Source organism: Schistocerca serialis, chromosome 9, assembly GCF_023864345.2.
Source record: "Schistocerca serialis cubense isolate TAMUIC-IGC-003099 chromosome 9, iqSchSeri2.2, whole genome shotgun sequence".
Taxonomy (NCBI): Eukaryota; Metazoa; Arthropoda; class Insecta; order Orthoptera; family Acrididae; genus Schistocerca; species Schistocerca serialis.
The window spans coordinates 78469702-78541790 of NC_064646.1; the positions used below are offsets into that span (position 1 = coordinate 78469702).

The following is a 72089-nucleotide window of genomic DNA, read 5'->3' on the forward strand; positions in this document are numbered from 1 at the left end:
GTACTCTTTAGAATACTGAAGGTTGTTGTTGTTGTGGTCTTCAGTCCTGAGACTGCTTTGATGCAGCTCTCCATGCTACTCTATCCTGTGCAAGCTTCTTCATCTCCCAGTATCTACTGCAACCTACATCCTTCTGAATCTGCTTAGTGTATTGATCTCTTGGTCTCCCTCTACGATTTTTACCCTCCATGCTGCCCTCCTATGCTAAATTTGTGATCCCTTGATACCTCAAAACATGTCCTACCAACCGATCCCTTCTTCTAGTCAAGTTGTGCCACAAACTTCTCTTCTCCCCAATCCTATTCAATACCTCCTCATTAGTTACGTGATCTACCCACCTTATCTTCAGCATTCTTCTGTAGCACCACATTTCGAAAGCTTCTATTCTCTTCTTGTCCAAACTGGTTATCGTCCATGTTTCGCTTCCATACATGGCTACATACAAATACTTTCATAACGACTTCCTGACACTTAAATCTATACTCGATGTTAACAAATTTCTCTTCTTCAGAAATGATTTCCTTGCCATTGCCAGTCTACATTTTATATCCTCTCTACTTCGACCCTCATCAGTTATTTTACTGCATAAATAGCAAAACTCCTTTACTATTTTAAGTGTCTCATTTCCTAAACTAATCCCCTCAGCATCACCAGATTTAATTTGACTACATTCCATTATCCTCGTTTTGCTTTTGTTGATGTTCATCTTATATCCTCCTTTCAAGACACTGTCCATTCCGTTCAACTGCTCTTCCAAGTCCTTTGCTGTCTCTGACAGAATTACAATGTCATCGGCGAACCTCAAAGTTTTTATTTCTTCTCCATGAATTTTAATACCTACTCCGAATTTTTCTTTTGTTTCCTAAACTGCTTGCTCAATGTACAGATTGAATAACATCGGGGAGAGGCTACAACCCTGTCTCACTCCTTTCCCAACCACTGCTTCCCTTTCATGCCCCTCGACTCTTATAACTGCCATCTGGTTTCTGTACAAATTGTAAATAGCCTTTCGCTCCCTGTATTTTACCCCTGCCACCTTCAGAATTTGAAAGAGAGTGTTCCAGTTAACGTTGTGAAAAGCTTTCTCTAAGTCTACAAATGCTAGAAACGTAGGTTTGCCTTTTCTTAATCTTTCTTCTAAGATAAGTCGTAAGGTTAGTATTGCCTCACGTGTTCCAACATTTCTACGGAATCCAAACTGATCTTCCCCGAGGTCCGCTCCTACCAGTTTTTCCATTCGTCTGTAAAGAATTCTCGTTAGTATTTTGCAGCTGTGACTTATTAAACTGATAGTTCGGTAATTTTCACATCTGTCAACACCTGCTTTCTTTGGGATTGGAATTATTATATTCTTCTTGAAGTCTGTGGATATTTCGCCTGTCTCATACATCTTGCTCACCAGATGGTAGAGTTTTGTGATGACTGGCTCTCCAAAGGCCATCAGTAGTTCTAATGGAATGTTGTCTACTCCTGGGGCCTTGTTTCGACTCAGGTCTTTCAGTGCTCTGTCAAACTCTTCACGCAGTATCTTATCTCCCACTTCATCTTCATCTACATCCTCTTCCATTTCCATAATATTGTCCTCAAGTACATCGCCCTTGTATAAACCCTCTATATACTCCTTCCACCTTTCTGCCTTCCCTTCTTTGCTTCGAACTGGGTTGCCATCTGAGCTCTTGATATTCATACAAGTGGTTCTCTTCTCTCCAAAGGTCTCTTTAATTTTCCTGTAGGCAGTATCTATCCTACCCCTAGTGAGACAAGCCTCTACATCCCTACATTTGTCCTCTAGCCATGCCTGCTTAGCCATTTTACACTTCCTGTCGATCTCATTTTTGAGACGTTTGTATTCCTTTTTGCCTGCTTCATTTACTGCATTTTTATATTTTCTCCTTTCATCAATTAAATTCAATATTTCTTCTGTTACCCAAGGATTTCTATTAGCCCTCGTCTTTTTACCTACTTGATCCTCTGCTGCCTTCACTACTTCATCCCTCAGAGCTACCCATTCTTCTTCTACTGTATTTCTTTCCCCCATTCCTGTCAATTGTTCCCTTATGCTCTCCCTGAAACTCTCTACAACCTCTGGTTCTTTCAGTTTATCCAGGTCCCATCTCCTTAAATTCTCGCCTTTTTGCAGTTTCTTCAGTTTCAATCTGCAGTTCATAACGAATAGATTGTGGTCAGAATCCACATCTGCCCCTGGAAATGTCTTACAATTTAAAACCTGGTTCCTAATTCTCTGTCTTACCATTATGTAATCTATCTGATACCTTTTAGTATCTCCAGGATTCTTCCAGGTATACAACTTTCTTTCATGATTCTTGAACCAAGTGTTAGCTATGATTAAGTTATGCTCTGTGCAAAATTCTATAAGGCGGCTTCCTCTTTCATTTCTTCCCCCCAATCCATATTCACCTACTATGTTTCCTTCTCTCCCTTTTCCTACTGACGAATTCCAGTGAAGGTAACAGTGATAAAATAAAGGAAGCAATGGGTTATTTACAGCATCTACATAAACCGGACTGCAGCTATAACAGTCAAAAGACTCGAAAGGGAAGCAGTGGTTGAGAAAGGAGTGAGACAGTGTTACAGCCTGTCGCCAATGTAAAACAGTCTGTGCACTGAGTAAGTGTAAGAGGCAGACAAATACAAAGGAGACACATGAAAAAAAGTATGTAAACTGTTTATTACCCCAAAAGTAATCGTCACAAGTATTAACATATTTATCCAAGCGAGACAAAACGGTCAGTGCTTTCATGAAAAAATAGTTGCCTACGGAATCATGATTGTAACTAGGCGTGCACTTCTTCACCAGAAGCAAATCGACGCTCATGAATGTCTTTCTTCAGGGCTCCGAAATCGCACGGCGAGAGATCAGCACTGTATCGAGAATGTGTAAGGGCATCCCAGCGAAACTTCAGCAGTGTACACATGGCCTGCAAATAATCAATGTCCTTCGGAATATACAGTTCAAAAGCAAGCAAAACATTAGTCACTGTAGTAGCGTTCGCAGGACGGTTCGTCTTCCACTCGGGCCGCTGCTAGGCGGCCCGCTGCGCTTATATTCTGTTCGTGAAGAGGCGGCCGCTCCTGTCTCGGTGCCGTCCTAGACAGCGCTCCGTCAGCATACTACTGGCTGACGTGATCTCACAGCCGTCTCTGTTGTAACGTTCCAGCCGACGTGCCGGCACTTGACGTTACTCCGGAACAGATATGATCCAGTGTGTCAGCTTGGCTACTCGACGCGCAAGTCGCCGAAGTGGCGTCAGATCGAAAGACTTGCACCCGGCCAACGGTCTACCCGACGGGAGGCCCTAGTCACACGACATTTTTTTAGTTTGGCTACAGTGGCGAGGACTGTTTGATATACGTAATGTAAGCGGTCCCAGAGCTGTGCTTTTTACTCTACTGGCCATTAAAATTGCTACACCAAGAAGAAATGCAGATGATAAACGGGTATTCATTGGACAAATATATTATACTAGAACTGACATGTGATTATATTTTCACGCAATTTGGGTCCATAGATCCTGAGAAATTAGTACCCAGAACAACCACCTCTGGTCGTAATAACGGCCTTGATACGCCTCGGCATTGAGTCAAACACAGCTTGGATGGCGTGTACAGGTACAGCTGCCCATGCAGCTTCAACACGATACCACAATTCATCAAGACTAGTGACTGTGTAAGTAAGCTGTTTAGGTTCTTATATTGGTAACGCCACGTAGCGCTCTGTATCACTCGCTGTGCTGTGTGTGCTGTGTGCAGTCTGTGGCTAGTTTGCATCGTTGTCTGCCATTGTAGTGTTGGGCAGCTGGATGTTAACAGCGCGTAGCGTTGCGCGGTTGGAGGTGAGCCGCCAGCAGTGGTGGATGTGAGGAGAGAAATGGCGGAGTTTTGAAATTTTCAAGACTGGATGTCATGAACTGCTATATATATTATGACTTTTGATGACTATTAAGGTAAATACATTGTTTGTTCTCTATTGGCGTATTGGCGTATTATGACGAGCCAGTTGCTCGGCCACCATTGACCAGACGTTTTCAGACCTAGAGAATGTGCTGGCCAGGGCAGCAGTCGAACATTTTCTGTATCCAGAAAGGCCCGTACAGGACCTGCAACATGCTGTCGTGCATTATCCTGCTGAAAGGTAGGGTTTCGCAGGGATCGAATGAAGGGTAGAGCCGCGGGTCGTAACACATCTGAAATGTAACGTCCATTGCGAACAAGAGGTGACCGAGACGTGTAACCAATGGCACCCCATACCATCACGCCGGGTGATACGCCAGTGTGGCGATGACGAATACACGCTTCCAATGGACGTTCACCGCGATGTCGCCAAACACGGATGCGACCATCATGATGCTGTAAACAGAACCTGGATTCATCCGAAAAAATGACGTTCTGCCATTCGTGCGCCCAGGTTCATCGGTGAGTACACCATCGCAGGCGCTCCTGTATGTGATGCAGCCATGGTCTCCGAGCTGATAGTCCAGGCTGCTGCAAACGTCGTCGAACTGTTCGTGCAGATGGTTGTTGTCTTGCAAACGTCACCATCTGTTGATTCAGAGATCGAGACGTGGCTGCACGATCCGTTACAGCCATGCGGATAAGATGCCTGTCATCTCGACTGCTAGTAATACAAAGTCTTTGGGATCCAGCACGGCGTTCCGTATTACCCTCCTGAACCCACCGATTCCATAATCTGCTAATAGTCATTGTATCTCGACCAACGCGAGCAGCAGTGTCACGATACGATAAACCGCAACCGCGGTAGGCTACAATCCGACCTTAATCAAAGTCGGAAACGTGATGGTACGCATTTCTCCTCCTTACCCGAGGCATCACAACAACGTTTCACCAGGCAACGCCTGTCAACTGCTGTTTGTGTATGAGAAATCGGTTGTAAACTTTCCTCATGTCAGCACGTTGTAGGTGTCGCCACCGGCGCCAACCTTGTGTGAATGCTCTGAAAAGCTAATCATCTGCACATCACAGCATCTTCTTCCTGTCGGTTAAATTTCGAGTCTGTAGCACGTCATCTTCGTGGTGTAGCAATTTCAATGGCCAGTAGTGTATTCACTGACGTTTGTCACATTGTACGCGAGGAGTATAGGTCCTAAAAATCTGGCTTTCTGACTGTTCAGGTAGTTTATTTGTGTTCTACCACGTTATTGACTTTACTGTTTTCATATACTAATTTTATATTCATAATAATGTGTTTTCATGTCATCGTCACTGCATTACATTTTAGGTATCTCGCATTAGAGCTTTTTAGATTAGATGAGTTTAGCGTCTTCTACCATAGCTTAATACGAGGAGTATTATGTTTTGTGGTGCTCACTTATTACGATTTTCTTGTCCACATATACGAGGGGATACTGAAAGTAAAGCCTCCGTATTCGTTTGTGAAAACTCTTACAGTTCTTTAAATAAAAAACTTTATAAACATTCCTCATTTTTATTCTTGATGGCTACATGTTTATTTCTCAACAATTTTCACACTGGCGACGGACACATTTACGGCAAAAGAGAAACCAGTTCTTTGATACCGTCACTAGAATGTTTGACGTTGTTGACGGGGTCAAAACCGCACCTCTGCTTGCACCGCTTCGCCACTATTGAAATGAAGTCCTACGATACACACCGCCGGTTACACCCTGCAGTGCGGAGTCCCCTAGGGGCACAGCGTTGCAACTTGTTTGACCGAAACCGGAGACACGATCGAGTAATGTGCCTCAGGTATAGTAACTGAGTATCAGAACAGAATAAAAATTTCGAAGGCGCTACTTTTCAGCACACCTCGTACAATTGATCACGGAAAGTGTATTCCGAAACAATCATGTATGTTGTGTCAATAATCAACACCACAACAGTGTAGCCTGTGGAAGTCTGTAATCTTTAAGACAATGAGATACATTGGAGTTGCGTGCTTTGGTGATGCCATCATCAACAACGGTAGTGGTATAAATAAATGTATATATAAGCATAAAAGCCATTCTGTCATTCATTCTGCTGTGGCTTGGCTGGAGAAGGAGTTGTTTTTGTTGAGCCTCTTGACTCACACAAGAAATTTTGTACCTTCTGTCGATCTGCATGGCAGAATAATAAAAATGATAAGTGTTTTGCTTAAAATTCACCGTGCAACAATCATTTTTCAGAATTCTCACCCATCTTAAGCCAGTTGTATTTTTATGGATGCAATATTTTTCCTTTCAGACCCATGTGTGGAAACTGTTGGGTTCAAATGGCTCTGAGCACTATGGGACTAAACATCTGAGGTCATCAGTCCCCTAGAACTTAGAACTATTTAAACCTAACTAATCTAAGGACATTACGCACATCCATGCCCGAGGCAGGATTCGAACCTGCGACCGTAGCGGTCGTGCGGTTCCAGACTGAAGCGCCTAGAACCGCTCGGCCACACCGGCCGACCGGAAACTGTTGGTAAAGCGAGTAGGCTAGTAGCAAAACATGCTTTATTTGCAAAATAATGAATAGTTGTTCACTAGACAATTTTTTGGCATCAAAAACTTCGTGATTATAGACCTAAACTACAGTGAGTGTTTGACCTTGCAGATTATTGTTTGCACCCTAATTACGTAATAATGTCAACCTCACAGCTTTTCTATTTGACTGACTTCATTTACCTGTACTTGGCTTCTTGTACCTTATTACGTCTACACGAGGTCCCTATTTTTATAAAATTCTCAGTTGACGTTGCAATTTCAGTTTCTGAATGAAATCTTAACCCATCTTTAAAGTCGTAGTTAACCCGGCAGCGCATTCCAGTATTGATAGAAGTGCTCCTTCAGCCTGAAATGCTTCGACCTTTGACCGCTGAAAATACGAGACACACCATTTTAAGTAATTAATGTTTTAATACAATTTTAATTGGTTTACCGCCTGACATAAATATAAGGAAATGGAAGCGTGGCCGTTAAACACGCAGTAATTCTGGACGTAAAATAGCCAGGAACGCGAAAGCAGGTTTCTGAATAGATGGCGGCAACGCGAACAAATTAACGACGGCCGACATAATTAGTGAGTCCACGAAGGGAGTGAGTATATTACCACTTATATGCAGCTATGTATAGAATATTCTGATGATATCAGTCATTAAAACTTAATGCTGCTCAAGTACCATGTCGTACAGTAATCAGTTGCAGGCTGCGGAAGCTGGGGAGGTAGGCCGCGAACTAATAGACTGATTGTGTGCTCAAACTGCTACAAGGAAGGAAACCTCTTTTAGTTGAATCAACCGTTAAACAAATGTCCTATGAGTGCCCTTCTGGTCACACGACGCACGTCCAAGTGGTATCCAATTTCGTTTCATACAATTTGAAGCAACACCCTCTCGATGGTCGTCACACCAGCACTGATGCATTCTATGAGCTGTTCGAATGTTCTTGCCAGTGGGGTACGTAAACACGGTAATTAATGTACCCAAAGAAAAAAGTCACAAGGTGTTTTGGTGACATAGTCGAGGGGGGGGGGGGGGGGGTCAAAGAAACAGAGCTAATTCTATGCCCAATACAGCGATGCGGAAATTCGTCGTTTAGGAAGCGAACAAAATCGATGCTCCAATGAGGGAGTACCTCTTCTTGACGGAAGACGGAATTACTGGAATCAACAGTCAGTTATGTAAGCAATCACAACTGCAACATATCAAGATACAAGGTTCCCAACACAGTCTTCTCACAGCAGAAAAAAGGCGCATACTGCTTCGTCTGTGGCGCTGCACAGAAAACATCAACCTTCCGGAGATCTCGTTCTTGCACCACAATCTCATGAGAATTTTCAGTGATCCACACTTTCACAGTGTATCGATTATCTTTCCAGACAAATGGAAGATTACTTCATCGCCGAATATCGGCTTGGAGGCAAAATTTTCATCCTCGTGCTTTGTAGCTATTTTGTCAAGGCACTGCACTCATACCGCCAACTGATGGGCACAATGCAAAGCTGGCGAGTTTACGGTCCTATAGGTGCATCTGTAATGTTAGTCCATGTAACACTTTGGAAAATACATAGCTTTGAAAATGAATGAATCGTTTAGCCTACAGCAGACCTATATTTGATGCACAGATATCCACTCTGCGATCCAAAACTTACTTTAAGGACTTTCGAATGCTCATGGAAAATTTAGAGTAAATGGAGAGCCTAACGGGCCACTATAGAAAAAGCACAGGATGGTTAAGAACTTCACCAATAACCTTCAATAGTAGGTTGCTACAATAGATCTTTTTTTAAACTTACAATATTTGATATTATTCCTCTTAACTAATTGTTCATCATTTATGAGCATGAGTGAGGTCGTAATATCAAATGTGCTATAGCCGACTCGTAGTTGGTTACCAGAATGAACATTTCACTTTCTAGAGGAGCAAGCACAGTTCTGAATTTTTGCTGCCAGATTAAACGACGTCGCTACAGCACTGAACCCAGAACTTGGGCTATCCATGCAACCTGGACGTATCATTCAGTAGTAGCATTGCTCATGAAAAATGGAGTTCCACTTCCAAGACACACTGTGACACACAGTTTTAAAATGTAACCTAGTTTGGACATAAGGTCTGTTCTGTTTCTATAGTGCGTATCCCAGAAATGTTGTGGCACACTTCGAGTGATTGTAGAGCGTGTCTTGAGGAAGAACTCGAGGGCAGGAACGAGTGTCTGCAAACGTCATTCTACAACGCTACAGAGCGTCAAAGTCACAGGCACCAGCGCCTGCTGCTACGCCACGTGACTTTGTACGCTGACGGACCGCAGGCGTCTAGCAATGTTTTTTGTTACTCAGTGATCGCAACCGATTGCCACTATCGCCCATGGAGAGGAAGGAGCTAGCTGCTGCATAGACAGGAATTGTCTCCTGTGGATGCGATGCTCTGTTGCCTTGATGCATGACGGTTTCTGACACGGGCGTCGCTTAGCAGTTTATTTTTCCCCTGTGTACCGAAAACTTCGGAGACTTTAGACGGTTCCAGGAGGAAAATAAACTGCAAATGGAAACCCGTATCCAAAACTGTCATCCAACGAAGCAACAAAGCGTCGCATTCATAGGTGGCAAGGCGTTTCTATGCACCAGCTCTAGCTCCATCTTCTCCACTGGCGATCATGGCAATCAGTCAGCATGACTGAATAACAAACAACATTGCGAGATGTTTAGCCTATTGTCCGTCAGCGTACAAAGCCACGATTGCTGCCGAAGGGTTGGCCTAGTGGCTGGTGCCGGTGCTTATAAATTCGACGCTTTGCCACACCGCTGGATGCTGTTTCCAGGCACGGGTTCCTATCCTCATTTCTCAATACACTTCTGTACAATCCTTCCACGTTTATATGTAAACATAAGGTGAAGAGAGGAAGGAAGGAAAGGAAAGGGGAGGGATCATTGCTGTCAGCTGTACTGGGACATTATACAGAGTGGGGGACGAGGAGTGAAAATGTGTACTGGACCTGGATTCGAACCCCGTATCTCCTGCTTATTAGGCTCGCTCTTGCGAGATTCCCACAGGAGGTCCAAAAAATGGCTCTGAGCACTATGGGACTTAACATCTGAGGTCATCAATCCCCTAGAACTTAGAACTACTTAAACCTAACTAACCTTGAAACGTCCCCCTTCGAAAAATTATAAATGACTGTTCTTAAACTGACACACAATATTTTTAGCGTAACGCAATCTGGCTTTCAACAATCCCTACAAAAGAATGGCCCTGACTAATAATAACATATAACTTTCATGAATCACTTACCTCACAAAAATCTTCGTTATTAGAACTACTGCAATACAGCGAGCGCCAATACTGTCAGCTAAATAAAAGATTCTAACTACTAAAGGCTCTAACTACTGATAGGCATAGTTAGCAAATGAAAGATTTTGATAGAGAACAAACAATGTATTTACCTTAATTGTGTTCAAAAGTCATAATATATATATATATATATATATATATGACATCCTGTCTTACAAATTTACTGTCTCTGATGGACACTATAATGGTACTTGAATTACGCAACCATTACGGCACCTCAACTCAACCTCTTGATTCCAGCAATATTCTACTTTGTTTCTGTAAAGTAGTTAACATGTTTCTGAGATAACATTCCGATTTGATTTCATTAATATAGAGGTATTTGATGCATCGATGTGTCTACATTGCAATGATATTGTTCTTATGTGTATTCTTTCTTTTGTCACTATGATCTTTGTCGTGCTTGTAACTCTGATTTTAGGGCGCGTAAGCGATTATTAGTTAGTTATTTAGAGAGTCGGGCCTTGTGAAAGTAAAGTCTCCGACGTCATGTTGGAAAGACGCAAATTGTAGTCAGCTTATAAAATGTCAACTTTAACAGTGAGGAAGATGTTTTCAAGTATATTTTGTATTGTGAAGTGATGTTTTGTGTGTTACGTGATATTGCAACAAAAGCAATAAAAAGGAAGCGTAACTTAAATTCGGAGTGCTGATTATTTTTTTACATCACCTGTGTGCTAACGTTCAAAAGTGTAATCTTCAAGAATGGTTTGTGAAACACATCTATAAAACTTTTGAATATAGCAAAATAAAACATAGGCCTCTTTGCATCCGAGCTTGGAATCATCACCACCTACATTTTCGACGATTGAGCCATGATTTTACAACGAGACCAGCGTGGGAAACACGAAAAGATGAGTGCCGAGTTTATTCATCATTTCATGAAATGACTTTATTAACTGTCCTCTAATGACACCTGACACATAATGAAACTTTGTTGTTGACCGAAAATGCAGTGTTTAGCAGCGTGAGCAACACCACAAATCTTAATTAATCTTTGACCTTTGTTGTGGTAGGGTTGTTAGAACACACGTCCAGATTATCCGCTCTGAAAACTCCGCCATCTCTCTCCCCACATCCACACTGCTGGCGGCTCACCTCCAACTGCGCAACGCTACGCGCTGTTCACATCCAACTGCCCAACACTACAATGTCGAATATTGCAACAATGCTGACCAGCCTCAGACTGCACACAGCACAGTCAGTGATTCTCATACAGAGCGCTACATGGCGTTACCAGCATAAAAACCTGAACAGGCTACTTACAACCTAAGAACATCACACACATCCACGCCCGAGGCAGGATTCGAACCTGCGACCGTAGCGGTCGTGCGGTTCCAGACTGAAGCGCCTAGAACCGCTCGGCCACACCGGCCGGCCCCACGGGAGGTCGGAAGTATTTTTGCATCTGCACTGAAGAAGGTGGATTCATAGCCCAGCTAGGCATATCAGATTATACGAATGTGCGGTGAACAAACATCACGCAGAATCCGCAGCTGTTATACAGCGAATATGGAGGGAATGGACAGCGGCTGCGGATAGGTGGCGCTCGATGGGAGTCTGGATCGGCCGTGAAGGAGCCGAGACAGTCCGTGTAGTTGCGATAACGCTGTGTCTCGGATGACGCAGTGGTTACCCGCACCAGCATAATAAGCAGGAGATACCGCTGCGGATTCTCCGAAGTAACAGATACCACACATTCATATAACCTTCCAGATATGTTACAACACGTCGTTTACACCATGTTATACAGGGTGGTCCATTGAGAGTGACCGGGACAAATATCTCACGAAATAAGCATCAAACGAAAAACTACAAAGAACGAAACTCGTCTAGCTTGAAGGTTCAAAAAATGGCTCTGAGCACTATGGGACTTCACTTCTGAGTTAATCAGTCCCCTAGAAATTAGAACTACTTAAATCTAACTAACCTAAGGACATCACACACATCCATGCCCGAGGCAGGATTTGAACCAGCGACCGTAGCGGTCGCGCGGTTCCAGACCGTAGCGCCTAGAACCGCTCGGCCACCCTGGCCGGCTAGCTTGGAGGGGGAAACCAGCTATGGTTGGCCCGCTAGATGGCACTGCCATAGCTCAAACGGATATCAACTGCGTCTTTTTAAATACGAACCCCGATTTTTTATTACATATTCGTGTAGTACGCAAAGAAATATGAATGTTTTAGTTGGAGCACTTTTTTCGCTTTGTGATAGATGCCGTTGTAATAGTCACAGACGTATAAGTAGGCCGACGTGGTATCGCGTAACATTGCGCCAGTGCGGACGGTATTTGCTTCGTGATACATTACCCGTGTTAAAATGGACCGTTTACCAATTGCGGAAAAGGTCGATATCGTGTTGATGTATGGCTATTGTGATCAAAATGCCCAACGTGCGCGTGTTCTATGTATACTGCTCGGGATCCTGGACGACATCATTCAAGTGTCGGACCGTTCGCCGGATAGTTACGTTATTTAAGGAAACAGGAAGTGTACAGCCACATGTGAAACGTCAACCACGACCTGTAACAAATGATGGTGCCCAAGTAGGTGTTTTAGCTGCTGTCGCGGCTAATCCGCACATCAGTAGCAGACAAATTGCGCGATAATCGGGAATCTCAGAAACGTCGGGGTTGAGAATGCTACATCGACATCGATTGCACCCTACCATATTTCTATGCGCCAGGAATTGCATAGCAACGACTTTTAACGTCGTTTACAGTTCTGCCACTGGCCACAAGAGAAATTAGGGACGATGACAGATTTTTTGCACGCGTGCTATTTACCGACGAAGCGTCATTCACCAACAGCTGTAACGTAAACCGGCATAATATGCACCATTGGGCAACGGAAAATCCACGATGGCTGCGACAAGTGGAACATCAGCGACCTTGCCTGGTTAATGCATGGTGCTACATTATGGGAGGAAGGATAATTTTCCCCCCTTTGATCGATGGCAATCTAAATGGTGCAATGTATGCTGTTTTGCTACGTAATGTTCTACTAATGTTACTACAAGATATTTCACTGCATGCCAGAATGGCGATGTACTTGCAACATGATGGATGTCCGGCACACAGCTCGCGTGCGGCTGAAGCGGTACTGAATAGCATATTTCATGACAGGTGGATTGGTCGTCGAAGCACCATACCATGGCCCGCACGTTCACCGGATCTGACGTCCCCGGATTTCTTTCTGTGGGGAAAGTTGAAGGATATTTGCTATTGTGATCCATCGACAACGCCTGACAACATGCGTCAGCGCATTGTCAATGCATGTGCGAACATTACGGAAGGCGAACTACTCCTGTTGACAGGAATGTCGTTACACGTATTGCCAAATGCATTGAGGTTGACGGACATCATTTTGAGAATTTATTGCATTAATGTGGTATTTACAGGTAATCACGCTGTAACAGCATGCGTTCTCAGAAATGATAAGTTCACAAAGGCCCATGTATCACATTGGAACAACCGAAATAAAATGTTCAAACACAGCGCCATCGAGCGGGCCAACCAAATAGCGCCATCTGGTTTCCCCCTTCAAGATAGACAGGTTTCGTTCTTTGTAGTTTTTTCGTTTGACGCTTATTTCGTGAGATATTTGGCCCGGTCACGATCAATGGACCAACCTGTATACGAAATGTAGTCGTGTCGTATCACCTCTAAAAAAGTGGAGATTTCATGTTGAAAACTGATCATCATAAAACGTTTTCCATAACATTTTCGTTTAGGTGTGTTATAAGTCGCTGTTGAGATGCGAAGACACTCTTTGTACGGGTTTAGTCTGCTAGGAATGCTATAGTCTTTGACTGCATAGCGCAAGCACAATCATATGCTACACTTTGAAGGCGATACGTAACAAACTAATCAGGCCTGTGTTCCCATGCTGACGATGAGACAAAGACACTTCTCATTAACTGTAAAAATCCACTACAGTTGTAAACATTGTTTCTGAAAAGCAAAGCACGGCCCCGTTTCAGGACGTGTGTCCCACCTGCAGGTGCATATTGAAATGTGGATGTCCCGTCGGGAGAAACGTGTACCACAGAAACTCATATTGGCTGGACCGCTGGGGCTTCACGCATCGCATGGAACTGCCTCAGCGTTCTTGTTTCTGTTGGTCCAAATTCAAAGACTTTGTCTAATATTTCATTTCGATTGCCATTTCTACGCCGCAGCCTACTAACATTTCTCGTGGAAATACTGCCTGCTCGCGCGCTTTGGTGTAATATTCTAGTGATTGCTCAGATTTATAGACCTGATTCCTTTGCGACCAATCCGTTGATCAGAGCAAGAGACATTGTTCCACGTTCAAGGATCAATATCGTTTTTCATTAAACCTTCCGTGAGTGGAGACCATGGCTCATACAAGACGAAAACCCGTAGTTTATTTCAGCTATAATATCACTGAAGCACAGTTGTAATCGGTCAACTCGTACAAATACATCGGAGTAGAAAGTTGTAGGGATACGAAACGGAACGATCAAACAGGCTTAGTCGCAGGTACATCAGGCGGCAGATTTCGGTTCATTAGTAGAATACTGACGAAAAGCAGTCGGGCTACAAAGGAGGTTGCCTATCTCTTGAATAATAATCGGTTGGCCGCTCTTGTAAATAATTTATTTAACGACCGGTTTCGTAGCCTAGAAGCCCCATCATCAGGTTAAGTCCGTTAAATTACGATTTGCTCTACTTTTCACCGTTGATTGTAATTATATTTCGACCACACTCGTATCGAACGCTTTCTGTAATTTAACAGATTTAAGCTGATGATATGGCTTCTAGGCTATGAAACCGGTAGTTAAATAAATTATTCACAAGAGCAGCCAAGCGCTCATTATTCAAGATGTCTACTTATGACCATAGTTGTCCCTCATACATGACAGTGTGTAACATCCAAGAATATTTCTCAGGTGCGTGTGCCCCATACCATATAAGACTAATGAGGGATATTGAACAAAGAAGGGCAGCACGAAAAGTGATGGATTTGTTTGACTCGAGGGAGAGCGTCACGGAGATGCTGCAACACCACACCTAATCCGACAGACGCTTGACGGTAAAATCCAGCACGTGAAATCTTCGTCGTGTTGAGAGCAGCGGTAAGTGAGGAATCTCAGCCCCCTAAGACACGCTCCCGTAAATGCCAGGAAGACAACATCAGGATTTATTTGTTTGCGACTACAGCTCTGCAGTTCTGTGACAGACTGAAATCTCCTCACTACGGCACCGCAACACGCCGCTTCAGGATTCCACCTCCACGTTTCATGGGCTGCGTCATTTTGCTTTTGCTCGTCTACTGTCGGGCTTCTGTACTGTAGTATGGAGATTTCACTAGGTATTTTTTGTGCTAAGTAAAATCTTATGTTAAAGCTTATCCATTACGGATGTTTAAGAACGCGTCATTGTTTACTAAACATAAATCCAGAAAAGTGCAACCAGTAACTTTTTTAAATACTTGTTTATTCTATAAATCGGTTGTCGAAAATTTTCTGATCTTTCTTCACATGATGCACAGAAAATTACATTATTTCATAGCCGTCTCTGTGACAAGAAGTTGGAACACGCCTTAATTCTGCGCCATTAGTATTTTTTATATGGCGATTTGGATCCAAAAACGATTTCTGTACTTATAAACACAGTGAGGGTGGCTTTTTCGTTAATATCCATTTATCAGCTTCCATTGTGGTTGACGGTAACAGTGTACAACACCTCAAGAAGACCGATATCACACCATCAGTGCCCGCAGACGGCCACGGAGTACTGCAGGTAGCCTTGCTCGGGACCTTACCGCATACACTGGTACAGTTGTCTCCAGACACACAGTCTACAGACGACTAACAGACATGGTTTATTCGTCCGGAGACCTGCAAGGTGCATTCCACTGACCCCTGGTCACAGGAGAGACCGTGAAGCCTGGTGTCAAGAACACAGTACATGGTCATTGGAACAGTGGTCCCAGGTTATGTTCACGGACGAGTCCAGGTATAGTCTGAACAGTGATTCTCGCTGGATTTTCATCTGGCGTGAACCACGAACCAAATACCAACCACTTAATGTCCTTGAAACGGACCTGTATGGAGGTCGTGGTTTGATGGTATGGGGTGGGATTATGATTGGTGCACGTAGACCCCTGCATGTCTTTGACAGAGGAACTGTAATAGGTCAGGTGTATCGGGACGTCATTTTGCACCAGTATGTCTGCCTTTTCGAGGCTGCAGTGGGTCCCACCTTCCTCCTGATGGATGATAACGCACGGCCCCACCGAGCTGCCATCGTGGAGGAGTACCTTGATATAGAAGATATCAGGCGGATGGAGCGGCCTGCCTGTTCTCCACACCTAAACCCCATCGAGCACGTCTGGGATGCTCTCGGACGACGTATCGGTGCACCTCTTCAGACCCCTACGACACTTCAGGAGCTCCGACAGGCACTGGTGCAAGAATGGGAGGCTATACCCAGCAGCTTCTCGACCACCTGAAACAGAGTATGCCAACCCGTTGTGCGGCCTGTGTACGTGTGCATGGTGATCATATCCCATATTGATGTCGGGGTACATGCACAGGAAACAGTGGCATTTTGCAGCAGTTGTGTTTCGGGAGGGTTTTCTCAACTTATCACCAATACCGCGGACTTACAGATTTGTGTCGTGTGTGTTCCCTATGTGCCTATGCTATTAGCGCCAGTTCTGCGTAGTGCCACGTTGTGTGGCACCACATTCTGCTATTATCCTTAATTTATGAGCATGAGTGTACAAACGGTGGTAGTATCGTGCACGCAAGGTATCAAAGGGAAATTCACTGGCAATGCTGCCATTTGTAATCAGGTGATTCACGTGAAAAGCTTTCCGATGTGATTATGGCCGCATTACGGAAATTCAGGGATTCTTAAATCAGAAAACTACTTGGAATTAGACGCATGGGACATTCCACTCCTGAAATCGTAGGTGAATTTAGTATTCTGAGATCCGCAATGTATCAGGAATAAACTTCAATGTTCAGTATACACTGTTAACATATCAGGCAACAGTAATTGTTCGCACTGTTATTTGAACACGTGACTAAATGAAGCAGTGCAAAAGTACTGTACAGCGTTCTCCGGAGTATGAATGCAGCTGGCGCCGGCTTCCAGGAAGCGCCCACCTGCCGGCACGATCAGGTCGTGCGAGGGCGGTGCTCGTTCGGCCGCTGGGAGGCCCCGTCTCGCCCTGGGTGTCGTGGCGCCGCGCTGCCCGGAACGAATGAGGGGGCGGCTGGGCGGCGCCTTTGAGGCCACGCGCCGCCACGCGTCCGATTATCCACATGCGGCCTGCGCCAGCGCCTGTGGAGAATGGGGCCGCGTCCCGAGGCGGCCGTATGTGGCCCGACTGGTCACTAGCCGAGAACGACGCGACACGGCGAGCGCTCCGCAAAAAGAAAGACGGCGGTCGCAGGCCGGCCGCAGCTGCCGGTCCGCGGCGAGAGGCCGCGAGCTCCGGTGGTACAGACTGCCGGTGACTTGGTCGCGTCCTAGCCGGAAGGCTAGCCTGGTGCAGCTCTCACGCCACCCACAATAGCTTCTGCCCATACGACGGGCGTTTTCTAAGTAAGCAGTTTTTTTTCTCATAATACCAATACAACATACACTAATGGCCATTAAAACTGCTACACCACGAAGATGACGTCCTACAGACGCGAAATTTAGCCAGCAGGAAGAAGATGCTGTGATATGCAAATGATTAGCTTTTCAGAGCATTCACACAATGTTGGCGCCAGTGGTGACACCTACAACGTGCTGACATGAAGAAAGTTTACAACCTATTTCTCATACACAAATAGCAGTTGACCGGCGTTGCCTGGTGAAACGTTGTTGTGATGCCTCGTGTGAGGAGGAGAAATGCGTAACATCACGTTTCCGACTTTGATAAAGGTCGGATTGTCGCCTATCGCGAATTCGGTTTATCGTATCGCGACATTGCTGCTCGCGTTGGTCGAGATCCAATGACTGTTAGCAGAATATGGAATCGGTGGGTTCAGGAGGGTAATACGGAACGCCTTGCTGGATCCCAACGGCCTCGTATCACTAGCAGTCGAGATGACAGGCATCTTATCCCCATGGCTGTAACGGATCGTGCAGCCACGTCTCGATCTCTGAGTCAACAGATCTCTGAGTCAACAGATGGGGACGTTTGCAAGACGACAGCCATCTGCACGAACAGTTCGACGACGTTTGCAGCAGCATGGACTATCAGGTCGGATACCATGGCTGTGGTTACCCTCGACGCTGCTTCACAGACAGGAGCGCCTGAGATGGTGTACTCAACGACGAAGCGGTTACCCTCGACGCTGCTTCCAGGTTCTGTTCACAGCATCATGATGTTCGCATCCGTGTTTGGCGACATCGCGGTGAACGCACATTGGAAGCGTGTATTCGTCATCGCCATACTGGCTTGTCACCCGGCGTGGTGGTATGGGGTGCCATTGGTTACACGTCTAGGTCACCTCTTGTTCGCATTGACGGCACTTTGAACAGTGGACCTTACATTTCAGACGTGTTACGACCCGTGGCTCTACCCTTCATTCGGTCCCTGCGAAATCCTACATTTCAGCAGGATAATTCACGACCGAATATTGCAGGTCCTTTCTGGCCTCTCTGGATATAGAAAATGTTCGTCTGCTGCCCTGACCAGCACATTCTCCAGATCTCTCACCAATTGAAAACGTCTGGTCAATGGTGGCCGAGCAACTGGGTCATCACAATACGCCAGTCACTATATGAAACGTCCCATTAGAAAAATTATACATGACTGTGCTTAAACTCACACACAATATTTTTATCGCAACCCAATCTGACTTTCAGAAATCCCTACAAAAGAATGGCCCTGACTAACATTAACCTACACGTTTCACAAATCACTTACCTCACCAAAAATCTTCGTTACTCGAACTACTGCAACACAGCGAGCGCCACTACTGCCAGCTAAATAAAACATTCAAACTACTGAAGGCACTAACTACTGATAGGCACAGTTAGCAAAAGAAAGATTTTGATAGAGAACAAACAATGTAATTACCTTAATATTGTTCGAAAGTCATATTATATATATCAGTTCATGACATCCAATCTTACAGATGTACTGTCTCTGATAGACACACGTCCAGATCATTCGCTCTCAAAACTCCGCCATCTCACTTCCCCACATCCACCACTGCTGGCGGCTCACCTCCAACTGTGCAACGCTACACGCTGTTAACAGCCAACTGCCCAACACTACAATGGCGAATATTACTCCAACAATGCAAACCAACCACAGCCTTCAAGCAGCACAGTCAGTAATTTTCATATAGGGCGCTACGTGGCGTTACCGATATAAAAACCTAAACAGCCTACTCACAACTACTCTTGATGAACTGTGGTATCGTGTTGAAGCTGCATGGGCAGTTGTACCTTTACACGCCACCCAAGCTCTGTATGACTCAATGACCAGGCGTATCAAGGCCGTTATTACGGCCAGAGGTGGTTGTTCAGGGTACCGATTTCTCAGGTTCTATGCACCCAAAATGCGGGAAAATGTAATCACATGTCAGTTCTAGTATAATATATTTGTCCAATGAATACCCGTTTACCATCTGCATTTCTTCTTGGTGTAGCAATTTTAATGGCCAGTAGTGTATTATTCCCCACTCGTTTGCCTACAAACCGTATTTTTCGACATAATCTCCATTCAGTGTGGCGCCTTACGCTACTTTATTGGAAGGACACGTATGCCCACAAGGTACCACTGTGTTGAGGGACTTCAGAACCAATGTGTTGCTGCATCAGTAATCTCCTCATCATCCACGTACTGCTTCCCACGGAGTGCATTCTTTATTGAGCCAAACAGATGGAAATCGGAAGGCGAGGAACCCAATGGACTCACACCTTTGATTACCCCAAATGGAGGACGACAGTGTCAGTACTACCAACAGAGACGACCAGTTGAGCAGCGAGGTGTTCGATTCCGATCCGTCGATCACCTCCAGTGAGAGTGTACGCACGTTCCAACTTTGCAAGAGTCTCAGACATGTGCTTCCGGCCTGCATACGCAAGATCGGACAGGTCTGCGCGACCTTGTCACGACGATGACAGACGCCACGTTCAACGAATCACCGTGTTGGTGTTCACGGTCAAAACTGCTTAGACGTTCTGCAAGCGCCTATGGATATCTGCGATGCTCACGTTTACTACCAAAAGCAGCTCAGTGACAGCACTGCTTAGACCACGCCTCCGTTACAGACGCCATTTTGAAGGCAACCTATAGCACCGCCATCTTCGGAACTTCATGAAATTATAGGAGCTAAAGCGGCAGTATTCCACGATGTCGCACAACAACTTCCCCATTTTTTCAACTTAAATCGCTCGAGAAGAGAAATGTGTTGCATCACTTTTTGAACGTCTATCGTACATCAAACAAAGTCTCGAATTGCGACATCTGAACCCCTCGAGACGGCTAGCCCGATTTGTGAGGTCCTGCGGTCCAGTTGCCATGTACTTGCATTGAACGAGTTGGAGGCAAACGAACGAATGTGGCTGTGGAGAACAAAAGAGTGCAGAGCACATTGTCTGAGAGCACGTTCTGAGCCGGCCGCTGGTGGCCGAGCGGTTCTGGCGCTACAGTCTGGAACCGCGCGACCGCTACGGTCGCAGGTTCGAATCCTGCCTCGGGCATGGATGTGTGTGTTGTCCTTAGGTTAGTTAGGTTTAAGTAGTTTTAAGTTCTAGGGGACTTATGACCTCAGCAGTTGAGTCCCATAGTGCTCAGAGCCATTTTGAGCACGTTCTGTACGCGGACGCGGTTGCTGCTGAGCGGCATCAATCGAGTGCACTTTAAGGCGCTTTTTTTTTTTTTTTGGTCATCAGTCTACTGACTGGTTTGATGCGGCCCGCCACGAATTCCTTTCCTGTGCTAACCTCTTCATCTCAGAGTAGCACTTGCAACCTACGTCCTCAATTATCTGCTTGACGTATTCCAATCTCTGTCTTCCGCTACAGTTTTTGCCCTCTACAGCTCCCTCTAGTGCCATGGAACTCATTCCCTCATGTCTTAGCAGATGTCCTATCATCCTGTCCCTTCTCCTTATTAGTGTTTTCCACATATTCCTTTCCTCTCCGATTCTGCATAGAACCTCCTCATTCCTTACCTCATCAGTCCACCTCATTTTCAACACTCGTCTATAGCACCACATCTCAAATGCTTCGAATCTCTTCTGTTCCGGTTTTCCCACAGTCCATGTTTCACTACCATACAATGCTGTACTCCAGACGTACATCCTCAGAAATTTCTTCCTCAAATTAAGGCCGGTATTTGATATTAGTAGACTTCTCTTGGCCAGAAATGCCTTTTTTGCCATAGCGAGTCTGCTTTTGATGTCCTCCTTGCTCCGTCCGTCATTGGTTATTTTACTGCCTAGGTAGCAGAAATCCTTAACTTCATTGACTTCGTGACCATCAATCCTGATGTTAAGTTTCTCGCTGTTCTCATTTCTACTACTTCTCATTACCTTCGTCTTTCTCCGATTTACTCTCAAACCATACTGTGTACTCATTAGACTGTTCATTCCGTTCAGCAGATCATTTAATTCTTCTTCACTTTCACTCAGAAATGTCATCAGCGAATCGTATCATTGATATCCTTTCACCTTGTATTTTAATTCCACTCCTGAACCTTTCTTTTATTTCCATCATTGCTTCCTCGATGTACAGATTGAAGAGTAGAGGCGAAAGGCTACAGCCTTGTCTTACACCCTTCTTAATACGAGCACTTCGTTCTTGATCGTCCACTCTTGTTATTCCCTCTTGGTTGTTGTACATATTGTATATGACCCGTCTCTCCCTATAGCTTACCCCTACTTTTTTCAGAATGTCGAACAGCTTGCACCATTTTATATTGTCGAACGCTTTTTCCAGGTCGACAAATCCTATGAAAGTGTCTTGATTTTTCTTTAGCCTTGCTTCCATTATTAGTCGTAACGTCAGAATTGCCTCTGTCGTCCCTTTACTTTTCCTAAAGCCAAACTGATCGTCACCTAGCGCAGTCTCAATTTTCTTTTCCATTCTTCTGTATATTATTCTTGTAAGCAGCTTCGATGCATGAGCTGTTAAGCTGATTGTGCGATAATTCTCGCACTTGTCAGCTCTTGCCTTCTTCGGAATTGTGTGGATGATGCTTTTCCGAAAGTCAGATGGTATGTCACCAGACTTTCTACACACCAACGTCAATAGTCGTTTTGTTGCCACTTCCCCCAATGATTTCAGAAATGCTGATGGAATGTTATCTATCCCTTCTGCCTTATTTGACCGCAAGTCCTCCAAAGCTCTTTTAAATTCCGATCCTAATACAGGATCACCTATCTCTTCTAAATCGACTTCTGTTTCTTCTTCTATCACATCAGACAAATCTTCACCCTCATAGAGGCTTTCAATGTATTCTTTCCACCTATCTGCTCTCTCCTCTGCGTTCAACAGCGGAATTCCCGTTGCGCTCTTAATGTTACCACCGTTGCTTTTAATGTCACCAAAGGTTGTTTTGACTTTCCTGTATGCTGAGTCTGTCCTTCCGACAATCATATCTTTTACGATGTCTTCACATTTTTCCTGCAGCCATTTCGTCTTAGCTTCCCTGCACTTCCTATTTATTTCATTCCTCAGCGACTTAGCTTTTATATTCAAGTCAGTTTACATATAGTGACGGTATTTAGCTACTGTGGGCTTCATTAGGGGGGTGACGCGAAACAAACATACCAAGTACTGCAGGATCGAGAGACAGTTATAGTTTTCCAAGAATATAATTTTTTGCTACGAAGAAATAACAGAAGGGAGCAGTAGCACAACATAGTGCTTACGGCAGCGTTGGCAACGTCTGGCGGGTAATGTGTGGGACGTAAGCAGACACCACAATGACGACGTCGCGAAGTTCTCTCGACCTTTCGCTGCTCACAATTAATCACGTAGCCTCCTTCATCCTTGCACACCACTGTAGTCAAGTACTCCCATAAATGTATTTCCTTACCTATTACACTGAGTACCTCTTCATTAAATATCCGACCAACCAATCTAATTCTCATTATTTCTTCGTCACACATATGAAGAGACACCATACATAGCATACACAACACATATGAATAGTAACCCTATACGGTATAGTATACAGACAGGTATTACAATGAGCAACCTAGTGTGACCGCCTATTGTACCGGGCGCCACGGTAAACACTGAAAAACACTAATCTAGAATTAAGCATTTAACATCAACATACCTTATTAAGTAACCTTGGAAGGCACTGCACAGGTTTTTGCACTCGAGGTCACATTTCGAAACTTACTCTCTAGCGGCGCAGGTGAAGAAATTTCTACTACTCATCGCTCTTCTTAAATCATTTTTTTTCTTTTATAATTTCCTGTTTTCAATATTATATACTGGGCTATTACAAATGATTGAAGAGATTTCATAAATTCACTGTAGCTCCATTCATTGACATATGGTCACAACACCCTACAGATACGTAGAAAAACTCATAAAAGTTTTGTTCGGCTGAAGCCGCACTTCAGGTTTCTGCCGCCAGAGCGCTCGAGAGCGCAGTGAGACAAAATGGCGACAGGAACCGAGAAAGCGTATGTCGTGCTTGAAATGCACTCACATCAGTCAGTCATAACAGTGCAACGACACTTCAGGACGAAGTTCAACAAAGATCCACCAACTGCTAACTCCATTCGGCGATGGTGTGCGCAGTTTAAAGCTTCTGGATGCCTCTGTAAGGGGAAATCAACGGGTCGGCCTGCAGTGAGCGAAGAAACGGTTGAACGCGTGCGGGCAAGTTTCACGCGTAGCCCGCTGAAGTCGACGAATAAAGCAAGCAGGGAGCTAAACGTACCACAGCCGACGGTTTGGAAAATCTTACGGAAAAGGCTAAAGCAGAAGCCTTACCGTTTACAATTGCTACAAGCCCTGACACCCGATGACAAAGTCAAACGCTTTGAATTTTCGGCGCAGTTGCAACAGCTCATGGAAGAGGATGCGTTCAATGCGAAACTTGTTTTCAGTGATGAAGCAACATTTTTTCTTAATGGTGAAGTGAACAGACACAATGTGCGAATCTGGGCGGTAGATAATCCTCACGCATTCGTGCAGAAAATTCGCAATTCACCAAAAGTTAACGTGTTTTGTGCATCTCACGGTTTAAAGTTTACGGCCCCTTTTTCTTCTGCGAAAAAAACGTTACAGGACACGTGTATCAGGACATGCTGGAAAATTGGCTCATGCCACAACTGGAGACCGACAGCGCCGACTTCATCTTTTCAACAGGATGGTGCTCCACCGCACTTCCATCACGATGTTCGGCATTTCTTAAACAGGAGATTGGAAAACCGATGGATCGGTCGTGGTGGTGATCATGATCAGCAATTCATGTCATGGCCTCCACGCTCTCCCGACTTAACCCCATGCGATTTCTTTCTGTGGGGTTATGTGACAGATTGAGTGTTTAAACCTCCTCTACCAAGAAACGTGCCAGAATTGCGAGCTCGCATCAACGATGCTTTTGAACTCATTGATGGGGACATGCTGCGCCGAGTGCGGGAGAAACTTAATTATTGGCTTGATGTCTGCCGAATCACTAAAGGGGCACATATCGAACATTTGTGAATGCCTAAAAAAACTTCTTGAGTTTTTGTATGTGTGTGCAAAGCATTGTGAAAATATCTCAAATAATAAAGTTATTGTAGAGCTGTGAAATCGCATCAATCATTTGTAATAACCCTGTACAATGATTTTATAAGTACAGAAAGAGGACAAAATAGCTCCACGGGGCCCCACCTCCACTTGGTGCTGCATAGGTAATGGAACAGGCGTCCTCGGATGCGTGGCATAAGAGCTGCGCTTTGGGAGTGGACTGAGTTCACCACCACTTACTAGCTGGCGGGCACCAGCTGTCCAGATACAGCATGAAAAGAAAAAAATGCATAATTTCTTCATTATTTCTCTCGAAGAGGTGTCAAATGGACGGTAGAACAGGGAGACTCGGTCCCCTGGTCAGTAACACCATACGATCCTTTCATTTCAACAAAGAAACTTACACAAGCACAAATTCTAAGAGCAAAAAACCTGACACATTACCTTCCACTAACAAATTTATATCAGATATCCTATTAACTGCTCTAGCTATAGCTTCCAAGACAAAACTATTTTTCCCAGAGTACCTTACTTTATATCACTTTTAGACAGTATTCTACACGGCGTTCACTGCTGCTCCATAGTGTCACTCGGTCCTGTCAATGATGCTCCATCTGTGTAGAGCACTCTAATTCTGGTTCAAATGGCTCTGAGTACTATGGGACTCAACTGCTGAGGTCATTAGTCCCCTAGAACTTAGAACTAGTTAAACCTAACTAACCTAAGGACATCACAAACATCCATGCCCGAGGCAGGATTCGAACCTGCGACCGTAGCGGTCTTGCGGTTCCAGACTGCAGCGCCTTTAACCGCACGGCCACTTCGGCCGGCCTCTAATTCTGCCGTGGTCTCTTCGGGTCCTGTTCAGGCGGCAGAAATTTCCTTGTGTAATTCAGAGCCTGACTCTAGTGCAGTGGAGTTGTTGTAGTCGAAGGAAATCGGACTATCTGTCTAAAACAAAACAAAAAATGCCTCCTCCACGAGAAATGGTGGACGCTGCAACAGGACATATTGTGCACACTCAGGTCTGCGAGATTTCAGGTGCGCGCGTGGAGCGTTATCCAATACAGTGTCGAGTGGAGTATTCTTGGAAGCAAGAGAGCATGAAACATGTTCCACTAACTGCAGCCTGTGGTCTCAGTTCAGGCTGAGCGATAATGATCGACATCTCAGTTAGACGGTCGTCTGTTTTGTTGATGCGTCTTCTCCAGAATCATACTGGTGCGAAAATTACACACATATAAAGAAGTTTTGCATCACCCCAGCTCCCAGAACTCCTGAAGGTAGATGTTAACTGTGGATATTGTATCATAGACACAGTGCCTTTGACTGTTCAGAGAAGTCACTAAACCCGCCCAGAGATGTAAACGCCCCTCCCTATTAGACAGAGAGGGTCCAACAGCTGATCAGTTCCAGTCATTCCTCCAGGAAAGAGGTACACAGCTCCTGCTGTCTACAGTTTAACCATGCATAGAAGGTGAATACCGCGGTTCGACCGCATCCGCATTGTTAATTTGTGCCACAAAGGACTCTCAACAAGGGAAATGTCCAGACGTCTCGGAGTGAACGAAAGCGATGTTGTTCGGACATGGAGGAGATACAGAGAGACAAGGACTGTCTATGACATGCCTCGCTCAGGCCGTCCAAGGGCTTTACTGCAGCGGATAACGGCTACCTACGGACTGTGTCTCGGAGGAACCCTGACAACAACGCCACCATGTTTAAGAATACTTTTCGTGCAGCCACAGGTCGTCGTGTTACCACTCAAACTGTGCGCAATAGGCTGCATGATGCGCCACTTCACGGCCGACGTTCATGGCGAGGTCCGTCTTTGCAACCACGACGCCACGCAGCGCGGTACAGATGGGCCCAACAACATGCCGAATGGACCGCTCAGGATTGGCATCACGTTCTCTTCTCCGATGAATGTCGGATATGCCTTCAACCAGACAATCTTCGGAGACGTGTTTGGAGACAACCCCGTCAGGCTGAACGACTTCGATACACTGTCCAGCCAGTGGAGCAAGGTGGAAGTTCCCTGTTGTTTTGGGGTGGCATTGTGTGGGGCCGAAGTTCGCCGCTGGTGGTTATGAAATTCGCCGTAACGGCTGTACGTTGCGCGAATGCCATCCTCCGACCGATAGTGCAACCATATTGGCAGAATATTGACGAGGCTTTGGTCTTCATGGACAATTCGCGCCCCCATCGTGCACATCTTGTGAATGACTTCCTTCAGGATAACGACATCGCTCGACTAGAATGGCCAGCACGTTCTCCAGTCATGAACACTCTCGAACATGCCTGGGATAGATTGAAAAGGGCTATTTATGGATGACTTGACCCACCAGCCACTCTGAGGGATCTACGCCGGACCGCCGTTGAGGAGTGGGACAATCTGGTCCAACAATGCCTTGATGAACTTGTGGATTGTATGCCACGACGAATATAGGCATGCATCAATTCATGAGGACGTGCTACTGGGTAATATAGGTACCGGTGTATATAGCACTCTTGACCACCACCTCTGAAGGTCTCGCTGTATGGGGGTACAATATGCAATGTGCGTTTTTCATATGCAACAAAAAGAGCAGAAATGATGTTTATGTTGATCTCTATTCCAATTTTCTGTACAGGTCCCAGAACTCTCGGAGCCGAGGTGATGCAAAACTTTTTTTAATGTGTGTAGAAGGTAAAAACTCAATCTAAATAAATGCTGTAAAATAGCTATCTTAGCTGCTTGAAGTTTTTTACCTCTATTTGCGTATTAATCTAGATCGCACTCACATGTGAAGAACGTCAACCTCACACCGTATAGGAGCGCAGTGCTTCGGAGTTGAGCTCACTGGGAACGGTGTGCTGGTATGTAGGATATCTGAATGACGATCCTGAAGCACTTTCTGTCAGTTTCGTTATTACGTTGTTCCAGCTTTTTAGTTTTTGCCCACTTAGCTGTATTGGTTTTATTTGAAAGAAAACAAATGTATTTTTGGATAACTAGTCGTTGCGAAATGAAAATGGTTCATATGGCCCTAAGCACTATGGGACTTAACTACTGTGGTCATCAGTCCCCTAGACTTAGAGTGCTACTTAAACCTAACTATCCTAAGGACATCACACACATCCATGCCCGGGGCAGGATTCGATCCTGCGACCGTAGGAGCCGCGTGGTTCCGGATTGAAGCCCCTAGAACCGCACAGTCACTGCGGCCGGCGCGAAATGAAACAATCAGCTTTGTTTCTGCTGTGTGGTTTCTGGAGTGGAATGCGTGACTTTCCGTCTTGTTTGGATTTCGGCACAGTCGCCAGTTATTACAATATTCATTCAGCTGTTCAATATCTGCAGCAGAATGCGTTCCCTTCCCTATAGGTATTTTGTTGGAATGGCTATTGCTATGTGAACAGCATGGCAAAATTCATGTGATGTCGTTACTGCGATGCAAGAAGTACGTTTCATCAGAAGAGGAAATAATAATGAACCTACTGGCAGCCCATTTTCGACAGAGATTAACTTACCAGAATTTTCTGCTATGATGACACTGAAGTATCGACTTCTTATAAAATTTTCCATAATTATGACAAGTTCTGGACAAGGAAAGACTAATACTAGGTTTCTACTCAGTTACTGATGCAATGAATTTAAGACGAAAGACTTCTGCTTACCTATATTATTTCGCTTTCTTTCAAATAGAAATTTGTATTGTATTTTTTTTTTTTTTTTTTCTAAATTGAATCCCATTGACAGAATCACTTGTTGGAAGCATGGTAACTGGTAAAGAGTGCTGTTTGGCTTGGCTGTGAGCACTATGGGACTTGACTTCTGAAGTCATCAGTCCCCTAGAACATAGAACTACTTAAACCTAACCAACCTAAGGACATCACACACATCCTTGCCCGAGGCCATATTCGAACCTGCGACCGTAGCGGTCGTGCGGCTCCAGACTGTAGCGCCTAGAACCGCTCGGCCACTCCGGCCGACGAGTTCTGTTTAATGCATAGTAAATATACATAATTTAATACAGGTTGCTCAAGCCCACCTAGCCGTAATAAGAATTAGAAAGGCCAGTAAAACTGTCTGGAAATTACAGGAACCTACGAATAAAAATGGAAGACATCTTATTCTCACGAAGGAAACGAAGTCACTCACGATTAACAAACAACTCCTCTTTCTGGAATAAGCTGATATAGAGAATTAGTATCCACTCACGTGAAATACAGTGCTCCGCGAAATCTCTGTTAATAACATTATTTTACTCTTTTCCTGGCATCACTTGATAATCCCATTTAACCTTCTTTTTCCTTTCGTTAATGTCGAGGGAATTTCCAACCTTTACTAGTTTTTTAAGCGACCAGTCACGAACTTCTTAAAAAACCTCGCATATTGCATCGCCGGTTCCGAACACGGAAGCAGCAAACTCATTAAACTGCTTATTCTTCTCGCTTCATCACGTTAACTTGGGCAATTATTATTCTTAATTGCGGCTAAGCCTCAACTTAAAATTTCTAAAGTTTACGGTAACAATATTCGTGGATCGTGCTGCGGCCAATTTGTGGTCGCGAGGGTGTTGGCGCTTTCCCCCGGGTTTATCACTGCCGCCCGGCACACAACCCCGGTGTATATTTTTCTCGTAACGCTCGCTGGTGTTCCGTGAGTCGCCCCTTAGGCCGCAAATTCCCTCGTTGGCCCATATTGCCTCCAGCAGGTCGTACATAATAAAAAGTTGCCGTACCAACAGCTGCAGAAATTTTCGTATTTCGTACCCCCGATGCGACATCCCATGCACGTCGTTAATGGCTGCGGTCGTCCCGGACTTAATGAACTCGGCAGCTGCATCTTGACTAGTGGGGCATAAAACATCCGCGGGGAATGCGAGATAAGAACCGCGATAGTCTCTGGCAACACTCGAGACGGAGGTACCGTGCGAAAAGGAAGTGCTTTTCCACATCCATTCGTTTTATGTTAAACTGTTCGCGAATTTTATTGCCACCGCGGACGCATCTATCTGTCTAGCATTTCACAGACTTTCTCTCGTGCCAGCGGTCTCAAAAACGGGAATTTCTCTTTCACACATTAAACACAGTGAGCGTCGTGGAAGTTCCGTGGACGGGAGTTATGTGCTTTTGAGGCAGGAAGGCTCATTATTTTGTCTTGCATTCTGTCAAGACATTGCTATGCGATCCTGCCGCCAACACCTGTGCTTGCGAAACATCAAGGTATGTGTTTTACGAGAAGTCATAAACGCATTTCAGCCAGGTACCCCAGTGGTCATTTTTCTAAATGATAAATGATAGTTATTTGGCGAAAAACACTCGATCACTTCGCCAAGTGTCTTTGACATGAGAAAATCCATTACCGCATCATTTGAAATGAGCTGTTTTCGTTTTGAATCATACAAGCACCTACTTTATTGCTTCGAACAAAAACAAACCTCTCCGAAAAGTGAATTTCTCCTAACGTTTCGAAACTGCGAGAAGATACTATTGTTTTATATACGAGTAGACGACAATGAATGCTCTCCCCACCACTGTCTCACATACTTAATACCTTCTTTTCATTTGAGAAGATGCGCTCATTATAATGGATACCTGACAATATGTAATACATTTTTTAATTATTCATGCTTCACAGTATGGTCAAATATAGCTAACAAAAGTATACGAATGTTGGTATTTTATATAACTTTCAATTATTTTTCAAATGCGTAGAACAAAAATTGAAATATGCAGCTTAGAAATAAAAAAAATTGAAATTACCCAGCTTAGAAACCTCCAAAGAGATTCCCCCTCAAGAAAAATATGGTTTTCCCCCAAAAATACTTATACTGTTCATTATAAACCTCGTTTCCGCTATCTACGGGCTCATGTCAGTGTTAAAAGGGTACAAGAGGCAGAATCAAAGCTGCAGTGCTTCGTTAGACGCTGAAACAGGTAGTACATCCTAGTTCTGCAAGGTTCGCAGAAGAGCTTCTGTAAAGATTGGAAGGTAGGAGACGAGGTACTGTCATAAGTAAAGTTGTGAGGACGGGGGTTGAGTCGTGCTTGGGTAGCTCAGTTGGTAGAGCACTTGCCCGTGAAAGGCAAAGGTCCCGAGTTCGAGTCTCGGTCCGGCACACAGTTTTAATCTTCCAGGAAGTTTCATATCAGCGTACACTCCGCTGCAGAGTGAAAATCTCATTCTCAGGTAGTACATCGTTAAACATCATGAAGTACATCAGAAAAAATTGCAGTTCCATTTTTCGCGTTGACAGTTGGTGCACGGGTTCCCTCAACCCCTCATAAGTGCCGGCCGCGGTGGCCGAGCGGTTGTAGGCGCTTCAGTCCGGAACCGCGTGACTGCTACGGTCGCAGGTTAGAAACCTGCCTCGGGCATGGATGTGTGTGATGTCCTTAGGTTAGTTGGGTTTAAGTTGTTCTAAGTTTTAGGAGCCGGCCGAAGTGGCCGTGCGGTTCTAGGCGCCGCAGTGTGGAATCGCAAGACCGCTACGGTCGCAGGTTCGAATCCTGCCTCGGGCATGGATGTGTGTGATGTCTTTAGGTTAGTTAGGTTTAACTACTTCTAAGTTCTAGGGGACTAATGACCTCAGAAGTTGAGTCCCATATTGCTCAGAGCCATATGAACCATTTAAGTTTTAGGAGACTGAAGTCCCATAGTGCTCAGAGCCATTTGAGCCTTCTAAGTATAAGAAACGACGGGACATGAACAAAATTTAACTCTGAAAAAAGGAGAAAAACAGACGAAAACAGAAAGAAAAGGTAAGTAGAAACGTATGGAATGCATCCTATACGTAGATTCTGTTTCAAGAAACCTTTTGACTACAGCTCTTACCCGTATCTTACTGTAGCTTAGTGTACACGAATAACCCAAAGCCGCTTTGGTGGGAGGTTTTGTGAACACAACAGGCGAAACCTACTTGATCTGTTCTTGGTATACGTAGCAGTCCCGCATGGTAAATAGCTACAAACGTTGCAGACCTATAAGGCTGATTACAAGAACCTCACTTACTATCGTTTTCTCAACAACGTTAAATGCCTAACATTAAGCAAAGGAAATTTTTAACAAGCTGGAATCACGTTTTTCTTGGCAACTCCTTCTATGATGGCATCCGATCAGATGCTAATGGCAACGACATGTTGCTGCAATTCATTCCATTGTTCACACATTGTAACGCGGGTGTTCCGCCCTGTCTCTTGCCCTTTTTTCCAGCGTTTTTCCTTCTGCAGTACTCTCTTATGAACGTTGTAACTTCCCCACTATATTCTGTGTCTATATGAAATTTAGCTCAATTTTACCTCCCACTCTACAAAAGTCTACATATTACCAAAACTATGTACCCACAAATTGTCATCCAATTTCAGCTCGTATGACAAACTTGGACTAAACAGAACCTAACTTGAACTGGACTGTAACTGATCTGAATGTAACTTGTCTTTATACTGAACGCGCAACTGAAGTAAAACAGTTGTCTGGTCCCAATCAAAATCTCCACTTACCTCGCCTCTTTCTCGAAAGCACAACAGCAAACAGCAACACGGAGCGGCTAAGCTAGATTTCTGTTTGTAAATACATATTCAAACTATTGCTTGTGATAATGCGTAATGACAAACAGTGGGATGGAGAGAGAGTAATTATTCCTATGAAATGATATTCCAAGACAACGATTTTAGAATGAAGTATATATTCAAAAAGACAGAGTAAAACTTCGGTTGGTCTCCACACATAAAGTTGGTCTGTACAACGCTATGCATAACAATATGAACAATGATATGAAAAGGGTACAATGTTACCAGAGAATTTCTATAAAAATCAGGTAATACGTTCAAGCAAGTCTCAAGGAAGTGGGATGGTCTTTCTCTCACCTCTTAACAAGTTAACTGGCGGACAATAATTATTCCTAGCTGCACAGTACAGCAGTCTTACCTCAAACTTCTTCTCTTCAAAATTAATAACTTTATTCAAAATTTATGTCCTTTTCTCTTTCTTATTCATCCTTCTTGTCCTTTACAATCAATCTTTCTTCATCTAGCAGATACAATTTCAAGTCAAAGTAAGAATACAGAATACGTCCATCACTTACTACAATTCAAGTAACAATGTACTGTATCAAACCGCGCAGAGTCAAAGACAGTGCCACAACAAGACTAAAGATTATTTAACAGTAAGTAACTTGCTCTCTCTCTCTCTCTCTCTCTCTCTCTCCCTCTCTCTCTCTCTCTCTCTCTCTCTCTCTCTCTCTGACATGCACATCGATAACATACAAAAATCAAAATGATGTGGCCACCTTTCAACATGTTATCTCTAACTAAGTGCCCGAGGCAGGATTCGAACCTGCGACCGTAGCAGTCGCGCGGTTCCGGACTGCGCGCCTAGAACCGCTAGACCACCGCGGCCGGCCGATCGAGACTGTCTCACAAAATTTTAATATTTTACACCGACCCATGTTCACTTTCTTTTGAAATAATGCTTTCAAAACTTTCAATTCTCGAATATTGTTCCAGTTTTCAAGCGGGCCTGGTAACAGACATGGAACGAATTATGTCCCGCTGCTTGGATTTTGAAAGGTAATGCCCATACGAAAGTACAAAAGAAATGCTCAGGAAACTTAAATGGGGATCCTTGGCAGAAAAATGACAGTAGTTCACGTGAAACTAAGTTGGTTAACTTCATAGAACCTCTATTCCAAGACAGCTGTCACGAACACATATCTCGCACAGGATAATGATTTGCGTATGTTCAGTGTCATGGAGACAGACCACACGATATGTCTAACTATGTAGAGTCCTAGATGTATAGCACTCGTCACAGTTTGTAGCAAATTCTCTTCCTACTCGTTCGACATGCCTGTGACGGTTTGAATCCGATGCTAAATCCATGTACCTCCGAAGCGGGTCAGTTTCAACGTGCTCAGATCTGAGATTAACATTCTAAATATTTATAGTGTGGAAAAACGATTCTGCTTTAGCAAATGAGGCTTTCTTCTTTAACACGCATTCATGGTCCGGTTATGCTCCAGCATGCTCAAAGTGTTCATTTCCTAAATATCACATGCTTATATTCATATATCTTTCTTTCCACTGCAGTACATTTGATATTTACAAACAGTATATTAGCTGTGAGGCAACGGCCTTGCCGCAGTGATTACACCGGTTCCCATTAGATCACCGAAGTTAAGCGCTGTCGGGCGTGATCGGCACTTGGATGGGTGACCATCCTGGCCGTTATGCGCTGTTGCCATTTTTCGGGGTGCACTCAGCCTTGTGATGCCAATTGAGGAGCTATTCGACCGATTAGTAGCGGCTTCGGTCCAGAATACCATCATAACGGCCGGGAGGGCGGTGTGCTGACCCCACGCCCCTCCTTTCCGCATCCTCACGGAGGATGACACGGCGGTCGGATGGTCCCGGTAGGCCACTCGTGGCCTGACGACGGAGTGCTTTATGTTAGCTGTGGTTTTTGTGGTTTCCGCGCTGTCAGCTGTTTATCAGCTTCACAGACACTAATATCTTGTCACTTATCTTTACATTGGTGCGAGAATTAAATTGGGATAATACCCGTGCATTTTCGTTTGCAGAGAAATATTTCTGCTTTTGCTTTGCTGAGTTGCAATCCTCCTCATGACCCGGAGTGTCAGGACATTTTGGCACCAGTGACTAAGTATCGTTGAAGTAGTGGTTTAGCAGCGTTGACCCGTCGCAGAGCGAAGATCAGCCTGGTGCGTCGCCGTCGCATGCTTTAGGGCACTTTCGGCCATGTAGGTAGAATAGGGGGAGATGGCCCTACAGACTTATGCGGTACGTTGTTTTGAAGCCAGTGGGCGGGGCTTGCCGCCATCTTGGATCCCCCAAAACATTAGCAGACGAGTGTTTACAATTACTTCTTGTTCGTTATTTCTGTCGTGTGCACGCAATATTTGTTTTATATGGTAAATGTTTCACTGTTTTAGAGAACAACACAGCATAAGGAACGCAACTTCAAACGTTTTTCTGGTCTTAAATGCGTATTCGATACAGTAATACGACACGAAAATATGACGCTTCTGGCCTCAGTACTGTAATTCCTTTTTGTTTATGCACTTCGAATAACCGAGAAGTATGTGCTACAAAAAGCGTGCTTTCGTAATCCATTTCCATTCATTTTCATTGTGTTTGTGTCGATAATTGATAAAGCCAGAACTCCAAAAGCAATGCTTGATAGTTTAGAGGCACCGATTTGTATTCGCTGCAAATGGTTCAAATGGCTCTGAGCACTATGGGACTTAACATCTGTGGTCATCAGTCCCCTAGAACTTAGAACTACTTAAACCTAACTAACCTAAGGACAGCACACAACACCCAGTCATCACGAGGCAGAGAAAATCCCTAACCCCGCCGGAAATCGAACCCGGGAACCCGGGTGTGGGAAGCGAGATATTCGTTGCATTTTCAGGTCAAATGCAAATTTTAAATGTTCGAGTTCGCAAGAAACTTACCTTATTTCCTTTGGTATCCCATAGATGTATGCAGGAATGGTATAAACAAGCCATCTGTCATGTCAACAAAGTGAAAGATTCGTTAAATTACGAAGGAAAAGAACTGAATTTAAGATTGCGAGGCCCATTGTAGTTTACACATCTGTTTTGTATTTAAATTGTACCTACCAAGTGACATTCAGTGTGGCAAATAACAGCAATTTACAGGGTAACACGACAACACAGTGAGTAATGTAATGATCTAAATAGCCTGGACTTAGATAGGGAACTGTGCTTTAACAAATATGTAACGCTTTAAGGTGGTGGTGGTGGTTAGTGTTTAACGTCCCGTCGACAACGAGGTCATTAGAGACGGAGCGCAAGCTCGGGTTAGGGAAGGATTGGGAAGGAAATCGGCCGTGCCCTTTCAAAGGAACCATCCCGGCATTTGCCTGAAACAATTTAGGGAAATCACGGAAAACCTAAATCAGGATGGCCGGAGACGGGATTGAACCGTCGTCCTCCCGAATGCGAGTCCAGTGTGCTAACCACTGCGCCACCTCGCTCGGTAAACCCTTTAAGTACTGATAATTTAACCATTGTGACAGGTGTTCCACACATTTGACTGAAGATTTAATTAACTATATGTAGTTACATTACATTTATATTAAATTATTGCATTTTAAAACATTAGTCCCCATTTCAGTTACATGGGAATAACCAAATAATGAAAACCAAGTGTATTATTGCTCACCTCCAAAGAGCTCTTCGCATTGGATTGATAGGAAATCTAAAGTCAAATCACATAAATAAAACCATGCTGTAAAACTTTACAGTGCATCAGAATTTCAAGTATATATAAGAAAATAGCGTTTAAATAAGTCCACTTGCGAATGAAATGAGATTTGTTTAAACTTTAGACTACAATCAGAACGATTAGTACACCGGTAAGCGACGCAAGCCGGCATTTTTTATCAAAACACTTCACGACTACACGGAATCAAACCACCGGAAGCGAATGTTTTGGGGTAGCTAACATGGCGGATCTTCACTTGGGTCGGCTTCAAGTTTGTGACGTCACGACAACTCCTCTTATTTTTACCTCCATGCTTTCGGCGCCTTCGCCGCAGTCCTGCGAGCGGAGGCTCCCTTCTATCGGGAGCCGCAGCCCGGGTGGCCGGCCACACCGCCGCTCGGCCGTCGTGACGTCACGGGGACACCGGCGCAGAAACCGGTACCCGGCCGAAGGCGCCCATAAATATCTCGGCTGGAGACGGCCCCGTGCTTTCCTGTCCCGGACGTTTATGGTAATTTACGGCACAATTCAAACCATTTGTTGGCAAGTGTAAGATGATAAACATTTTAAGCTTATGACAGCGATACGGATAATTTGTAACGATGCTCTCCGCGGGAGAAGGCAGCGAGAGTCGGGTCGGCCGGCGAGACTCGCGCTCTCGGTTTCGCGGCCCGGCGCAGCGCGGGCAGTTACTGTGCGGCGGGGAGTCCCCTGCCCATTGTTGGCAGCGCGGTCATTGAAAATTAAGCGGCCGCCGGCCGGCGGACGACCATCGGAATCGGCCCTGTGCCGTGAACACCTCGCCCGGTAATTTATTGAACGGAGTTAAGTAGAAGAAGAAAACGGCGCATCTGCTCGCACTTGTTGCTGTTATAGCTGTTGTTGATGGCAGTAACAGAGGAGAAAAGGAGAGGAAGAAGGGGGGAGGGGCAGGGGGGAAGCGAAAACGGAGTGCAATAAGAGCAGCTAAGCCAAACGGACTGTGCGGTGGGAAACACCAGCGCCAGAGGTGTTATAAATCCTGTTGTTGTGCGCGGAGTGGCGTGCAGCTGCCGTTCGCGTAATTTCCAATTCCCAGGCTGGAAAAAATGGCCACATTAACCTCTTCGGACCTTGTCTAGCACATATGCTATATACGGCCTCAAACTTGCCTTACCAGATTGTACCTTATACCAAATTGTACACTGTGCATCACTCGTTTTTGTTTCTGCATGCTCCCGGTTTGTGGCAGCAGCAGAAATAAATGTAATTTCCATTCATTTTTAATAATTTTGAATTATAATGGGTTTGGAATACGCTGTGCCGAGTTCATATAAGGGGCAGTCAAATGAAAACCGAACAATCGTGCCGGCCGCCATGGCCGAGCGGTTCTAGGCGCTTCAGTGCGCAACTGCACTGCTGTGTAGCGGGACTTTGAATTTCACCGCGCTACACTCGTTCCCTCAGATATAAATTATACCGTCGCAGCGGTATGAGCGCTCGACGGCAGAGAAAATACTAAAATTGTAACGCTTTTTTTGTTTTCTATCCGTCTATTGTCTCTCGAGAGCGGAAGCTTAATGCAGACGTAAAAAACTTATTAGCTAGTCTTGATCTGATTAAGACGAGAATCTTATTAATGTGTAGACATATTGTGGAAGTGGTTATAAAATTCGTAGGATGGAAGTAGCAACGTAAAATAAATTGCATTCAGTATCAAGATGATGTTAATTTATATAAATTAGTGATTCCTGGACGATCGCAAGATTTCGGAGCAGCTACTACTTTCATGCAGAAATGAAGTAGGAGATTTTTGAAGACCTGGACGCCGCACGAAAGAAGACATGTTAACATGGTAAAGGATGAACTCTTATCTATGCTATTTCCCCCCTGTTAATCACATTTTGTTATTCTCTGTTCTTTTCAAATAATTTTTGCAGTTGAAATTGGTTTGACTTTTGCTCAGAAACGCCACAAGGACCACCCCAGCAATAGCTTTTCCGAATCGCGAAGTCCGATGACTTTTCTGTAATACCAAGTCCGATTTGCATTTCATTCTTTCTCTTTTCCACGGTCATTAACGATTATAAAACCCACTTTTGTTCACCATTTCTTCCCACATTTTCAACCTTTTCTTTTCTTCTCTTTTTCCTTTTTTATTAAACGCTACAGCTGCTAGGGTGGCAGATTCGAATCCTGAGTCGGGCATGGATGTGTGTAATGTCCTTTGGTTAGTTAGGTCTAAGTAGTTCTAAGTCTAGGGGACTGATGACCTGAGATGTTAAGTCCCATAGTGCTCAGAGCCATTTGAACCATTTTTTGAACCGAACACCCGCCACAACGGGACTATGGAATGATTCCACTCAAAAATAATGACCACACGCGTTAAGACTTTTTCCCGGCTGGAGATGAAACGACCGATTCCTGCTTCGTACAACGTGGCCAGCCGCTGAAGGATCCACAACCGCACCCACTTGCACTTCTTCGTCCGACTGAAACCGACGTCCACGCTTGTCTTTCTTCAGATGGCGAATATGTCACAATCACATGACTAAAGATCTGGGCTGTACGGAGAAAGTTGCAGTGTTTCCTAACCAAATCGCAGAAGCCCAGCCTTCGTCCAATTGGCGGTGTGTGGGGCGTGCGTTATCGTGCACAGGACTATTCCTCTGCTCGGCGAGAGCGTGGAACCAACAGCAAGGCGCAGCGCTATGAAGGCGCTTCGTTGAAACTGTGACGTGCCATGAAGTCAAAACGACCAGGGATGCTGTCGGACGTTATCAGCCTGTTGCCCAATTACGCCCGCCCCCATACTGCCAGCCGGGCGAAGGCTATGCTTCAGTGATTTGGTTATGAAACACTGCAGCATCTTCCAAACTCACCGGATCTTTTACCGCGTGATTTTCACATCTTTGACGACCTAAAGAAAGACGTGCATGGACATCGGTGTCAGTCGGACAAGGAAGTGCAAGAGTGCGCGCGGTTGTGGATGCGTCAGCGACCGACCGCGTTCTGCGAAATAGGAACTGATCGTCTCGTCTTCTAAACGGGCAAATACGTTTACGCGAGTGGTGATTTTTTTTTTTTTTTTTTTTTTTTGGTGATTATTTTTCAGTGGAACCATTCCACGGTCCTGTTGAGACGGGTGTTCGGTTTCCATTTGACTGCCCGTCTTACGGCCTGAACTATTGAATAAATGATGGTTTATTTCATCGCAATAACATAGCGGTACCTTTCTTTCCTCAATGTGGCTCACGTCCACATATGGCAACGACCTGCACTTTCACATTCACAAGAGAGACGGAAAGAGGAAGGAAACACTGAAGGGAAAAGAATGTGACGACGAAGACACGACGCAGTTCCAAGGATGAAGCCCCCTCACCCCCCCCCCCCCCCCCCCCCACCCCCGGGAACATCAAAGAGCGTCTCATCACCAACAGCAAGGAAGTTCCATGTCATGCACCTATGTGAGATAATGAACAAAACTTATAAAAGTTGTTTCCGATACAGGCTGCCTCGATATAAGGGTTTCATATTTGTGCAGAGCACTAAATTATCTCTATTCCAGAGAAAAAGTAACTGTTTTTTGTATTTCCATAAAAAAAAGCAGACACAAGAAAAATTTTCTAAAAGTATTTCCGCATATAGGATGTTCAAGAAGAAATGGTCAATGTTCATGGATATGACAGGAAGCAAGAAAGTCTAGGAAACCTCAAGGGCTATCAGCATTTCTTCACCTTGTATACCGTGTAATAAATCTGTTCTACTGCAAGCTCATTACTTTTCATGTTATAGGAGGATGTAGTAGGGGCCAAAACAAGAAAAAGTTGACTAATACGCATGGGCTGTGAAATGCGTACCTTAAGAGAAATGAGCACTTTTTTTCTGCAGAAGAGATGTGTTTCGCAGTGGCGGAGATGAACAAGTTTTTATAGGTCTTGAGGCATGCATTTTAGAGCACGAGGTTACTCTACTTTTATTTCTTTTTTGGCCTTTATAACCATCTCTAAAAATGTGGCAAGCAAATAACTTGCACTAGAAGAGATTTATTTCACAGTATCGAAGATGAAGTGCTCCTGGCTCTTAAGGTATGCATTTTAAGCCCATGCCTAATAGACTTATTCACTTCGAATGATCGTTTCTGTCTCATATACAACAGTTCGCTCGACGAAAGATCCGTACCCAAAGACTGGAAAGTTGCACAGGTCACACCAATATTCAAGAAAGGTAATAGGAGTAATCCACTAAATTACAGGCCCATATCGTCAACGTCGATATGCAGCAGGATTTTAGAACGTATGTTGTGTTCGAACGTTAGGAATTACCTCGAAGGAAACGGTCTATTGACACACAATCAACATGGGTTTAGAAAACATCGTTCCTGCGAAACACAACTAGCTCCTTAACAAGGGATTTCAGATCGATTCCGCATTCCTAGGTTACCAGAAGGCTTTTGACACTCTACCACACAAGCGGCTCGTAGCAAATTTGCGTGCTTATGGAATATCGTCTCAATTAAGTGACTGGATTTGCGATTTCCTGTCAGAGAGGTGACAGTTCGTAGTAACTGACGGAAAGTCATCGAGTAAAACAGAAGTGTTATAGGCCCTTTGCTGTTCCTTATCTATATAAACGATTTACGAGACAATCTGAGCAGCCGTCTTCGGTTTTTTGCAGATGACGCTGTCGTTTATCGACTAATAAAGTCATCAGAAGATCAAAAGAAATTGCAAAACGATTTAGAAAAGATATCTGAATGGTGCGAAAAGTGGCAGTTGACCCCAAATAACGAAAATTGTGAGGTCATCCACATGGGTGCTAAAAGGAACTCGTTAAACTTCGGTTACGCGATAAATCAGTCTAATCTAAAAGCCGCAAATTCAACTAAATACCTAGATATTACAATTACGAATAACTTAAATGGGAAAGAACACATAGAAAATTTTGTGGGGAAGGCTAACCAAAGGTTGCGTTTTATTCGCAGGACACTTAGAAAATCTAACAGACCTACTAAGGAGACTGCATACACTACGCTTGTCCGTCCTCTTTTAGAATACTGCTGCGCAGTGTGGGATCCTTACCAGGTAGGGCTGACGGAGTACATCGAAAAAGTTCGAAGAAAGGCAGCACATTTTGTATTATAGCGAAATATGGGAGAGGGTGTCACAGAAATGATACAGGAGTTGGGCTGGAAATCGATAAAAGAAAGGCGTTTTTAGTTGCGACGGAATCTTCACACGAAATTCCAATCACCAGCTTTCTCCTCCGTATGCGAAAATATTTTGTTGACACTAACCTACATAGGGAGGGACGATCACCACGATAAAATAAGGGAAATCAGAGCTCGTACGGAAAGATATAGGTGTTCATTCTTTCCGCGCGCTATACGAGATTGGAATAATAGAGAAATGCGAAGGTGGTTCGATGAACCCTCAGCCAGGCACTTAAATGTGATTTGCAGAGTATCTATGTAGAAGTAGATGTCTCATCACTGAACTGACCAATCCTCCAGGGACACACTCTGTAATAGTAAAATAACAATTCATAGTGATTGCGTAAATGTATTTATGTGTGCCAGGTGTCAGCCTTTAAACAAAATCCATCAAAGAAATGCTTGAAGATATTTTATTACTAGGATGACAAACATAGTTGAGTCCTGATGTAGCATATTTGCTAAATGTCCTAAAGTGAATCACTCCACTTTTAAAAATTTAGCATTTTAGATTTATTTTATCCCAGAACGACGCGTTGACCAGCTATGCAAACTTTTCATTCAAAAAAATCTCAGCTCAGGACGGAGGACGTTGAGGCCTATGGGAAAAAGAGTCCGAGGGATTGCTTGTACGAGGTCCGATGAAAAGATTCCGGAACTTCGTTCAGAAATTTTTTCTACACTACTGGCCATTAAAATTGCTACACCAAGAAGAAATGCAGATGATAAACGGGTATTCATTGGACAAATATATTATACTAGAACTGACATGTGATTACATTTTCACGCAATTTCGGTGCATAGATCCTGGCAAATCAGTACCCAGAACAACCACCTCTGGCCGTAATACGTCTGGACATTGAGTCAAACACAACTTGGATGGCGTGCACAGGTACAGCTGCCCATGCACCTTCAACACGATACCACAGTTCATCAAGAGTAGTGACTGGCGTATTGTGACGAGTCAGTTGCTCGGCCACCATTGACCAGACGTTTTCAGTTGGTGAGAGATCTGGAGAATGTGCTGGTCAGGGCAGCAGTCGAACATTTTCTGTATTCAGAAAGGCCCGTACAGGACCTGCAACATGCGGTCGTGCATTATCCTGCTGAAAGGTAGGGTTTCGCAGGGATCGAATGAAGGCTAGAGCCACGGGTCGTAACAGATCTGAAATGTAACGTCCACTGTTCAAAGTGACGTCAATGCGAACAAGAGGTGACCGAGACGTGTAACCAATGGCACCCCATACCATCACGCCGGGTGATACGAAAGTATGGCGATGACGAATACACACTTCTAATGTGCATTCACAGCGACATCGCCAAACACGGATGCGACCATCACGATGCTGTGAAAAGAACCTGGAATCCTCCGAAAAAATGACGTTTTGGCATTCGTGCACCCAGGTTCGTCGTTGAGTACACCATCCCAGGCGCTCCTGTCGGTGATGTAGCGTCAAGGGTAACCGCAGCCATGGTCTCCGAGCTGATAGTCCACGTGCTGCAAACGTCGTCAAACTGTTCGTACAGATGGTTGTTGTGTTGCAAACGTCCCCATCTGTTCACTCAGGGATCGAGACGTGGCTGCACGATCCGTTACAGCCATGCGGATAAGATGCCTGTCAACTCGACTGCTAGTGATACAACGCCGTTGAGATCCAGCACGGCGTTCCGTATTACCCTCCTGAACCCCCCGATTCCATATTCTGCCAACAGTCATTGGATTTCGACCAACGCGAGAAGCAATGTCGCGTGTAAGTAGGCTGTTTATGTTTTCTTATTGGCAACGTTACGTAGCAGTCTGTGGCTGCTTTGCATTGTTGTCTGCCATTGTAGTGTTGGGCAGCAGCAGCTGGATGTGAACAGCGCGTAGCGTTGCGCAGTTGGAGGTGAGCCGCCAGCAGTGGTGGATGTGGGGAGAGAGATGGTGGAGTTTTGTAATTTGTCATGAACTGCTATATATATTATGACTATTAAGGTAAATACATTGTTTGTTCTCTATTAAAATCTTTCATTTGCTAACTATGCCTATCAGTAGTTAGTGCCTTCCGTAGTTTGAATCTTTTATTTAGCTGGCAGTAGTGGCGCTCGCTGTACTGCAGTAGTTCGAGTAATGAAGATTTTTGTGAGGTAAGTGATTTCTGAAAGGTATAGGTTAATGTTAGTCAGGGCCATTCTTTTGTAGGGATTTCTGAAAATCAGATTGCGTTGCGCTAAGAATATTGTGTGTCAGGTTAAGGACAGTCGTGTAGAAATTGTTCAAAGGGGACGTTTCACGCGATACGATAAACCGCTATTGCGATAGGCTACAATCCGACCTTTATCAAAGTCGGAAACGTGATGGTACTCATTTCTCCTCCTTACACGAGGCATCACAACAACGTTTCACCAGGCAATGCCGGTCAACTGCTGTTTGTGTATGAGAAATCGGTTGTAAACTTTCCTCATGTTAGCACGTTGTAGGTGTCGCCACCGGCGCCAACCTTGTGTGAATCATCTAAGAAGCTAATCATTTGCATATCACAGCATCTTCATCCCGTCGGTTAAATTTCGCGTCTGTAGCACGTCATCTTCGTGGTGTAGCAATTTTAATGGCCAGTAGTGTACCCCATCTATTATTTTTTGGGCATGGTCTCTTTCTAAACACCTTCTCCATAATTGATACACCGCTTCCAACGCCGTGTCCACTTCTGGAAGCAGTGTTTGTACGAATCGTGCTCGATCGCACGATGCAAATCTTCGACCTTTCAACGGATTTTTCAACTTTGGAAATAAAAAAAATTGTCCGCAGGTAGCAGGTCTGAAGAGCGCGGAGGATGAGGCAATGCGCAGGTGCGTTACCGTGATGCAAGAGCCATGAATTGTCCCGCCACATTTTGGGCCGTTTCCTTGTCAGGATTTCATGACATGATCCAACTGAAATATTAGATCCTTCTGCAATCTCTTGGACAGTCAGTCTTCCGTAGACACGCATAATTTCGTTCACGTTCCTAACATGTGCGTCGACGGTAGACGTCGAAAGGTACTCTGAAGGAGGGTGATCTTCAACTTCCGTCCGGCCATTTTCAAACAATGTGAACCATTCGTAACACGGAGTACAGCTTAAGAAATTATCACCGTAGCCTTCCTCCAATATTTGGCGTTTCTCTGTATAGTTTTTCTTGAGTTTAATGCAAAATTTAAAGCAGGCGAGTTGCTCCCCAACTCTGCCATCTTGAAATTCGCAAACTGTGCGACACAACATTCTACTCAATACAGCACTGAACAATAGCTAAAGGACATACAGTAATGAAACTTCCGGCAGTTACACATTAAACACAAGCATGTGTAGGGATGCCAACCGCATTTCGCTCCAACACACCATTTGCACGGAACTACGAATGTTTCGGTATTTTTTTAACACACTTCGTATTCTAGGTAAAGTTTTGGGAATGATGCGCTGTGAAGTACGTGCCATCTGTGTTTATCAACGTCCCCTGCTAGATCAGGCTGTCTAAGTAACAGAGTAAAATTAGATTTTTGTGAGACATTTTCTTATTCGTGTTTATTTTGATATAATTCGCACGTATACTTGACGTGAGCGAGTAGAGACCACGTGTCGGGAACATCTCCTTCTCGCGCGTTCTCTGGCCTCCGTGAAGTCAAAAGACGTCCCGTTGTTTGTGTTCCGTAAGACAACAGACCGTCGAGCTGGGCACAATCTCTCACCGCTGGTCAAGTGGGACGTCTTACAAGGGAAATGTGTGGTAACTTTCTGGTGAGGCAAATTTTCGTAGGTTTTAGATTTTGCGTACCGCTTGGTAGTCAATGAACCCAAGTTCTTTATCTTGTGAAACAGTGATTAATAAGCGCAGAATCCATGCGGATTTTGCACGATAAGAATGTTCTCTCACACGCATCGGAAGTTTTCGTTATTTGAGTCACATTTGGAGTGTTTTTATTTCGTTAGTGGTGACGAGTGTGTGTAAAATGTGGCAGAGTCTGAAAGCTTGCCTTATAATATTATCTCTACATTATATACATTGTAATTTCTGTTGTTAGCTCGAATTTTTTGAATATAAAACCACACTGAAAACAGACTTTATGAGTTTTAGTTAGAGATTTCCTTTGTTCCTTGACGCTTTGTCCTGAAGCGAACAATGTGAGAGATGTGGTGAATACGCGTGCCTTTAGATTAAAGTATTTCGAGTATAAATTTGGCTGTGTGTGGATAACACACTCGAATTTTCCTCCTCTCGTGTTTTGTAAGCTGCACTGCAGATTCGTTTTGTAGTTATTCATCACGTGCCGTCAGTGTCAGCAGATTCTATTCCTTTTGGCTGAGTATTAAGTTATATGTCCAGGGAGTTATTATAAGGCGGTCTGCACTAGAAGTTGTGAAAGTCATTGTGACCACGTGGTCAGAACCAAGGAAGTCTGGTTACAAGGCGTAGCGCAGCATTGCTTCCTGTCACCTTTCTATGCCGCCATGAAACACGTTGGGATCAAGACCACAGGCAAGCTGGAATCGTCTGTTAACTCCACGGGGTCTCCAGAATATTTAAAGATGGGTTAGATACAATACAATACAATACAATACGTGTTATCCAAGTGTGCATTTTTGTTTAAATATCAGTAGGTTAATTCCGTTGATTCTAATTTTTTTTTACAGTCAGATGTATATTCATTATGTCTGTTGCATTTATGTACTCGTTATCTGTCCGTTGCATTTGTACATGCACTTGAAGTTCATTATCTTTGTATATTTAACGTTAGCTGCAACACTTCAAATTATCTAGTTCATTCACAAGTGCTTTTTTAGCCAGTATCATTTGTGTGTATTTCTGAATAATCAGTCAGATTGTATAAATAACGATAATTTCAGTTTCTCTTACAAGTCTTAATCCTAATTGTTGGAATATGACTCCCTTTTTTTCAACAACCATTTCTAATGGGTAAAATAAGACTCTTATCTACGTCTGGTTCATACTACAGGCTACCCATCTCAGTTAGGACCATTAAGAGTAATTGCCGTTCGCTGATGCCCATCAACACCCATATTCTGGCCACCTAGGGACGTCTTCCGAGAACATGCGTGAACATTTTCAACCACCAGTAAACGGAACCGCTCCACAGCTGCTGGCAAATTATTTGGCGCACGCTATAGACCATCCACCCACAGAACCACTATTAGGTATTATTTACGCATGGTACTCTGATCGGTGCCAGTATCCTGTCTTTGTGGGGATATCTGCTGAGAATACTCACGGTGTCTTTCATGTACTTGTATGCGGAACCGCTCCGTCGCTGCTGGTAACGTATTTGGCACGCAGGAATCGGTTATCCAACTCCAGGAGCACAATTAGGTGTTCTTTTCACTTGCTGATGCCCATCGGTGCTAACATTCTGGCCTCCTGGGGATTTCTTCCGAGACCAAGCGCGGTGCCTTTGACCCACCTGTATGAGGAACAGCTTTATCATTTCTGGTAAAGTATCTGGCGCAAACTAAAGGCTACCCACCCCCAAGAGGTGCCCTTTCTGCTCGATGGGACTCGTAGGTGTCAATATTCCAACCTCCTAGATGGGTCTCCCGAGAATATGCCTGGTGCCTTTGACCAAAGTGTAAGCGTAACTGCTCTGTAGCTACGGGTGCCCGACCTGCACACACAGAAGCCAAGGCACGGATTTTACATCCACACATTTTGTAAGTAGGCTGTTTAGGTTTTTATGTTGTTACGCCACGTAGCGCTCTGTATGAAAATCACTGGCTGTGCTGTGTGCAGTCTGTGGCTGGTTTGCATTGTTGTTTGCTATTGTAGTGATGGGCAGCTGGATGTGAACAGCGCGTAGCGTTGTGTAGTTGGAGGTGAGCCGCCAGCAGTGGTGGATGTGGGGAGAGAGATGGCGGAGTTTTGAGAGCGGATGATCTGGACGTGTGTCCATCAGAGACAGTAAATTTGTAAGACTGGATGTCATGAGCTGCTAAATATATTATGACTTTTAAAGACTATTAAGGTAAGTACATTGCTTGTTCTCTATTAAAATCTTTCGTTTGCTAACTATGCCTATCAGTAGTTAGTGCCTTCAGTAGTTTGAATCTTTTATTTAGCTGGCAGTAGTGGCGCTCGCTGTATTGCAGTAGTTCGAGTAACGAAGACTTTTGGGATGTAAGTGATTTGTGAAAGGTATAGTTTAATGTTAGTCAGGGCCAGTCTTTTGTAGGGATTATTGAAAGTCAGACTGCGTTGCGCTAAAAATATTGTGTGTCAGTTTAAGCACAGTCATTTATAAATTTTTCTAAGGGGACGTTTCAATTTACACTGCAGCTCTTACTTTAGTGTTTGACAGAGGTCTCATAGAGCCACTTTCCAATAGTTTCTCTACCATTTCACTTCCAAATAGAATATGGGAAAAAACTAATATCCAATTTTTTCGATTTCAGTTCCGATTTCTCCTGTATTTCATGGATGTAATTACTCCCTATGTAGATGGAAGTAAAAGAAACGCGATAAAACAATACCAACCGCACTTCTCTGAAATTTTTCGATGTCCTACGTTAACACTATCTGGTAAGAATACCATATCGTGCAGAAACACTACAGAGCAGGAGAGAAAGAATAGTGCAAGCAGTCTGTGTAATAGATTTGCTGCGCCTTGTAAAAGTTCTGCCAGTAGCTTATGTTCACCTCCCCGACAACGTTTTCTGTGGGGTGACTCCAATTTAAGTTGTTTGTAACCGTAATAACTAACCAGCATATATAGTTGATTTGATCACCATTAAAATTTTGTAATTGTCAGCGTCAATGAAATTCTCCAACAGCCGTGTAACTGAGATGTTACACGGCTGTTGGCAAATTTCATTGACATTGACAATTACTTAACCAGCTGATGTACCCTGTCCACGATGGATCAACAGAGATTAAACTTAGGTGATTTATAGTGTGACTGAATTCTGACGGAACATTTTTAGCACTGATGTGGTGGACGTGATACACTTTTATCGTTCAGCGTCATCTGCTATTGTTCACACAGTCTCAGCACATGTAAATAATGTTCTAAGTCTTCTGATGACTTTACTAGTCGGTAAACGACAACGTTACCTGCAAGTAGTCCATTAGGGTTTTCACGAGGCGTCTCTTCACTGTGTTTTCTGTCGCTATAAAGGCAGATTCGAAACACTGCTAGTTAACTGAAGAAGCTGATAGTGGAGTCGAAATAGGACAACTTTGGAGTAGGAACTCGTGGTCTTGGAAGTAAATCTGAGCCAGTGGAAGCTTTGAAATATCAGGAATAACAGGGACAATCAGTGACACTAACCCAAAGCTCAGCAAAGTTAATCTGTTGTACGTACCACTGAATGCAACTAGATGGAGTATTTGTCCACTTTTCTTTGCAAGAAGTATGTGACAGTGTATCCCAGTTCCGTTAGGACCGTGGCAGTGAAAGTCATGGATTATGTTCACAAAACCATCTCCCACTGAATCAAAGCACAGCTGAAATCTTGTTAAAAGTGTTTGGAAGCAGTCAGTTTCGTTCTTTTTAGAGTTGCGTTTAGTACTGCAGCTCGATTTTCTTGGATGTCTTTAATTGCGTCATAAAGGTCTCCTTTCACTGCCTACTTCAGTCCAAGTAACAACCAGAATATATACTACGATGGTATCTGTTCTTTCGGACCATCGGCAGCTCGTTAGAATGAAATTACAATGAAATGAGCACCCTTAGCTGCTTACAGGCATTGACATACGTCAACAGGGACAGATGACAATGTGTGCCCCGACCTCGACCCGAATCCGGGATCTCCTGCTTACATGGCAGACGATCTATCCATCTGAGCCACCGAGGACACAGAGAATAGCGCGACTGCAGGGATGTATCTCTGGCACGCCTCCCGCGAAGCCCACATTCTCAACGTATTGTCCCGCACTACATTCGAAGTGCCCCCGCCCATTATAATCATTACTCGCGGCGCGTTGCCGAATGCCGTAAGAGTTCGGGCACTGTTCGTGCATTCGCACAGAACAAGAAGATGGTAAAGTGGCCGGTGAGCCTTAACTATACAGGGTAAGTCACCTAACGTTACCGCTGGATATATTTCGTAAACCACATCAAATACTGACGAACCGATTCCACAGACCGAGCGTGAGGAGAGGGGCTAGTGTAATTGGTTAATACAGACCATAAAAAAATGCACGGAAGTATGTTTTTTAACACAAACCTATGTTTTTTTTAAAATGGAACCCCGTTAGTTTTGTTAGCACATGTGAACATATAAACAAATACGTAATCAGTGCCGTTTGTTGCATTGCAAAATGTTAATTACCTCCGGAGATATTGCAACCTAAAGTTGACGCTTGAGTACCACTCCTCCGCTGTTCGATCGTGTGCATCGGAGAGCACCCAATTACGTAGGGATCCAAAGGGAACGGTGATGGACCTCAGGTACAGAAGAGACTGCAACAGCACATTACGTCCACATGCTAACACCTTTTTATTGGTCTTTTTCACTGACGCACGTGTACATTACCATGAGGGGACACACGTGGTTTCCGTTTTCAATTACGGAGTGGAATAGAGTGTGTCCCGACATGTCAGGCCAATAGATGTTCAATGTGGTGGCCATCATTTGCTGCACACAATTGCAATCTCTGGCGTAATGAATGTCGTACACGCCGCAGTACATCTGGTGTAATGTCGCCGCAGGCTGCCACAATACGTTGTTTCATATCCTCTGGGGTTGCAGGCACATCACGGTACACATTCTCCTTTAACGTACACCACAGAGAGAAGTCCAGAGGTGTAAGATCAGGAGAACGGGCTGGCCAATTTATGCGTCCTCCACGTCCTATGAAACGCCCGTCGAACATCCTGTCAAGGGTCAGCCTAGTGTTAATTGCGGAATGTGGAGGTGCACCATCATGCTGATACCACATACGTCGACGCGTTTCCAGTTGGACATTTTCGAGCAACGTTGGCAGATCATTCTGTAGAAACGCGATGTATGTTGCAGTGCTCTCCGATACACACGATCGAACAGCGGGGGAGTGGTACTCAAGCTTCAACTTTAGGTTACAATATCTCCGGACGTAATTAACATTTTACAATGCAACAAACGGCACTGATTACGTATTTGTTTATATGTTCAGATGTGCTAACAAAACTAACGTGATTCTATTTTTAAAAAAACGTAGGTTTGAGTTAAAAAACATACTTCCGTGTATTTTTGTATGGTTTGTATTAACCAATTACAATAGCCCCTCTCCTCACGTTCGGTCTGTGGAATCGGTTCGTCAGTATTTGATGTGGTTTACGAAATATATCCAGCGGTAACGTTAGGTGACTCAACCTGTATATACAGGCTGTCCTAGCTATCTTGTCCACCCAAAATATCTCTGGAACAATAACAGCTATTGGAAAACGACTTTCACCGATATCGGTGTAAGGCTGGGGCCCATGAATGTACATATTTGGAAACATTCTAAAACGAAAGCATATGTGTTTTTTAACGCAAACTTATGTTTTTTTAAATGGACCTCCTATATTTTTTCTTCAGCAATCCATAGCATGACAATGCACATACACAATGGCGTTGATTGCATCGCAATCTTCCCATTACATCCCGAGATATTAAGACGCGAATTCGACGCTTGAAACACCCGACATGCGCTGCTAGCGCACGTCCTGAGGCTCAGGCGTGAACCCCATGTTGCCCGTAATCACGATGTGATTGACATGCGTAATCACACTTCCATACTTATCAAGAGGTCCGAAACGAATAATACGGTCTGCTGCCATCCTGCATTAACGTCGTACATTCCAGCAGGTATTTATCCCATAGGCTAGGGGTGATGCGGCTCTGTAACATATCTGTGTACCGCAACGTTAGTCACAAAGTTAACTTCGCTTATCGTTAATCCGTTACTAAAAAGGTAATGCCGTTCAACGTTAAAACTTTACTTTACTGTAGATCTAGCGCAAGTGACAGTTAATCATTCACTCGTAATAGTAAAATTCATGTTGATAGTTTTAGTGAAACAAGCAAGTGGACTAAAAGTTTTACCGTTGTTTAGGTAAAAATGTTTTGATTTGGGAAGTTCAGGTAGGACATAGAAGATGAATCTAAACATGTTTAACCAATTAGTTTTATTATCACATAATTATCAAATGGTTCAAGTGGCTCTGAGCACTATGGGACTCAACTTCTGAGGTCATTAGTCCCCTAGAACTTAGAACTAGTTAAACCGAACTAAACTAAGGACATCACACACATCCATGCCCAAGGCAGGATTCGAACCTGGGACCATAGCGGTCTCGCGGTTCCAGACTGCAGCGCCTAGAACCGCACGGCCACTTTGGCCGGCACACAATTATCAATGTTATGTTTATCTAATGCGTTACATGACAAATTGTTGCAAACAAATGTTTCTTAACATCACTGGGTAAAATGGCCCTTTGTAGAAACTTCCACTGTGATACCAGCACTACATACTAAACATAGCGTCCACATCTCATGCTCAAAGTGATGCCCATTGGCTTGCATACATAGGGTCACTCTGCGGATGAAGGATGCCCTACTTCGTGCTACTGTTTCCTCTTTGATGGCTGTACAAGCATCAATAATGCGTTGCTTCATGTCCTCTGGTGTTGTTGGTTCATGTTGGTAAACAGCATTCTTCACTACTCCCAAAAGAAAATAATCCAGCGGTGTAAGGTCCGGAGATCGGGCAGGCCACCTAACTGGGCCACCTCGTCCAATCCACCTACCAGGGAACTTACGGTTCAGAAGTCGTCGTGCTCGTAAGGCGTTATGTGCAGGGCATCCGTCATGCTGATACCACATGACCATTCTCCGGTTCAGAGGTACGGTGTCCAAGAGAACAGGAAGATTGTGTCGTATAAATCTGGAGTATTGTCTGCCATTTTGGATGCCATTTATAAAGAAAGATCCGATAATGGTATCTCCAATAATCCCACACCAAACATTAACTTTCCACGGTCGTTGATGCTCTACCTGACGGAGCCATTTTGGATTGTCTGCGGACCAATAATGCATATTCCTCATTGACAATTCCTTTGTTGGAGAATGATGCCTCGTCGGTAAAGAGAACATCTGCAAAAAAATTTGGATTAGTCAGAAGTTTTTGCTGAGCCCACCGACAAAATGTTACCCTATTGCGTAAGTCATTTCCATAAAGATCCTGGTGTAAATGAACATGGTAAGGATGAAATTTATGACGTTCAAGAATACGCTGTGAACTTGATTTCGACACACCAACTTCACGTTCAATTTGACGTGTGCTGATTTGATGATTCACAGCTATGGTAGCGAGCACAGCAACTTCAGCACGTTCATCTGTGCGTGTTCTAGGACGATGTCGAGGTCTTGAATTTAAGCTTCCCGTTTCACGTAGACGAGATGTGAGATGACCAAACATCCGGCGCGAAGGCGATGGCTTGTCAGGGAATCGTCTTCTGTACAGTCGTTCTGCCTGAACAGCATTTCGTCCACCTACAACAGGGTACAGCACAGGTATGTAGAGTAGGGTAGAAGATAGACATACTAACTTAATAACCATAATGTTCGCTAACAGTACTATCAACAAACAAGCAATCTCATAACGTATTCCCCGTCAACGTACATTCTCCATAGATCAGCAGCATTTCTACTATATCTTCATGTGTGTACATTATACTGTACAGTATAAGTTCCACAACACAACGTTTATTCACAATGTGTACTACCTCCGTGCCGTCACTAGATTACTCTGATGCACGACTACACTGGCAAGCGGTGTACTGCACGCCAAAGCAACAACAAATGGGATGCTCGGAGGGTGGTGGAGTACAGGATTTTGCATGGGTCGCAAATCATACACAAGGCGAAGTGGTAACTGTGGCAGTAGTGGGACACTTGACTAGGCAGAGCCAGACCCTGCGCGACAGGCACAATGGGTCATATAACGCAATAGATAAACCTTATTTTGGGTGTGCAGGATAAATAAGACAACCTGACGGGTGTACACCGATCGGTACTGGTTCATATTGTATACGTAGACACGTAAAACTTGCAAGAGGGAAACCATTATGTGCTTATGAGAGTTGATGGCAGCAGACCGTATAATTCGTTTCGGACCTCTTGATAAGTATGAAGGTGTGATTACACATGTCAATCACATCGCGATTACGGGCAGCATGGGGTTCACACCTGAGCCTCAGGACGTGCGCTAGCAGCGCATGTCGGGTGTTTCAAGCGTCAACTTCGCGTCTTAATATCTCGGGATGTAATGGGAAGATTGCGATGCAATCAACGCCATTGTGCATGTGCTTTGTCATGCTATGGATTGCTGAAGAAAAAATATAGGAGGTCCATTTAAAAAAACATAAGTTTGTGTTGAAAAACACATATGCTTTCGTTTTAGAATGTTTCCAAATATGTACATTCATGGGCCCCAGCCCTACATTGATACCGGTGAAAGTCGTTTTCCAATAGCTGCTATTGTTCCAGAGATATTTTGGGTGGACAAGATAGCTGGGACACCCTGTATACTAAGATGGTATCTGTTCTTTCTTCTCTGCGGCAACGCACCGCGAGTAATGAGTATAATGGGAGGGGGCACTACGAATGTAGTGCGGGACAATACGTTGAGAATGTGGGTTTCGCGGGAGGCGTGCCAGAGATAAATCCCTGCAATCGCGCTATCCTCTGCGTCCTCGGTGGCTCAGATGGATAGAGCGTCTGCCATGTAAGTAGGAGATCCCGGGTTCGAGTGCCGGTCGGGGCACACACTTTCATCTGTCCCCGTTGACGTATGTCAACGCCTGTAAGCAGCTAAGGGTGTTCATTTCATTGTAACAACTAGAAGTCGGCTGAGGCAAATACGACTAATACGATGGGTGACCCAGGACTGTGATCTATTTGCCGGACAAAAACTCGTGCACACTCTTCACTTTGTGGGCCGAGGCGTCGCCATGGAGGAGCAACTAGGAAGCAGCCCCTCGCCATTCAGGTCAAATTCTACGAATTTTTGCCCACAAACCCCGGAGGACTCAAAAAACCTGTTGTTGCCTCACTGTTCCACTACCATTTTCTGGCGAGTGTCAGACACGCACTGTTACATTCACAGCCAAGATGCCTGCTGCAGCAGCGTTACCGCTTTGACTCTCTACAGAGCTGTTTTTTGAAACTTCGAGGATTGTAACACCGCAACTCGCCACGAGATAGCGTTGCAGTTCGGAATTTCACAGGAGCAGTCCTAATGGAAGTGGGAAACACTTTGTAAATTCGAAGCGTTTGATCGAGAGGCTAGGCCAGCTGCACGGCCATCTCACTCTTCTGATCTAAACCCGGTTTTTTCTTTTTTTTCTTTATTTTAAGTATCACGAGTTTCCGACAGAGAAGCACTTGTCGCCAGGATATTTGAAGTGTGTGATGAGGATCGCGCGATGCCTGGTTGCCATGTTAGCGTGCACCAGAATTTTCTGCGAAGATGTTATGCCTGGACTGAATGTTGTGGTCGGCATTTGAACACTAATGTAAAGAAGGCACGAGGGCATTGACTGTTAGTGTTGTTCCTGACAATTTAAAGTTTCCAGCGAATGAAGACTACTTCCGAGACCGTAAGTTCCTAATCCGAAGTAACTGTACGTCGGCTCCTGTACCAGTTTATACCGTTTTTGACAGTCTTTTGAATCACCTTGCGCGATGGGCAACGTACCGGGTGATCAAAAAGTCAGTACAAATTTGAAAGCTTAATACACCGCGGAATAATGTAGACAGAGAGGTAAAAATTGACACACATGCTTGGAATGACATGGGGTTTTATTAGAATCACCCCATGTTGCTAGACGCGTGAAAGATTTGCGCGCGTCGTTTGGTGATGATCGTGTGCTCAGCCGCCACTTTCGTCATGCCCTTCCGTGATCGACGACATCTCCAGGGAGCTGAAAGACAACATCCGACGCCAATGCCTCACCATAACTCCGGATATGCTTTACACTGCTATTCACAACATTTTTGCTCGACTACAGCTATTGTTGAGGAATGACTGTGGAAATATTGAGGATTTCCTGTAAAGAACATCATCTTTGCTTTGTCTTACTTTGTTATGCTAATAATTGCTGTTCTGATCAGATGAAGCGCGATCTGTTGGGCATTTTTTGAACGTTTGTATTTTTTTGGTTCTAATAAAACCCCATGTCATTCCAAGTATATGTGTTAATTTGTACCTCTCTATCTACATTATTCCGTGATTTATTCAGTTTTCAAATTTATACTGAATTTTTGATCACCCGGTATTTTGGTTCTTTATGCATACGTTTCGGTTTCTTTCCTGTTTGCTTAGGATCTCGGTTGCAAACACTGGAGTACAGAGCCAAAAACGCACCGCAGGCGTTACTCACACCTGGCGAGCGCCGCTGTCTGCACCAGCCGCAGTGCCGCCACCCTGAGAGCGGTGATTCCCCCAGCAGCGGCACGGCGCTCGCCTTCTAATAAAGACGCGGCTGGCGGCTCCGGCTGCCATTGTTCTTCGACAGGACGCGACGGCGCGCCACGCCGCTTAAGCGGAATCCCGAGATGAAGACAAAGTGCGCACTGCTCGGGGGCGGCGCGGGGGCGGAACACCCCCGGCAGAGCTCTCCGCAGGCGAGCTGGCGAGCGGGCGTCGGCAGGTGGGGCGCGCGGCCCGAACGGCGCTGAAATAATGAGTGTTTCTCGTGACAAGCGGTGCCAACTTAAGCGAGACAAAACAGCTGACAAACGGGCCGCCATCACACCACGGCCTTCTTCCAGCCCCGTAGGCTCTCCCCGCGCACTTTATGCTCCAATTCTGCCCTCCCTCTCTCCCACTTCCCCCTCCACCCTCCCCCCCATTTCTACCGACTCACACTGTGAACACTTCGCTTCTATCCAGGAGAACTTACCTTATCGCTCGTCCTTCGCCCTCCAGGAGCGCTGTTGTCGCTTATTGCCGCCGGAGATCGTCCGACGCCTCCAAGTTCATCCGTAAAATCCGTATTGTGAGTATTGCAGTCGGATGTTCAGTGCAATGCCGTTACCTCTTTCTCGTACCTTTAGGAGCATTTCGCTTCGGGGGCTTGTAATTACCAACTGCAATAATTCCGCCCCCTCCATACATCAGGTATGAAATAATCAATTTCCAAATGTACCATTTGTGAGTCTTTCGAGAAACTCCTGTAATGGTACTTGAATTACGTAACCATTACGGCACCTCACCTCAACCTCTCGATACCAGCAATAATCTACTGTGTTTCTGTAAAATAGTTAACATACACTCCTGGAAATTGAAATAAGAACACCGTGAATTCATTGTCCCAGGAAGGGGAAACTTTATTGACACATTCCTGGGGTCAGATACATCACATGATCACACTGACAGAACCACAGGCACATAGACACAGGCAACAGAGCATGCACAATGTCGGCACTAGTACAGTGTATATCCACCTTTCGCAGCAATGAAGGCTGCTATTCTCCCATGGAGACGATCGTAGAGATGCTGGATGTAGTCCTGTGGAACGGCTTGCCATGCCATTTCCACCTGGCGCCTCAGTTGGACCAACGTTCGTGCTGGACGTGCAGACCGCGTGTGACGACGCTTCATCCAGTCCCAAACATGCTCAATGGGGGACAGATCCGGAGATCTTGCTGGCCAGGGTAGTTGACTTACACCTTCTAGAGCACGTTGGGTGGCACGGGATACATGCGGACGTGCATTGTCCTGTTGGAACAGCAAGTTCCCTTGCCGGTCTAGGAATGGTAGAACGATGGGTTCGATGACGGTTTGGATGTACCGTGCACTATTCAGTGTCCCCTCGACGATCACCAGTGGTGTACGGCCAGTGTAGGAGATCGCTCCCCACACCATGATGCCGGGTGTTGGCCCTGTGTGCCTCGGTCGTATGCAGTCCTGATTGTGGCGCTCACCTGCACGGCGCCAAACACGCATACGACCATCATTGGCACCAAGGCAGAAGCGACTCTCATCGCTGAAGACGACACGTCTCCATTCGTCCCTCCATTCACGCCTGTCGCGACACCACTGGAGGCGGGCTGCACGATGTTGGGGCGTGAGCGGAAGACGGCCTAACGGTGTGCGGGACCGTAGCCCAGCTTCATGGAGACGGTTGCGAATGGTCCTCGCCGATACCCCAGGAGCAACAGTGTCCCTAATTTGCTGGGAAGTGGCGGTGCGGTCCCCTACGGCACTGCGTAGGATCCTACGGTCTTGGCGTGCATCCGTGCGTCGCTGCGGTCCGGTCCCAGGTCGACGGGCACGTGCACCTTCCGCCGACCACTGGCGACAACATCGATGTACTGTGGAGACCTCACGCCCCACGTGTTGAGCAATTCGGCGGTACGTCCACCCGGCCTCCCGCATGCCCACTATACGCCCTCGCTCAAAGTCCGTCAACTGCACATACGGTTCACGTCCACGCTGTCGCGGCATGCTACCAGTGTTAAAGACTGCGATGGAGCTCCGTATGCCACGGCAAACTGGCTGACACTGACGGTGGCGGTGCACAAATGCTGCGCAGCTAGCGCCATTCGACGGCCAACACCGCGGTTCCTGGTGTGTCCGCTGTGCCGTGCGTGTGATCATTGCTTGTACAGCCCTCTCGCAGTGTCCGGAGCAAGTATGGTGGGTCTGACACACAGGTGTCAATGTGTTCTTTTTTCTATTTCCAGGAGTGTATTTCTGTGACAACATTCAAATTTGACTTCATTAATGTAGAGGTACTTCTATACATCGATATGTGCATATTGCAATGATATTATTCGTATGTGTATTCTTTCTTTTGTCACTATGATCATTGACGTACTTGTAACTCTGATTTTTGGGCGCGTAAGCGGTTATTAGAGAGTCAAGCTTTGGTCGTCATGTTAAAAAGACGCAAATTGTAGTCAGTTTATGAAATGTGAACTTTAACAGTGAGGAAGATATTTTCAAGTATGTTTTATATTGTGAAGTGATGTTTTGGAAAGAGTTACGTGATATTGCAACAAAAGTAATAAAAAAGAAGTGTAACTTAAATTCGAAGTGCTGATTACTTTTTTACATCACCATTGTCCTAACTTGCAAAAGTTTAACCTTCAAGAATGATTTATGAAACACATCTATAAAACTTTTGAATATCGCAGAATAACACATAGGCCTCTTTGGATCCGAGCTTGGAATCATCACTACCTAGATTTTCAACGATTAAGCCATGAGTTCACAACGAGACCAGCGTGGGAAACACGAAAAAAATGGTTCAAATGGCTCTGAGCACTATGGGACTTAACATCTGTGGTCATCAGTCCCCTAGAACTTAGAACTACTTAAACCTAACTAACCTAAGGACATCACACACATCCATGCCCGAGGCAGGATTCGAACCTGCGACCGTAGCGGTCGCGCGGTTCCAGACTGAAGCGCCTAGAACCGCGAGACCACCGCGGCCGGCAAAAACACGAAAAGATGAGTGCCTAGTTTATCCATTATTTCAAGAAATGACTTTATTAATGTGCTCTAATGACACCTGCCACATAATATAACTTTGTTGTTGCCCGAAAATGCAATATTTAGCAGCGTGAGCAACACTACAATCATAATTAATTTTTGACCTTTGTTGTGGTAGGGTTGTTAGACTCCTCAAGTAGCAAAAATCTAATCCGCTTCAGATTTTGCCAACGGCCTTGTCGCAGTGGTAAAACCTGTTACCGTCAGATCACCAAAATTAAGCGCTCAATCTCTGTTGATCAATTACGGACAGGGGACATCAGCTGATTAGGTATTTGTCAATATCAGTGAAATTCTCCAACAGCCGTGTAGCTAAGATGTTATTTTATTTTATTTTGACGACAATCAGTTTCGGCACTCAACTATGCCATCTTCAGGCCCATATGCATCTCTCAAAATAAACGATAATGTCATGCAGTGCCATATATCCCTGGATTTCGTGAATTCAAAACGTTTCACAAGTGCATCATTCGCAGACTCTGTAGCAACTGACCAAGTCTTCGAATGAAGCACTTATGAAACGGTCTGAATTCGCGAAATCCAGGGGTATATGACACTGTGTGGCATTATCGTTTATTTTGAGAGATGCATTTGGGCCTGAAGATGACATAGTTGAGTGCCGAAACTGGTTGTCGTCAAAATAAAATAAAATAACATCTTAGCTACACTGCTTTCGGGTTGACAGAAGAGATAGAGCAGATTCAAAGAAGAGCGGCGCGTTTCGTCACAGGGTTATTTGGTAATCGTATAGCGTTACGGAGATGTTCAGCAAACTCAAGTGGTAGACTCTGCAAGAGAGGCGCTCTGCATCGCGGTGTAGCTCCCTGTCCAGGTTTCGAGAGGGTGCATTTCTGGATGAGGTATCGAATATATTGCTTCCCCCTACTTATACCTCCCGAGGAGATCACGAATGTAAAATTAGAGAGATTCGAGCGCGCACGGAAGCTTTCCTGCAGTCGTTCTTCCCGCGAACCATACGCGACTGGAACAGGAAAGGGAGGTAATGACAGTGGCACGTAAAGTGCCCTCCATCACACACCGTTGGCTGGCTTGCGGAGTATAAATGTAGATGTAGATGTAGGATTTCACTGATATTGACAGTTACAAATTAAGCTCTGTCGGGTTTGGAAAACACTTGGATCAGTGTCCGTACGGTCTGCCGAGCGCTGTTGGCAAGCGGGGTCCACTCAGCCCTTGTGAGGCCAATTAAGGAGCGCGCTTGATTGAGAAGTAGCGGCTGCAGTCTCGTGAACTGACATACAGCCGGAGAGCGGTGTGCAGACCACATGCCCCTCCATATCCGGATCAAGTGACGCCCGTAGGCTGCCGACGACACAGTGGTCGTTCAGTAACGTTAGGGTCTTCCAGACCTGCTCGGACGGAGTTTAGTTAGAGTTTCAGGTTTTAACTTGCATTTACAACTATACTCCACACCGCGCCATGCGGTGTGTGGCGGAAGGTACACATTGTACCAGTATTATACAGGGCGTGGCAGCAAAACGGACTGTTTTAATTAGTTCTAAAATCAGAATGGTGTTATTGGCTATATTGCGTGCTTTTAATAACGTTTCAGGTAGGTACGCCATTTGCTGAACTGGAGCGCTGGGGCGAGCCTGAAGGTGATGTGTCTGTGAAGGCCTTTTGCAAAAAACGATGACTGTATTGCTGCTGCTAGACGGGAATAGCGTCGTTATTTGAACCCTGGACGGAATGATACTGTACCGTTGGCATATGAAGTCCGGTCATGGGTGAAAAACTTTGAAGCGGCAGGAAGCGCACTTACGCTGAAACATTCTTGTATACGATCGATGTTTCGACCCCACTGCTAGCATCCTCTTCAGCATCTTGTGGTGTACGCGGTTGACTGAACACTCAATAATCGGAAAGCACACCATGCGTACGAACGTTCAGCATTCTAGTGTAATTGCTGGGTAGCATCCTGTGTTAATCAATACAACGGAAAAAGCAACCAATGTTGCAAATTTCCCTTTTATTTACTTGTAGACTAGTATCGGGTCCGGAACCATTTTCAGATCATCCAGATAGTCAAAAAGCTATTTTTAAAAATGTAAAAACCATGGCAAGATAAAAACCATATACGTATAACAAAGTGCGAATGAGCAGTTACAGAGCATACAGATTATTCTTATCTGTATGCTCACTTCCACTTTGTTATAGCAAACGTTTGTTATCTTGAGACGGTCTCACATTTTGGGAAATACGGTTTTGACTATCTGGATGATTTGAAAACAGGTCCGAACCCGAAGTTACTTACACATCAAGTAAAAAAAAAAAAATGAAATTTGCAACTTTGCTAGTTTTTTCCGTTGTACCGATAAACCAAATGTGGTCTACACTGTGGTTGGTGTACACAGAGAAACGAGCTGGTGCGTCAGACGGAACGCGCTTGCGACAGCGGCACTTTCCAGAGGCAGTTGTCGGCTGTACCTGATTCACAAATCACGCACTTCGTTCACGAAAATGAACGGGTGTAAAATGCCCACGTCACCTCTATTAAAACGCATATTTCAGCCTTTGCCCATATGCTAGTCACATACATAAGCAAAAACATCAATATCCATGAACATATTATAAGGCAAAATCAGAACTTCCATGTCCAGTCTGTTGTGTTGGCAGAAGAGCCAACACCGTGTTACTAGATGGGGCCGAAATGCACGCGTTTTAGCTCACGCAGGCTGGCGTGAGGAGGAAAGGACTATACTGACGTGGGGTCTGGAACATGACAAGGAATTAGAATTCAGAAAGCGTACGTAATTAGTTTGATACTTAACATTAATCCATTAATGATTAACGTCGCTCTTGACGGTACATGAGTCACAATATTATCTGTTCAGAAGACATAGTAACTGAATATGGCGCCTTGCTAGGTCGTAGCAAATGACGTAGCTGAAGGCTATGCTAAACTGTCGTCTCTGCAAATGAGAGCGTATGTAGCCAGTGAACCATCGCTAGCAAAGTCGGCTGTACAACTGGGGCGAGTGCTAGGGAAGTCTCTCTAGACTAGACCTGCCGTGTGGCGGCGCTCGGTCTGCAATCACTGATAGTGGCGACACGCGGGTCCGACGTATACTAACGGACCGCGGCCGATTTAAAGGCTACCACCTAGCAAGTGTGGTGTCTGGCGGTGACAGCACACAGTCAAGAAAGAAATCAGCCTATACAAATAGTGCGACACAAATTTACAAAAATCTTCCACATAAGACAAAACTTATTTCATCTTTCTCACATTTTAGTAAAACGTTAAGATCTTTCGTAACTAGATCAATCCTTCCATTTGCTAGCAAAACTTTTAGAACATGTGAAATAAAAGGCTTTAAACAAGAAACTGTAAGACATTCTACAACAAGCAGTGCACGCTCTCTCATACATATAGCGAAAAAAAATCATTTATTTACTGCAATTTTATCTTACATTTTCTGAACTTCATACAAGTGTGTGTGTGTGTGTGTGTGTGTGTGTGTGTGTGTGTGTGTGTGTGTGTGTGCATGCGTGTGATAGAGAGAGAGAAAGAGAGAGCAAGAGAGATTGTGCACATAATCATAAACAATTCAAAAAATGGTTCAAATGGCTCTGATCACTATGGGACTTAACTTCTGAGGTCATCAGTTCCCTAGAACATAGAACTACTTAAACCTCACTAACCTAAGGACATCACACACATCCATGCCCGAGGCAGGATTCGAACCTGCGACCGTAGCGGTCGCGCGGTTCCAGACTGTAGCGCCTAGAACCGCTCGGCCACGAGTGCCGGCATAAACAATACAAATGAAACATGTATCCAAGAGTCCAGAACATTTTTTGGATGAATAAATATATACTGAATTGTGACTGAATAAGGAAGTGACATAGAAAGCAATCGTGCAGTTTGTTAGTCCATGTTCGCTCCCATGTTCGCAAAACCGAACACACTCGCACCTAAGAGCGGGCCGTCTTATATTTACGTATCATAACATATTAAAGAACCCGCTTCTTTTAAATTAATGAGAAAACCCCAGAATCATTTAGGAAATATTTGCGCATAGCAAGACGCGAACCAGCTACACGCGACGTATGTTGATTAAATGTGGACCTCTGTCTGATACATTGCATTGATCTTCTGTATTACACACGTACGTCTTTACTGTTACAGTTTCGTGAAGGCTTTAATTGTCGATATGTTATTAATAGTCATTCCGCTGTAACAAATGATACTGAGTACAGTGCGTATTTGATAAATCTTCAGTGTACCACTACCCTGACATGCCATGCTTTCATAATTCGCAAATTACAATACGTAAACAACCAAATACAACAGTACTTTAAATAGCAATATGGCGTTTCCCATATTTTATAGGAGTGTATCGTCTCAGTAGCGACGCATTTTCGAGAAATTTTCAATATGTTGGTGCTTTGAAACGGAACATAAATATAGAACGTGAATTATAATGTAAAACCCACAAAATATGGCCTACGCCTGAAAACTACGAAAATTAATATGTCGTCCCCCAAGATTTGCTTGTTTCGCAGAACGCCATCTTACCCTTCACAATGCACAAATCCAAATTGACTTATTCAGCCCGTCACGTTGCGGAATGCTGAGGAACTACGGGTAGGAGAAACCGATAGGTTAAAACCGATACCGGTACTTTAGCACTGAATAACCGGTATTTTTCGATATTTGTTTGGTCTCTTTTATAGCAAGAGTCTTTATTTTTTACTGATAACTGGGTAAAAAAACTGAAATACCAATTACCCACTGAAACAGTAACAAAATTTTTGGTTTCTAAATAAACCTTTAAAAAGACGAATAATTTTTATTCGTAAAATTTCCATTGCTTTCAAATATTGCGTTATTATTGAAATGGGAAATGCGGTGATTGTTATTTTAATAACAATGCAGACAGAAACGAGCAACGAACGTGTGGCGTAAGAATTGGTACAGTATTGCAGAGACGATAATGTACCTCTTACCAGTGTGTGAGTCTTCCCTCATCTGATCTATATGGTAGCTTCTCGCTGTTGTTTATACATTAGTTGGCAGCATCCCTTATCTGGAAGTATTTGATGAAGTGTGGTATCAGCAAAGTGTAATTTTCGACCAACGAGGTCATTTACGGAGAAAACTAAAAACTTAGCAATTCGTTCATTCACTGAAGCGCCAAAGAAACTAGTGTAGGCATGCGTATTCAAATACAGAGAAACTGCGGTCGACATCGTCTGTATAAGACAACAAGTGTCTGGCGCCGTTGTTAGATCCGTTACTGCTGCTACAATGGCAGGTTATCTAGATTTAAGTGAGTTTGAACGTGGTGTTATAGTCGGCGCACGAGCGATGGGACACAGCATCTCCGACGTAGCGATGCAGTGGGGGTTTTTCCGTACGACCATTCCACGAGTCCACCGTGAATATCAGGAATCCGATAAAACATAAAATCTCCGACATCGCTGCGGCCGGAAAAAGATTCTGCAGGAACGGGACCAATGACGAAAGAAGAAAATCATTCGACGTGACAGAAGTGAATCCCTTCCGCAAATTGCAGCAGATTTCAGTGCTGGGCCATCAACATGTGTCGCAATATCATCGATATGTGCTTTCGGAGCCGAAGGCCCACTCGTGTACACCTTTGATGACTGCACGACACAAAGTTTTACTCCTCGTTTGGACCCGTCAACACCGACATTGGACTGTTGGTGACTGGGAATATGTTGCCTGGTCGGACGAGTTACAAATTTTATCGAGCGGATGGACGTGTACGGGTATGGAGGAAGCCTCGTGAATCCATGGCCCCTGCATGTCATCAGGGGACTGTTAAGGCTGGTGGAGGCTCTGTAACGGTGTGGGGCGTGGGCAGTTGGAGTGATATGGGACCCCTGATATGACTCTGACAGGTGACACGTACGTAAGAACCCTATCTGGTCATCTGCATCCATTCATGTCCATTGCGCATTCCAGCGGGGTTGGGCAATTCCAGCAGGACAATGCGACACCCCATACTGCAGTGTGGCCCCAGGAACACTCTTTTAAATTTAAACACTTCTGCTGGCCACCAAATATTATTGAGAATAGCTGGCCAGGGTGGCCGAGCGGTTCTAAGCACTACAGTCTGGAACCGCCCGACTGCTACGGTCGCAGGTTCGAATCCTGCCTCGGGGATGGATGTGTGTGATGTCCTTAGGTTAGTTAGGTTTAAGTAGTTCTAAGTTCTAGGGAACTGATGATCTCAGAAGTTAAGTCCCACAGTGTTCAGTGCCATTTGAACCATTTTTTGAGAATATCTGGGATGCCTTGCAACGAGAGAGATCGTGGTGTCATTTCCCTCCAGCACTACTTGAGACATCAGTCGAGTCAATGCCACGTCGTGTTGCGGCACTTCTGGGTGCTCGCTGGGGCCCTACACGATATTAGGCAGTTGTACCAGTATCTTTGGCTCTTGAGAGTAGTTTTCAATATAAATAGAAACTAGCTGACCTGTTTTCTATGTCTATGTAGTATGCCTGTAGCTCTTGAAAATGGACGAATGAACATAAACATCTCCAGCCTCAGTTTTCATGCTTTAGCATTGGCTATTGACAATGCCCAAATAATGGTAGGGTCGTCGATTGCAACGCTACTTCTGAGCAGAGTTTCAAAAAATTACAATCAATGCGAGAATATTGGTCATCTTTTGTAGTATGAAACGTCCCCTTAGAAAAATTTATGAATGACTGTGCTGATAAACCTCTTACATTATTTGATTTTCAAACTGCTGAGCAGAACTGAACGTACTCAGACATTTAGCTCTACACCTATTCTGATCAACACTAAACTGACACACAATATTTTAGCGCAACGCAATCTGACTTTCAATAACCCCTACAAAAGAATGGCCCTGACTAACAATAACCTATACCTTTCACAAATCACTTACCTCACAAAAATCTTCGTTACTCGAACTACTGCAATACAGCGAGCGCCACTACTGCCAGCTAAATAAAAGATTCAAACTACTGAAGGCACTAACTACTGATAGGCATACTTAGCAAATGAAAGATTTTGATAGAGAACAAACAATGTATTTACCTTAAAAGTGTTCAAATATATATCAGTTCATGACATCCAGTCTTACAAATTTCGTTTTTCTGACGGACACACGTCCAGATCGTCCGCTCTCAAAACTCTGCCATCTCTCTTCCCACATCCACTACTGCTGGTGGCTCACCTCCAACTGTGCAACGCTACGCGCTGTTCACATCCAGCTGCCCAACACTACAATAGCAAATATTCCAACAATGCCAACCAGCCACAGACTGCACACAGCACAGCCAGTGATTTTCATACAGAGCGCTAGGTGACGTTACCAACATAAAAACCTAAACAGCCTACTTACAGTAGTATTCAATCGCTTACCACTTGCCGAGAAAACCAGTTAACGGAGGACTCAGTTTTCTTTGATTAGACTACTTAATTCAATATTTAGATTCTATTTGTCCTGAAACTGGGTCAAAAATTTTCGATCTTCGCTCAATTTCCACTTTTATAACAGGAAATAGTTGGAGTAAAATACCGAAAACCGTTTCTTTTTTTTTCAGGAAACGGTTATTTTGAGTGGTTTTAACATTCGGGTTAAGCTGAAAGTTCAAACAAAGCGATATAACCGAGAACCGATTGTTTCAGCGATAACAGCCATCCCTATGCGGAACGTAAAGTACGCTGTGACGTCGTAGAACTTGCCCATTTCCTCGTCCGGAACGTTTTCTCGTCCCGTGTGAGCACAGCCTTAGCCGATTATCACGTGGCCACGCCGTCGCACCTCCCTGCTTCACGTGACGGCGGCCCATTACGGAGATAATTGTCGCACCAGGGGTGCTGCAGCCAGGTGGGGAGTCCCGGGAGGCCTTCCCGATCCCGGTCGGTCGGTCGGTCGGGTGGGCGCTGCGCGACCGATAAATCAGTGGCCGACTCGCCCGGTCCACAATGGGGCCGCCCGATATATCAGCGCCGGCGGAACAAACGGCCCGCCACGCCGCGTGCCCCTTACGTCCTGCAAAGTGCTTTACGGGTTTTTGAAAGTTTTTACTTGACGCATTTGTTTATAGCCTTATTTACGTCAGAAGTTGAGCCATTTAAAAGTGAAGCGGTTTCGGTTATTCTCGCGTGACATCCAGCTCAGGGGCCTCACGGCTCGGCCGGTACAGAGTAGAGCCATCTGCGGACGTTCCTGATTCATTTAAAAGGATTTACTGTCCAAATTAAGCAGGCGTTCTGGAGGTAAAGTTAACAAAGGGGAAAAGGGGGTCCTCGGAACCGGTGTCCGCGATAAATCGTAACGCCGCTGATTAAAAGAGGGCTTACTAACACCGTCAAACCCGAACGTTATGAGTTCAAAACTGAATTAATTTTTCTGTGTGCGTGCACGGATGAAGAAGGAGTCCGTCGACAAGTTTAGAACGAAGCGGAAGGGACAGCGTCAGAGTTCACGGGGCGCCTAATTACGTTTCTCCATCATGTCGTCACACTACCTGCTAAGTTTAGCGATCTGATAGAACAATTTACACATCCGCCCATGTAGGAACACACACACACACACACACACACACATATATATATATATATATATATATATATATATATATATATTGTAAGTAGGCTGTTTAGGTTTTTATGTTGGTAACGCCACGTAGCGCTCTGTATGAAAATCACTGACTATGCTGTGTGCAGTCTGTGGCTGGTTTGCATTGTTGGAATATTTGCTATTGTAGTGTTGGGCAGCTGGGTGTGAACAGCGCGTACCGCGTAGAGTTGCGCAGTTGGAGGTGAGCCGCCAGCAGTGACGGAAGTGCGGAGAGAGATGGCAGAATTTTGAGAGCGGACGATCTGGACGTGTGTCTATCAGAAAGAGTAAATTTGTAATTCTGGATATCATGAACTTATATATATATATATATATATATATATATATATATATATATATATATATAATCTTTTATTTAGCTGGCAGTATTGGCGCTCGCTGTATTGCAGTAGTTCGAGTAACGAAGATTTTTGTGAGGTAAGTGGTTCATGAAAGGTATAGGTTATTGTTAGTCAGAGCCATTCTTTTGTAGGGATTATTGAAAGTCAGACTGCGTTGCGCTAAAAATATTGTGTGTCAGTTTAGTGTTGATCAGAATAAGTAAAGAGAGAAGTGTCTTAGTACGTTCGGTTCTGCTCAGCCGTTTGAAAATCAAATAACGTAAGAGGTTTACCAGCACAGTCATTTAAAAGTTTCCAAAGGGGACGTTTCAATATATATATCAGCCGTTCCCTTGATTCTGGGAATCAACATTCGGTTTTGCTATAGTTCTTAATTTCTTAATGATTCAAATGTTCAGTATGATTATGCCTAGAGAGGTAGATGGATGAAAGTGCGTGAAATTACAGCTGCATTTCAACGCCAGAAGAGAATGTCTTTTTCAGTTTCAAATTCATAACTATGTTCTGTATGTATGTGTGTCCCTACTGTCGTATGCTAGTATGTTTGTGTGGTTTGTCTGTAGCTGGCCGAGCATGGATGTGTGTGATGTCCTTAGATTAGTTAGGTTTAAGCACTTCTAAGTTCTAGGGGACTGATGACCACAGATGTTAAGTCCCATAGTGCTCAGAGCCATTTGAACCATTTTGTAGCTGGCACTTCAGGTTTCCTCTGTTGCTAGGAGGTTTCCTTGAATGTTAAGGAAAGTTTAGCCGACTTTTGTGTAGAGATTTGAATACGGTTACATTGGGTAACGTATCAATGATACGATTCGCTGATAACATTGCTATCCTGAGTGAAAGTGAAGAAGAATTAAATGATCTGCTGAACGGAATGAACAGTCTAATGAGTACACAGTATGGTTTGAGAGTAAATCGGAGAGAGATGAAGGTAATGAGAAGTAGTAGAAATGAGAACAGCAAGAAACTTAACATCAGGATTCATGGTCACGAAGTCAATGAAGTTAAGGAATTCTGCTACCTATGCAGTAAAATAACCAATGACGGACGGAGCAAGGAGGACATCAAAAGCAGACTCGCTGTGGCAAAAAAGGCATTCCTGGCCAAGAGAAGTCTACTAATATCAAATACCGGCCTTAATTTGAGGAAGAAATTTCTGAGTATGTACGTCTGGAGTACAGCATTGTATGGTTGTGAAACATGGACTGTGGGAAAACCGGAACAGAAGAGAATCGAAGCATTTGAGATGTGGTGCTATAAACGAATGTTGAAAATTAGGTGGACTGATAAGGTAAGTAATGAGGAGGTTCTATGCAGAATCGGAGAGGAAAGGAATATGTGGAAAACACTGATAAGGAGAAGGGACAGGTTGATAGGACATCTGCTAAGACATGAGGGAATGACTTCCATGGTACTAGAGGGAGCTGTAGAGGGCAAAAACTGTAGAGGAAGACAGAGATTGGAGTACGTCAAGCAAATAATTGAGGACGTAGATTGCAAGTGCTACTCTCAGATGAAGAGGTTAGCACAGGAAAAAAAAAAAAAAAAAAAAACATTGGGTCAGAGAGGCATTAGTGACCACTGGTCAGCATCCATTGTGAGGTTGGTACGGGCAGAAACCACTTACGCTCTCTGGGCCCTTCCGGATAGGGGGGAGGGTTAGTTTTACTCTTCCCTAGGACGCTGGTGAGTAAGGATGCTCCCAGTTGTATCTCTATTTGCTAAGTTGAACTATGTAAGAGTGAGCTTTGTTTCAGTTTCCAGTAGTCACTCTGGTATCTGGCATTGATAATCATGCCGCATCAATTATTTGTCAGGGAACGGTATTAATTTCATTAGTATTCAGTTTATTCGATGAGATCTTTTGTGCAGCTGCAACCTGGCGTGGAGGAGCGGCATCACCAAGTGATGTACAGTTTTAGTTAGTTTCGTACATCAAATGGCTCTGAGCACTATGCGACTTAACTTCTGAGGTCATCAGTCACCTAGAACTTAGAACTACTTAAACCTAACTAACCTAAGGACATCACACACATCCATGCCCGAGGCAGGATTCGAACCTGCGACCATAGTGGTCGCTCGGTTCCAGACTGTAGCGCCTAGAACCGCACGGCCACTCCGGCCGGCCAGTTTCGTATATCATGTATGAATGTGTCTTGTGCGTTGTGGAATGCTTCAGTTAAATTTTATTAATTTATCGTCCTATTTGTATTTCGTGCCCACGGAGTTAGTAGCCTGTACTCTGCTGCACCACGACGTAAACACCTCCCGTGTTGGAACTGAACCTTCAGTTTCATCGCGGGACTAGATGTGCACATGTTTGGTAAATTTAATTACAGAATTACTGATTTTTACGGAATTTCAGAAGTGGGATTTGTACTTTGAAATTGAACGCTAAAGCCAGTCGCACTCTAGCTGAGCGAGCTTACGCGTGGAGCAGGGATGCTTTCCTCCGCATTCTATCTTTCGTTGTGTGAGCGATCAGTGTGAATGTGGTGTGTGTGATCTTGATAAATCGTAACCAGTAACTTAGCAGACTTTCCCCACACGTGTCGGTCCAGTTGTTGCGTTATGTAATGTACCATGTGTCGAGATTCACGCGCCTGCATTCCAAGTATCTGTGTTTTAACTTAACATCTATGTGTGTGTTACTTTTAATGAGGAAATAAATGCTAATTATTGCTAAATTCGTTGCTATTATAGCTCAAAGCGGCATTTAGCTCCCTACTCAGGATCGTTGAAATCAGTCACTTTGCACCTCACCTTAATAACGTTCCAATGAAATTTATCATGATAATTGTATATCCAATATATGGATTGGTATTTAATTAAATCATCAAATGATCTGTGTGGTGGCACTTATTATCGGTTTAATTAATTTGTATTTAAACAAATTTGGCTCACTGATTAGAAATTTTGTGTTTGGTACTTCTTCGAGGCAAGCGAACGTAGGCTCTACTTGCATGGTCATCCTTGGCATTTAGGAAATCAGAAGAGAGATAATTCGCGAAGCTGATCCTACCAGCACATTGCGCTAGTAAAAGACAACAGGCATATTTATATATAAAAGAATGGCATCCACTGTCACTGTGTTAAGAGAATCGTTACAGCCGTCATCTGGACTGATTTAGGGAAATTGCTCAAAGTCTCACTCACTTTATTCGTCGCCTTCTGAGTACTATAGTGTGTCCAAAATTTCAGTGCCCAATTTAATAAGGATGACACAAGACAGAAAAAAAAACCACAACCGAGTGTTGGAAACCCATACTGCGTGAGCACTGAGATTGTGTACTTAGTACACAAGCGGAGCAGATAAAAGTCATTGTGTCCAACGTTGTCGCAATTCGCATATGTGATCGCATAAAAACCCACGTATTACAGTTGTGCGAGGCCATCAGAGACATTTCTGCAGTGAACATGTGGGTCAGTATCGTGGTCGACTACCTACGTGGGCCTTACATGTTGCCTGCTCGACTCAGGTGACCAATGTTCAGTGTGTCCCTGGAGGTTCACCTGCCGACATTACTGGATGAGCTACCCCTAGATATCGGAAGTAGGGCGGGGTTTCAGCATCATGGGGCGCCAATGCACTTTGCACAACCAGTCCGAGCAGTAATAACCAGTACTTTTGGCTATCAGGGATCGGCCGGGGAGGACCTGTGCATTGGCCTGCAAGATACTCTAATCGCACCTCCTTAGACCACTTTCTCTGGGACTATATGAAAGCCGAGGTGCATTCTACTCGTCTTGACTCTGAGACCGAGTCGACTGCAAAGAGTTCTTGCAGTGCAGAACACACTACCCATTTCCCAGCGAACACGGGACTCCTTGCTACGTCGATAACGGCTCTGCGCAGATGTCAATGGTACTCATTACGAACACACATTGTGATTTAATGTTGATCATAAAAACAAAGCAGTGGAAAACCTTTAAACATCGTTTTACTCTCAATTACACATAATAACCTCCTGTATACTCAGTACTCCAACAATATGCGTTTCCGGCACATGGTTGCTTTATGAAATATGTTTGTTTTTGTCTCCGTCATCATCCCTCTTAGTTTGGGCACTGAATTTTTGAACACCCTGTAGACACATAGCATGACGGTGATGGGTCAGTTAAGAGATTTACATCAACATTTTTCATCGCATGCATCCATTTGACTATCTGGTACTTAGAGACACTCGTGTTCCATTTTGCATGCACCGTAATTTGATAGACACTTACATAAAAATTTCGGACACAGTGAAAGCTTTACGTTATCTTCGTAACTCTTTTAATCTTTGAGCTCTACTGACGTGTTACTTTTCTATATTGTGCCGCGTACCAGTGTAACCTGACAGTACCACACGCTGATAGTCCCATAAATCACTCAACAGCACCTTGCTCGACGAAACTGGGTCTTCGCCGTAGTGAATCTATATTTTTCCACTGCTTGCTTTACTCTTTTGTCCATGGTGACTACCCGGCTAAAGAAGTCGTCTGGATTGATCTGAAGAAGCTGCAACATTCGCGACTTTTTCGATTCGGCAGGCTTTTTAAATGTGTGTGTGTACTCGCCGAACTCAACAGGCGGAGACCGTTGCATTTTCAAAATGTAGTAGAAGAGACTGAAATTGATTTGCAATCTACATACTTAAAATTTTCTTACTGTATTCTTCTGTTGGCCTCCCTCAATGATTTTCAACCCCTCAAATCTCACTCCAATACTAAATTG

General features: G+C 44.4%; 1 non-coding gene and 1 pseudogene across 1 annotated transcript; both read left to right on the forward strand.

The window, feature by feature from the left end:
• Positions 1–30531: 30531 nt before the first annotated feature.
• Trnas-uga (transfer RNA serine (anticodon UGA)) lies at positions 30532–30606 on the forward strand. Its single transcript has one exon. It is a non-coding gene; the product is annotated as a tRNA-Ser (tRNA).
• A 3003-nt stretch (positions 30607–33609) lies between these two features.
• LOC126420003 (5S ribosomal RNA) lies at positions 33610–33727 on the forward strand (annotated as a pseudogene).
• Positions 33728–72089: the final 38362 nt, after the last annotated feature.